Below are 69,533 nucleotides of genomic sequence, written 5' to 3'. Positions count from 1 at the left end.
GCAGGTCAGAAAATTTACTTTTGTTGGGAGTGTCGGTAGCATGGAGACCACCGTGGCATTCATCTCTAATTGCGGTCCAATACTTTAGAATACCCTGTATTGCGACGACATATTTTATACTGGTAGTGATACTCGATTAGCATGATAGCACTGAAGGATTTGAAGGATCACTATTTCTTCAAATCATCGTGGATCAGAAATTGTAAATTGCGGTTCTTTGCCTTGTAAAAATTGTCTGGTTGTTTTTGAATTTCCATAAGCATAATTGGATTGGAAGTAGTTTTCTCGGTGGGTCTAAGCCTTACTTTTCTTTATTGCTTACCTTATGGATTTATTCCACGCGCTATGCTTTCCCATTGTTGGTGAATTTATTTTGCTGGCAGTTTTTGGAAACAGAAGATTGGGGTTGGGCGGTATAGGTGTTCTGGCTGTGTTAGGAACTTGTCTTTTGGTCATGTGCATATTGGAAATTAGTGACGTGAGATCTCACTTCAGTACCTTGAAACCATTTTAGTTACTAATTACAGCCATGATTCACCTGTTTGGAATCCATGGTTGATCAAGGTTGCAACTTCAATTTACTTAGAGCCGGAGTCAACGCAGTGGGGATGAAAATTGTTTTTGCGATGTATTCTGCGTGGGTATATGCTTCTAGCAAAGTGATAAGGTCAACCAAAGAAGTGCCTTCACTGGCTGTTGAGGAATATTATTGGCAGAGTAACTTTTTATAGGCCTCATTCACATGTTATTGTTGTCCATGGTTTGTTCGTGTTGTCTATGTTACAACTCTGGGAGTATCCTATGTGGGATGGTATCCTCGGTGTCCAGCTTTATCCATATTTTATAACATTTCCCTTCGAGACACCTGTAATTGATGCCACTTACGGTGGTAGATGATTGTACAGAAAGTATTTAACTGTATTTGTGGTTTCATAAATGCAGATCGGGGGTACTACTCAGTGGAGACTGTTACGCTTTTAGTGGCTTTGAAAGTTCGCTATAGAGATAGAATCACTATCCTTAGGGGAAATCATGAAAGTCGGCAAATAACACAAGTGTAAGGCATTATCTTAGTTTTCGAAGACCATACGTCATGCGAAAGCAATGTCAGTTTTGCACAATAATGCTTGTCCTGTATATACTATCCATGGCATGGGTGTGCTAGATGGTAGCAAGATGTTTCTCTTGGATATTTATATAACAAGATTACTGGTTTTCATTGATTCAGGATGTCCACTTTAGTGCTGATTTATGTTGTCTCTAATTTTATTTGTGAGACTCTTTGCTCCAGAAATTTCAGTCACTCTTTGTTGCTGTATCTTCCCCTTTTTTGTTTGTCCATTACATATGTAAGATATGTGTTAGCATTCTGTGTGATAAAATAATCTGATCCTTATAAAACTAGCAGAGTACTAGTTGAATTCTAAAACTCTCTTATTCTATCTCCATTGTTATTCTGTTTGTTGTCCAACAGTGTAACCAATGACTATTCAGCTGGCTGTTTGAATCGATGAATAATTAGCTAAGAAAAGTGACATATGAAAATGAACTGCCCAAAAAATTGGAATATATCGCTTCTATGCAACTTAAAAAGAAGGTAACTAGGGTAGGGTGCTTGGAATATGAATTATGTTAGAATATTAAATAATAAACCACACTTTCATTTAATAACTTAAGCTTTTAGAATAATTGATAGTGGTCCCATCAAAATCTCACATGGTATCAAAGTGAGATTCTGAGTTCGAATATTTCCAAGCTCCATTTGTCTCCTCATTAAATATTTCCACACTTAGGATAAGTGTTAGAATATCTAAAAAATAAACTATGCTTTCATCTAACAGTTTAAGCTTTTAGAACAATTGGCAATAGTCCCACCAAAATCTCACAAATCAGAGTTTGTTTTAAGAGTGATTTAGCTTTACATGAGTTATGGGCTTTGGAGTTTGGACTATCTACAAATGGGTTTTATGAAAACTTAGTTTCAGAAATGAAAATGCTGAAATGCTAATATACAACATTCTTTTATGAGAGGAAAATCTCGGATCTCTCTCTCTCTCTCTCTCTCTCTCTCTCTCTCTCTCTCTCTCTCTCACACACACACACACACACACACAACCAAAAAATAAAGCAAAATGGATTGGCATGCACACAGTACAGGCATTCACTTAACATTCATGAACATGCGTAGTATGGTTAAGCTTTTAAGGTCTGCTTTACTCTTGACTTAAGTTTTTCATAAATTTCAGGTATGGTTTCTATGATGAATGCTTGAGAAAGTATGGAAATGCCAATGTCTGGAAATTTTTCACCGACTTGTTCGATTATCTTCCACTAACTGCTCTTATTGAGAGTCAGGTTTGTAGTGACCTGTTCCCACTTCACTGCATGAGCTCCCTACATGTTATATACTCACTATAGCACTTTCATGTTCTAGATCTTTTGTTTGCATGGAGGTCTATCACCCTCTTTGGATACACTAGACAATATCCGAGCCCTGGACCGTATACAAGAGGTATGGATCCAAGTAATTGCTTAACATTTAAATATACAATTTTTTGTATGACATGCTGTCCAAAAGAAGATGTGGATATGTGGTTGACAGTATGAATTCAGTGTTTCTGAAAGTTAATGTACTTGCCTCAAGAGAGGGGGATTGAGCAATGTCTACAAGTAATATTTTAGCCTAACTTTTGCAAAGTTGCAAAAATTGCAATAAAGTGAGATGTACCCTGGTTAGAATATCGATTTTCTTCTCTGGATAAAATAGTGCTCTTGCTGGTGATTGTCGTGATTTTAAAAATGTCTGGTGACATGCCACTTGACATCATGCGATATCACCTAACCAATTCAGTGCTTATATTTTCAGAACATGTGCCTATGTAATTTCTAATTGTTTAATATGTAATACACAAAACTTTTGCTTAGTTATTCATGGTAGGTCATTTTGTCACATTGTATACACATCGAATGAACTTTTTCCTTCCATTTCTTTCCTTTCCGATGCCATTTTGTTGACATGACAACCATTTTCGCCAAAATTAGCATATTTCAGTCTGACCATTGCATTATAAGTTCCCACTGCATGAACTGCATGCCCTAATTTCATTGTACATTGTGCAGGTTCCTCATGAAGGACCAATGTGCGACCTCTTGTGGTCTGATCCAGACGATCGCTGTGGCTGGGGAATATCTCCACGTGGTGCTGGTTATACCTTTGGTCAGGACATTGCTGCTAATTTTAACCACACCAATGGTCTCACTCTGATATCGAGAGCCCATCAGCTTGTCATGGAAGGATACAATTGGTGTCAGGTCTGTCAACTAGAACAGGGAGTTCCTCTTTTCTTTTCTAGTAGCATGTATTGCCATTTCATGTCTAACTCATTCTTTATGCTCATTCACATCTTGCTAGGAAAAAAATGTGGTCACTGTATTTAGTGCTCCCAATTATTGTTATCGGTGTGGAAATATGGCTGCAATTCTTGAGATTGGAGAGAATATGGATCAGAATTTCCTTCAATTTGAACCAGCACCACGTCAAATTGAACCGGACACAACGCGCAAGACTCCTGATTATTTCTTGTGATTCAAGAAATGTACTTGCTGCTTGTAATTCAGGTTTGACGCCATCTTGCTGTTGGTATGTCTTATGGAAAAAGAATTTCATCTTTAAGATCAGACTTCAGAGTGACGAGCAATGCCATTCTTCTGTTTGGAGCTTGTCTTGCCGCCTTGCAGCTTGTCTTTGTTGAGATCAAGGAACTTGAAGAACCAGATGGAAGGCATCGGCGTTCTTGTTTGTCCTGTATATTCATCGAAAAATGGGGGTGGCAATAATAAGGTCTAATCTCGTTCTCCAACCCGAGTAGAAAATTTTTGAAGCTGTTGAAAGTTTTCCATTTTCAAATTTAGCAGACCGAAGAGCTGTGATGAGTTTACTCGGATAGAGAGCATCATTGGCACAAGGTTCTTGAAAGTTTGTTTTGCGGGGTGGATGAGCCGTGAAGTGGAAATTGTTTTTGGTTCTTCGTCTGTAACACTGCTTATGAACTATTTCGGAGCATTTCTTCCTTCATGCTCGAAGTAAAGTCCATTAGGATTCTTTTCGCTGGATAAACGTCTTCTATGAATTGACTGCAAAGGAATCTGCTTGCACGGAAGCTTCATATATTAAGATGTTTGGTAACGTGGCAGGAAAAACTTGTTTCTGTTTTTTGGTTCTCCAGAACAGAAATAGAATAGAAACATGTTCATTATTTTTTTTGTTTCCGGGAGCAATTTGTTCTCGAGAATAGATTTGAAATAAAAATAAGAAACAAAAAAAAAAAATGTTTCTTGTTTTCAGGAATAACTTAAGAAATGAGCTTTTGTTTTCTTTTCTTTTCATTTCTTCATTTTCTTTTCTTTCTCTGTCTTCCTCTAGTTGAGGCCGGCAATCGGCCGGACAAGGCTTAGCGACCTTGCGGGAGCCTCATCGGCCCCCGGGGAGATCGCCCCCCGAGCTCGTCGGCCACCGGCAAGGCCCCTTGAGCTCTACCTCATTTGACCACTGTGAGATTGGCCTTACCGAGCCATGGCGAGGCTTTCCCGAGGCCAGCAACCTCGTTGGCCCTTATTTGACCGGTCACCTTGTGGCAAGCTTAGCCTTGTCATGGTGAGGCTCTACCTTGTCTAATCACTTTGAGATCGGCCTCACCAAGCCGTGGCAAGGCTCTCCCGAGGCTAGTGACCTCGTCGACCCTCATCTGATTAGTCGCAAACCGGCAATAGCCAAGGCCCGTGACCAAATAAGGAAGGAGAAGAAAAAGAAAAATGTAATAAAATTATTAATAAATTAAAAGAAATTCTAAGTCACAAAAATATCTAGGGTCGTAATAAATGCATTTCTCTTTCGAGAATAGAAATTTTGTTAGTTACTTAACACATTTCAATACTTAGAAACTATTTTCGAATACAAAAATAGAAAAAAAAAAATTTAAAAAAAATTGTTCTCGAGAATAAAAATGTTACTCATACGCATCCTTAGCGTCCCATACTACTAAGTTTTAGTACTGAGTTTTAAAAGTCACAAAGTTCTAAAATAATGAAATTCCTTTTCCTTGCTGACCTACACGAAATTGAGGCTCCAAATCTCTTTGATCTGGGGACACTGAAATGCTTTTCTCTAGTCTTCTTAAAGGGTCATTTAGCCTGTTCTGCATCAGTTGTAGGAAAGCTTCTCATGATGGTGCCTCCGTACTCGATTGACTCGTGGTCAAGCTTCAAGCATTGTTTAGTTGCATGGCGACTCGTATAATATTACAAGAAGAGACCTTGAGAAAATCCTACTGTCACTAGATTTTCTCTTACAGACTGAGTATCAATTTAATTCAAGCACCATCGACCATATGGCACTTCAGGAGTAAGTCAAAAATTCAGAATCAATGGATTGGGTGGGAAAGGGGTCCATAGATCTTGGCAGTGTCTTCGGATTTGGAAGCACTCTGGTCTTGTTGCTTTGGGCAATGATATCGGATGTGGCCCCAGAAGAGCATGTGCTGATGCAGAGAAAGGAAGGACAACAGCTCATGTTATCCACTTTCTTACCTGGACATCAGAATCTTTCTGACTTGTCAGGAAGAGCAAGGAGTAGATATCGAGAGGTGCAGTTGTTGGGTACGGGAGGCACCGCTTGCTGGATAGATGAAAGTCATATGGAATTTGGGGCTGCTTGGTTGGGCATTCCCAAGGGGCTTTGGGTCCTTCGGGGAAAAATTTTAGTGTTTGACAATTTTTTTGGAAGCTCCTTTGCCCAAATATGAGCATTTGGAATGCTCAATGCTCAAAGCTGAAGAGGGGCAGCATTTGGCATTCAGCATTTGGAAAATGCCATGGTTACTGTTCATCATTTTTCTTCCCCATTGTCTTCTTCTTCTTCTCGTCTTCTTCTTCTTCTTCCCGGCCATCGGGCTTCTCCAACAGCCACCGCCGCTACCGCCTGAGAGTCGCATATCGCTGGTGACCACCGTCTGGGGGTGCCGCGACGCGCGACCCAGGCCACTAGATCTGGCGGTCTGGAGGCCAAATCTGGCCTCTACGACCTCAGGCCGCCAGATCTAGCGGTCCGGAGGCCAGATCTGGTTGCTAGACGGCCAGATCTGGCCTCTGCGCCTCCAAGCGCCTAAGGTCGCTACCTTAGGCGGCCGGACCGCCAAATTCAATTTTCAGATTTTAAAAAAAAAATTAAAAGCAAAAAGCCCATTTGGAATAAGTTTTGCCAAACGATATTTTTGCACAAGTAACTTTCCAATGCGTAATTTGCCAAACGGTTGAGTATTCCCGAAAACCCCCTTATCCTAAAGATATTTATATTTGGCCAAAAACATTTCCCCAAAGCCGAACCAAACGGGCCCGAAGTATGCTCATTTGTGTGTGTGCTTGGCGCCATGTAAATGTGTGTGTGCGTGCATGGCTCCAAGGGTTTGTGCACGTAAAAATTTCTCCTAATAGATATTGTATAAATTGCCTCTAATAAAAAAGTGTTTTTTTTCAATAGGGTTTTGTGCTTTTCTTAATAAGTAGTATTGGAGTCTTGTTTCGGCACTCAATATATCCATAAAAGTACATGACTCTTAATGACTTTTCTTTAGCAACGTGTATATATATTTCTACATGTCAATAATTGAAGGCGTCAGCAATTTTGGTTTTTATATGGAAAGACAGAGAGGCTTAAATTACCGATAAAGAGTGGTACATATAACCAGAATTGTGTTAAAGCAAGAAGAAAAATTCAAATTTAACAAACCAATAACATTACACAAGATAGAAGAGGCACAAACTTGGCTATTTATAGGCCTAACAAGGAGGTGTGAGTACCTTCTTCCTAGATATTTCTAGAGAGATGTGGCCAATCTATCACCCCACATTTTTACTTTAAAATATCTTACAAGAAAATATCTATTCTAGAAATAACTTTGGAAAATCTAAAGAATACTAAATATGGTCTATCTATTAGCCATATATTTCCACTTAAAATATCTTAGGAGAAAATATCTAGATATTTGGAATAACATAGAAAAATCTAAAAATTTTGGAGGAGAAAGGAGGTGCAACCTTTTCTCCAGGGTATTTTAAATTTCCACTAATTTTTTTTTTTTGCTTTTTTGTAGTAAAAAGGACAGAAGTCATTAACGATTGAATATAACTGACTAGAATGGAAAAGTGCGACTTTATCACTGTACGGGAATAAGACCTTAAGGCCAGACAAAAATTCTATGGACGATCTAGAATTTATGCCATAATGTATTTTTTTTCTTACTTACAAAATGAAAACTTATGCTCTTTATCGATGAGAATTTAGGTACAATCGTCCCCCATCTTCAAATCAATCCAATTGTTTAAAAAAAAAAAGAGCACTAAAAAATCAATTACAAGTGTCATCAGCAATTTTGTGGCCAAAAAATCTGGCATTAATTTATTTTAAATTAGCCAGTACGGTTAAATCACAAAAAAACGATCTCATTTTGGCCCTATTATTAGATTAAAAAAAAAAACAGAGAAAACTTGAAAAAGCAGCCATGGACATGGAAGCCCGAATGTTTGCTGATGTGCGGTCATGTCTTTGTGGAATACCACGCTTTCTCATTGTTTAAGAGGGAAACATTTGGCCTCAAACGCTCCTCTTTTCTTCTTAAAAATTCCCCTTTTTATACAGAAACCCATTCCGAAATCGTCAAAAGCCCTAATTCTCTTAATTTTGGGCAAAATAACCTTCTATATCTTTTAGGGCAATAGACAAGTGGAAGTGGAAAACAGTGATTTTGCTCTCTTTTCATTGTCTGTGAATCTAGAATCAAACCTCTGTTCGAGCAGAGGAGAATGGCCTCGGTACTTCTCGTTCGTCCACTGCTTTGTATTCTCACTCAGACGCAAACCGACGAATGAGTTTTTCGCAAACTGTCTTGGACTGCACACGACGAAGCCGAGCCATTCGAGGACTAGGATTCGCTTTGGACTTATCGCAAGAGGCTGCAAAGCTTTGCAAGCTCGACTTGCTTTGCCATCACCGCGGCCATTCCATCGCCATCGCGAAATCGCGGATGTTTGTATGGGGAGTGAATAGAGGGACAGAGAGCTGTGTGTTTTGGTTTCCTCCTCATTCCAATTCTCTACCGAAGAAGATGAGCACGAAGACACGAAGAATAAGAGCAGGTGTGGCACGTCGGACTCAAAATTTGGACTTAGAAATTTGTTCAATTTTCCACTTTGAACATAAATTTCTTTTTAAAAAGCCCCCGAATCGTCAAAATAGACACTTATAAACGAACAATTTTTTACCATTGATATTCAAGTGATCAAAAAAAATGTAAGGACACTCGAGTAGACATCATAAAAAACTATAATACTTGTAATGCTATTATCATAATTGAAAACGTAAAATGAATATCAATTTTTTTTTTATCGATTCTACTTTATTTCTATTCTAACTCTCACTCTTAAACTTTTGTTCTACCTTATTGCAAGGCATGAGAATTGAAACCCACACTTAAAATTAATTCGCCTCAACTTAACCCCTCCGAAAAAGTGGAGATTCGAACCCTCCATCCCATTTTATGTTGGAAGGGAACCCAGTGGTTTAAATGAATATCGATTACTTAAACACGACGTAAATCATAATTGTTATTGAAGTGGACCCACGAGGTCAATCATAACTTTTATTGAAGTGGACCCACGTGGATGAGAGTGAGGCTTTTTTTATTGAATAAAGAGGAGGCGAGGGGAGGCCAAATTCACGCCGAGAAGAAAATTCAATCTGAAATAGTCAAAAAATTGGTTCTCGTGGGGGCCAGTATAGTCTAAGCCTATGTAATTTAGTCTATGCCCACCCCTTTACAAAACATGGAGCTGGAAGACGAGCTCTATGACCCACAAAATAAAACGAGCCCCGCGAGGAGATACGTACCTGAGTCTTAAACGGGGGTTGCTCCTCGACACAGACAGAATCATGAAGTCAGGGCCATCTTCCCAATCTTTGGGTTAGCTAAGGAGAAATAGTCAAGATCGATGACCTCATTAGAAGTAATTAGATGAAACCTTTGCAAGCGAATAATTTAGGTGGACACTCGCATTAGAAACAGATTTCTTGTCACTATTAGAATGAACATAACTCAACCGAAACTGTTCATAATTTAGGATGGGTGAATCTTGTCTACTAGAGAGTGAGTTCAAACCGGGACCCAAAACTTTCAATGTGGTCAATTTGATTGGACTGACAGATTAGGACACGCAAGCATCATAACATTTTATTAGCAAGACTTGACTTGACATGTCTATTTTTAACGCAGGATGGAACCATGACAATAGCACTTTTAAATCCCACTGAAGAATAATTAAACACTAATATCGTCGCTAAATAAAGTACATGGATTACTATTGAAACATTCGATTTATGAAGCGTTAGTAATATACACCACTGAAAAAGTTGATGTGTTTGGAGACCGCAAAGTGTCCGAGGCATTCTTTACCCAAACTTTACGAAAGCTTTGACGAGGATTGAATAATTCACTCTGATTGCTCTTCGAATCCTGGAAATTAGTCCTGGAAGAGGAGTATCTAAGGATAATTCAACTTAAAGAACCCCCCTTAAATTGAGGTTTTACTAAATTCCCTACGGCGATTGGACAACACCATGGAGACTTTGAAGAGAACTGCGCCAAAGACGTCGATTCCTATACTAAATGTTGTTGCTGCCACGTGTGTGTGTCGAGCCTACTAAGTTTCTAAAGAAGATTATCACATGGGACTGGGACCAACAACCCCAGAACGACACTTCCTACAAAACAATTATTGAAATCTCAAGGACAATCATTTCAAAAAAAGATAAAAGCGTTACAGACATAACTGGACTTGGAGAGCAATGATTAACGAACGTAAAAGCAAAGCTTTCGTCCTAGCGATGGAGTAAAAGGAGGAAGCTTTGGCAAAAGACTTCGACATAGGCGACCATTACCTTTCCCATCAAACAATGCTCCAAGATATCTATCATTCAAAAGCTGACGTTCTTTAAACAGTCAATCTTCCACGCTTCTTATTCTTCGGCAAGCCAGTCAACGTTCCATTCTCTATGCTTAAATATGCACTAAACTATTCTTCCTTTAGTTTGTTTTTCCTTAATAAGCCTCCACAAATTAGTGGATTGCTCGTTAACACAGGAAAAATTTCCGTTTAGTTTATTTAGGCAAGACTATCTCCAAAGGCAACATGCAAGCAAAGTTTAAACGACGGGAGATATGCAGTCTAATGGGAAGTCTCATGCTGCGACAGTGCCATCGATGGCATAATGCCAAGCGGTGATGACATGTTTATTCACCACTTGGTTAAGCAGAAAAATCCCCATAGCAAACTTTCCTTGCCATACATGTGGTCATCTTCAATTCACAGCAATGAATTCAAGGAAGAACCTTCCCTCTATCTTCCATTGAAAACTTTCAAAAACATAAATATTTCTAAGTAAGGTTGCAATTTAATCCATAATATCGCCACATTGATTCTCTGGGGAGGAGAAACGAAAGATTTATCAGTTAATGATTCTCATGAAAATCCTACACAACATCAGATTGGATTAAGAATCCCCAACACCTCAGAATCAGAAGTACATAGCAATGTACTCAGACCTGCTCCACTGATCTAAAGTAGACTGAAATTCCATGTTCACGAAAGGAAGTTAATGGACGGAAGAACTCCGCGCTAGAGAAGAAACATGAATTGCAATATGGCCAAACAAATATAGCTGAGTAGACACTAAAGAGGCATCATTTCAAAAGTATACCGGTAGGTACCTAGTGAATGAACAACAGAGCACCCAAAGAACAGGAAGTACCTTTTCAGATTGACAAACATTACTTCCCCAAACTATGTAGAATGCTACATCAGATGATGGTTCATGTATGATACAGAATTTATCCAAAAATTGCCAGAAGAATTGGATAGCCCCATGGAGTAGAAACCAGCAAAAGACATCATTCAGAACATAGCATAAGATGAAAAGATTCCCAAATGCGGAGATTTCAGGCTACTCTTTATTGTCGGAATCTTGTTTGAAGATCAATGGGAATTCATCATCTGCTTCTGAAAAACCATGTCTCTCACCAATGGTCCTCAGCGACTCATATACATTATACATGGAAGGCCTATCCTTTGGCCTAGAAACCACACAAGAACAAGCAACTTTCAGAAACTGCACAATTTCATCATCGTGTCCTCTCCCACAGATAGATCGATCAATTGCATCCTTGCTTCGACCACTGCTAGTCAAATTATTGACCCAATCCACCAGATTTCCCTTGAATACTTGCTCCACGTTGCAGATTTCCAATGGCTTCTGCCCAGTAGCCAATTCCAAGAGTACCACTCCAAAACCATATACATCGCCCTTTAAAGATGCAACCATAGTGCTCGAGTACTCAGGAGCCACATAACCAAACTCACCCAAATCTCCATTGCGATATGAGCTGTCATTCGAATCACGAGGATTGACTAGTCTTGCCAACCCAAAGTCAGTGATTCGCGCATCCAAATCATCATCAAGGAGAATCGCATGAGAGCTAATGCTTTGGAGCAAATATGGGGGCTGGCACCCATGGTGAAGCCAAGCGAGCCCTCTCGCGGCACCCACGCCTATTCTAAGCCTGGAAGGCCAATCCAATGAGCTGTACTGACCAGTGGTGCCTTGACCGTTCATGTGCAAATGGGAGAACAAAGTCCCACCAGGCATGTGCTTATACACCAAAAGCTTTTCATCCTCGACAACACAATAACCCAAAAGAGGCACCAAATTGGGATGCCTAAGCTGCCCCAATCTGTTCATCTCCAATTTGAACTGCTTCTCGCCAATCGAACAGGCACTGAGCCTCTTCACGGCGAGAGCCGAACCATCAGACAACACGGCCTTATAAAAAACCCCGGTTCTCGTGGAAATCACGATGTTCCGAGAATCGAAACTGTTAGTGGCAGCAAGAAGATCAGCTAATTTGACCTTCACAAGGGGCTTCTGAAACAAAGACACCTGAATAAGCTTGTGTGCTCTCAACCACTCAATCCAACTACTATCGTCCTTATCAGCAGCAGCGCCGTATCCTCTCTTCTTCCTACTGGCTCCACTAAAGTACCACCACCAGAGCGCAAACCCTAGCAACAAAGATGCTGCGGCTCCAAGAACACCCGCAGCGATAATTATAGCGAGGCTTTTCTTACTCAACCCCCCACACGACCCAAGAGGCCTACCACACAGATCGTCGTTGTCGGAGAAATCGTCGGAACTGAATTTGGACAGCTCCGACGGTATAGATCCGGAGAGATCATTGCCCCGGACGGAGAACACCTTCAACCGGTCCAGGCGACCGACCTCGTAAGGAATGGGGCCGGTCAACTTGTTGTCGTTCAAAATCAAGTTGTTGAGGAACTTACAGTCGCCGATCTGGCTGGGGATGGGGCCGGCGAGCGAGTTAGAGGAGAGATCGAGCTTGACGAGGTAAGGCAGCCACTCGCAGATTTGGGCGGGGATGGGGCCGTCGAGCTTGTTCTGGGAGAGATCCAGCGTCTGGAGGCTGTGGCAGTTCTTGAGGGACTCGGGGAGGCCGCCGGAGACCCCGAAGCCGGTGAGGCTGAGGCTGATGATGCGGTTCTCGTTGAGGTTCCAGCAGGCGACGCCGTTGAGGTTGCAGATGTGGGAGGCGGAGGTGTTGGCGAAGGTCCAGTCGGCGAGGGAACCCTGGGGGTCGCCGAGGGAGCGCTTGACGCCCTCGAGGCAGAGCACGTCGTCCTCGACGGCGGCGGCGAGCAGCAGCAGCAGCAGCAGCGAGTGGAGGGCGAACACGGCGGCGGAGGCGGCGGAGGAGGAGGAGGAGGAGGCCGCCATGGAGGTGGGGCGGGGGTTTTGGTGTGGGATCGGAGGAGAGATTAAGGTGAGGGGAGGAGGAGTGGTGGTGGAGAGAGAGCGGCCATTGACCGGGTCAGAGAGAGAGGGAGAGTTGAAGGATGATGAGGGAAGCGGGTGGGAAGGGAAGATGCGCGACCTTTTGACTGGTTTTTTTATTTATTTTTAGTTTTTTTTCTCTTTTGTCGTCGTCGTCGTCGACGCCGTCAGTCGTCGGTCGTCGTTTTGCTTTCGATCGTGTTTCGTTTTTTCGTGTTTTTCACTTGCGCGTTTCTCTCTCTCTCTCTCTCTCTCTCTCTTTCATTTTCTCTGGCCAAAACCCTACTCGACGGGGGAAGAAGAAGAGCAGGAGGAGGAGGAGGAGGAGGAGGAGGAGGAGGAAGGTGCTGGAGGTGGCGGTGATGCGGTGTCGTTTTCTGGTGGTTTCTTGTGGTGGGGTTGGGCTTTTGGTTTAGGTTAGGGAGGGATTCGAGTGGCCCCCAAAATAATTAAGATTTATAAGTATTTTAGAAAACGAATAATAACTAATCCATCCTTACCCAAAAAAAAAAAATAACTAATCCATTCTATTATTTCTATTCTTTAGGCAAATTTTTGAGTAAAAAATAGTGTTTGATAACGACATGAAAATTCTATTTCATGAACGGAAATAAATAAAAATTCTCTCTCCTAAACCACCAACTAATTGTAAGAAGCGAACGATGATGAGAGTTTTTATTTCTCATTCAGGAAGTTAAAAAATTTTACCTCTCAATTATGTTCCAAAAATCTGTTCCCGAAAACAGAAAATTAAAAAAAGTAGAGAAATATAATGATTGCTACACACAACCTTAACTTATTTAACTTATCTAAGGCTGCAAATGTTTGACCAGAGGAGGCTCACTTGCCAATATTAAATTTTGGTATGTCGTTGTACATGGGGTGGACAAATGTGACTTGCCCCCACACACACACGCGCTGATTTTATCGTTACCTGTCTTTGTTTTGTTTGTTCTTTTTCTTTGGGGGTGTGCTTTTTAATTTATTCCATGTCATCCGTAAAATAAAGATGTGACACCTACTTGTCAAGGCCATATTTCTACGCTTGCCCCTTGAGATACGGTGGGGGCACAGTCGATCGCTTGGGACAGATGGCATTCCCCCTTTTTTATTTCACTGAGGTTGCTGTCGTATAAAACTCTAAATTACAAGGTACACTCATTTTTTGCTCCCGACTAGGATCCGTGCCGAGCCCTTTTAATAACATGAGCTATGTTCGATAAAAAGAAATTCAATTTTAATGAGATTTAGAGCCTGTTTAATAATTGATCAGACAGTATATATTTCATTCTTTTATTCTCCACAACAAAAATAAAAATAAAAATCTATTCGGTAACTTTTTTGTTCGTTCCCAAGAATAGACTTAATGTAGAATTAAGAAATAAATAAATAAATAAATTGCTTATTTATTTCAAAGGACAACTCCAAAGTCAAGTCTAATTTCTTTTTTTTTCCCTCTTTCTTTTCCTTTTTACTTTTCTTATTCTCCTTCTTACTTTGGCAACCGGCCAGATAAGGGGCGACGACTAGGCAAGGCTCAGTCTCCCCCAAGTTTGGTGAGGCCAAGCTTGCCTTGCGGTGGCTCGGGCTCGGCGAGGCCGAGCCTTGTTGGTAGTTGGAGTCACCTAGCCTAGGTGAGGCCAACTTTGTTAGCAACTAGGTAGGCTCAACCTCGTATTGGCTAGGCGAGCTTGGTCGACGAGGCTTGCCTTCACCGAGCGATGCTTCAACGAGGTCGCCAACCGAAGGAAGAAGAAGAAGAATAAGAAAATGAGAAGAGAGAGAGAGAGATAACTAAATTATTTTTAAAATTAAAATAAATTATAAATTACAAAAAAAATGAAATTTTATCAAATGCATTTCTATCTTGAAAATGAAAATTTTGAATAGTTACCAAATGCCTTCAAATACTCAAAAACTCAGGAAACAAAAAAAAATATCTCTAGGCATAAATTGTTACAAAGAACATAATGATTACCGAACAAGTCCTTAATACTATAGATAGGCAATTATCGAAAATCCTTTTTTGTGACTCTCCGTATTAACTGTTTTTTGTTTAAGCTATTTTTCTCAACATACTTCCCTATGTCACGTATGACAACTAGGAATTTCCCAATCGTTGTCAATGCCTTTATTGTAAGTATCGTTATCAATGTCTTTATTGGAAGTAATCTATCATGCGATTGGAGAATCCCACCTCTGTTTTGTTCGAAATACGAAGATTCACATGAAATAAAATACAATTTGGCGAATAATTTACACTGACGAACAAATTCACGACTGTGCATAAGAATTATTTTCAAAAATTACATAAATTATGTTAAAAAATTCGTAACTTTTATTATTTATTCTCTCAGCCAAATCCGCTGCTTAGACGATGTGTAACGTTATATAAGGAAGTTACGCATAGAGCTGTCTGAACCAAAAAATAAAAAATAAAAATACGTATAGAGTTGAAAAGGAATATTGAAAAATACGAGAGAACAATCGCAATCAAAGCCAATCTTATAATATTATATTATTTTCTTCTGTTGTTTAATTATATTATCCTTGTATTTTTTTTTTTTTCATTTTAGTTTTACGTATAAATAAAAACGCGACAACCACGTGTCAACCAATATTTCCATTCAATTTCGCGTCAGCTACTAATATCCAGGAGAACTGGGAATACTTTTTCTTATATGGTCCCGTAAGAGACGTTAAAATTGAAATTTTGGTCCGGCAGATTTCTCCGAGGCCGAACAGTGGGCTCGGCCCGAATTCAGGATAGGGGCCTGGACCAAATGATTCTCGGTTAGGTCTGGGCTTATTGGAGCACGGTCTCGGCCCGGTTTGGTAAGAAAGGCCCGTGCTTTGGCTCGAGGTAGATGGCGATGGGCCTGTCGATAGTTGAAGAAGGGAACAGCCACGAAACAAAAATTCTCGAAGTCACTCCCGGCCGTCGACACTCAATTTGGTGGTGCTTGTGGTCGAGCTAGCCGGATCTAGCGTGTTGTTGGACCTCTGGATCTTGCACGGCGGACAATTTTTGTCGTGAGCGGACTGCGAGAGTCAAATAGAGATGAGAGGCAAAGACGACGAGACTGAGTGGTGGTGGTGGTGGTGGTGGTGGTGCCGGCGGTACTGGCGGTGAGCGAGCAAGTGAGAGAGCCTTAGACAAAGAAAGTGTCTGAGAAGGGAGAGTGAGAGCGAACAAATTGGGGTTAACACGTTCTAATTTGTTTGGCCTGAACCGGCTTGAAGAGAAAGAAATCATTGGGTCAGGTAGCCTGACTTGGTCCAATTTTAGCCAAAAAGACACTGATTTGGGTTAATTAGGTGGTCTGAGTTTTTGGGATATTATGCCTTTTTGAACACTCCTAATGGGGTGGTCCTAATGGAGAACGTTTCCTTGGAACACATTTTATGGAATCTCAATGGAAACTCTTTAATTTTGAAACTGGAAATATCGTGACACCAACGAACTATACCAACCTCAAGGTTCATGCCCATATTTGATGATGATAAAAGAACAAATTTCTTAAGATAGAGGGAAGCTACAACACCTAGATTTAGAAAACTAATCATATTAACGAGTATATTTAAAGCACTCATTAGGCACACTAAATGAGGAATGGTTCAATTTTTTTTTTTTTGGTCAGTCCTACTCTATGCTTACTTTACACTCACTCGTACTTTTATCCCGCCTCTGCAGGCAATTTTAAGTCAAAACTCACTCCTGAAACTTACTCGTCCCCACCCCATCACCTCCCCCTTCTATGTTGGAAGGGTGGCCACTGGGGTGAATCCCAGTGGTTAGGAATGGTTCAATTTTGAAAGTAGTGATTATGCATAACATGAGAATATATAATACATTTAAAATAATAAATTATACTCAGTTAATTAACAAGCGTTTTAGAGGCATTATTTAACAAATCCTTTTAATAAATAAATAAAAGAAGGCACGCTAGAACTATTTTCTCGTGTGGCAAACTATCATCTTTTTTAGAAAGTAAATTCGGCCAAGAAAGGAATCCGCCAGTTGGAGAAGAAAGGAATCCGCCAGTTTCAGTGGCCCCGTGCTCGTTGGAGATGAAATGTTTGACCTTGACTTTCTTGGTAGGCACACTTTTTTGCTTTCAAGCCTAAAAATTGAAGAAAAGTGGGAATACAATTTTTAATTAGAGTTAATATCCTCAAAAATCTCAAACTAATATATGTGTAATAAATTTACCTAAAATTATTTTTTTAACTATGAAAAACCCAAAACTTATACACCTATAACAAGTATACCCCAATTAATCATATAAAAATCTTAAAGCAGTACATTTGTGATAAATTTATCCCAAGCTAATTTATTCAACCGCTAAAAACCCCAAATTGATACATTTATGACAAATATACTTTCCGTTAAATTGGATTAATACCATAAAACTGTGACAAACGAAAACTAAAATCTCAAATTGGTACACATAATAATTCAACTTAATAATTTGAAATTTGTTATTAGTTTGACTATGAGTTTTCCTAGATTTGATTAAATTTAGATGGGTTTTAGTAATATGGGCCAAGTCGATTATGCGTTAGGTATGAGTCGAATCAAATATAAATCATTAGATTTGTATTACATGAAAATAAGTCAAAACGGATCAAATTGATTTATTTAGATAATATTATTTTTTTATCCTACCCGACTCACTCCCCGACCCACTCATTCTACACGTCTCTTTACCATCTTAACTTGATTAAGAAGTAACAAGGCGTCAGCTCCCTAAAAAAGTTAGGTTCTTGAATTGTGCTGAATTAACCCCACCACGAGCCCACTTGCACGAGAATCGATTAAAAAATTGCATACGAACGGCTCGCGCTTTGCGTGGGCATAAGAGGGTCCGCCTTCTTAATCTTTCGTACTTAATTTTTATCTTGTCTGGCATATATCCATATTCATTTGTTCCGTTGATGGCGTTGTCTGTTATGTAACTTTTGTCATGGTCGTACAAAGGCCTTTGGACTTCTTTTTTTTTTTTTTGAAATACAAATATTATCTGATAAGATATATTTTAAATTTATATTAAAAAGCAACTTTCACAATACAATTTATAAAGGATTTTTGCTAATTTCTTTTTATAAAGAATTTCAAACTACTCATCAATGGAACTTGATTGCCACTAGCCTCACTTGAGGTCGGGTGGCAGTGGCTCACTAACTGCTCGTCAATTGCGTGCCAACTACTTATCGAGTGACTTGAGGTTGGGTGGTAATAGCTCACAAATCACTCGTCAATTGTGTGCCAACTACTTGTCGGATTGCTCCTCAATGGCCGAGCCATACATCCTCAAGTCATCGCCCACCCTCGATCGATGGACTTATTTCTTCCAACGCACTTGCGACGACTGTGAGAACTTTATTGAACTTTCCACGCAACAAAACTTAAAAGGACATCCAATCAATATATCCTCCGTTTTTTTTTTTTTTTTTTTTGCTTGCTCCACGACAAGTTTTACATACACATTCACGTGATACAAACACCGCCTCTTTTTCCGATCCCTCTCCTGTTCCTTTCTAAAATTCTTCGAGAGGTCTCTTTACTATCGACAAACGGGCCAGGGCTTGCATACCTCGCAGAGTCAATGGAAAACCCTAATAATTCAAAAAGAAGAGATTTCTAATGCCACCGCTACCAAAACAAAAACCATGCAAAATGCACGTATAAAACAACATATTATAACGCCCGAAAATACTTCAATTAAACAAGAAAAGAAAGAAAGGAAGAAAACAGAGACATATAGACAAGAATATTCACGGACAGATATTTTCCTTTTCCTAAGTTGAGGCTCCCAAAGCAAGCCGGACCAATGACCAGAAGAGGTACCTGGTACTCTCCCCATTTACCCACGAAAAAGCAAACCCTAACCCCGACCAACTGGACACCAACGTAGACCACCACCACGAAAACGACATCGCATCTCCTGTCCCCACCATCTTGATGTTTCCCTTAGCTTATGTACAAAAGCAAACAATGACTCCTACTTAAACCTTCTAATTAATTCCTAATCTCTACTTTCATCTAAGCTCTAGGAGATCCCCCACCACTTTAGCAACTTTGCAGCCCGATCATTTGGTGATTATGGATATGACCATACAAGACCATTGATTCCTCAGGCCACGCTGATGATGCTGTTGGTCGGCGACGAGTGTGGGGTTGTTGCTGGCGCTGGTGCCGCTGCCGCCTGCTGGTCGTCAGAGGGTTTCGCCGTGGCGAGCTTGAGAGACAGGGGCCAGGGCTCCGCCGGTTCCGAAGCTGCGGTCGCCTTGTTGAGGTCGAGAGCCGCCATTTTCGAGGACGGAGGGATGGGAAGGATCGGGACCGGGCGGATGGGCTTCGACGGGGTGGGTTTCGACTGGCAGCCCTCTTTTCTTAGTCGCAGACTTTCCAGCAGTTTCTCGCCGGTTCCCGGTGAAACCGCCGGAGGCAAGGAAAGAGGGAAGCTGGGTACTTGGTGCGCTTGATGATGACCCTCCTCCATTGTAGAGCTTGAAACCCCAAAGTACTGCAGCAGATTTTCAGTCGACGTTTGAGTTTTCAGGGGGAAAAACAATTCTCAGTTGATACCATACTCTCTTCGCTTTGCAATTCCTAAAGGAAACGGGTTGGTTGTTCCACTTATGGCATTGTTCTACCTTTTATGGAGAAGAAAATCCAGAAAACTTCAATGGATTCTTGCAGTTACCAGCAAGATCCGTTTATTAAATTGGCTCTCACAGCCTCTTAACAGGCATGTACGACACAGACAGACGCAAGAACTAGTGGATTTGGGCTGTTCATCAACAGCTAGCAATAGTATGTCAGAATGGTTCAAATTTTTAGAAAAAAAGTTGATTATCATGCAATTAATGCTGTGTTTACCGAGTCGGTGGTTATGTCGAAGAGGCTGGACCGCCGGCGTCGCCGGTTCTGGTTGGTCCGCCGGAGGAAGTACTTCTGGGCGTGGCTCGCCACCTGTGTCGGCGTCCGCGTTTTCACGAAGTTCCTAGAGATCCCTCTCCAATCCCCCTTCCCCACCTTCTGGAGTCCCAGCAAGAACAGCCTGTGCTCTTCCTCCGTCCATGGAACTCCTATAAACAAACCACCGTGAGTGAATTAAATCACACAAAATATACCAAGACCCCACCGCTTCACCCGACTTGAAAAAGTTCATGAAATCGGGCCGACGCGGATACAGTTCTGCGGTTCTATGAATTTCATCTATCGAATTACCTCTCTTCCTTTCACGGCTGCGACCGGAGGGGTGAACGACATCGTCGGAGGCGTAGCCGGCGTCGACCACGTTGGAGGACTCCGGACTGTGCTCGTACTGCGAGAGGTTGTTCATGCTCGCGCTCTTCCTGAAGGCCGAGCCATCCGCCGTCAGGCGCACCCCGAACAGCATGATGCCGCCGGTCCCCTCCCCGCCACAGCCGCCTCCGCCTCCTGCTCCTCCTCCATCCATGCAGGTCCGCGAGTTATGCCCGTTGTTCCCGCACTGCGAGCAACTCCGCGACATCTTCTGGACCAGCCGCCTTTCCACTCCACTCGCCGATCAAACAAAGCACGAGTCTGAGATAAAGGGGATCTCAAAGTTTCTCAGACCATGCAAGAAGAGGAGAGAGACAGAGCGAGAGGAGAGTGCCCTTAGAGAGAGAAAGTGGGGGTAAATTGCATGGCGATGTGTGGTTGATTAAGAGAGTGGGGGAGGATTCCGCGGGGAGTAAATAAACGGCGGGGATCCGATTGTTGGGAGGGCGGTGAATGGCGGCCGTCCGAATATCGAGCGATTTAAACGAGGCCAGGTGTCTCTGGAATTTCTTTTCTTCGAGGGTGCGAAATATGACATGCGTGACGACTAGGGTAACCTTACCAATTTAATCTCGTTTAGGTACATCCGACATCTGCATACGTATGTCGATATTCATCTTTAAGCATATTTTGCTCATCCATTATCCAAATTTTAGCTATAAATCCTAGGAAATAGTTCGGGTAAATAAAATTGGTTCAATCGAGAGTTTCGTTAGAGAGGAAAATAGAAATGCATATAGTTCTTGTGAGGGAAAGAGAATATCATCCCGGGCTAGAAGAAAAGAGAGATCACTTCTATTTACCGGTAATCATATGTAGTTAGGTAAATAAAGTCGGTTTGACGGAGAGTTTTGTCAAAGAGAAAAATAGAAATGCATATACTTCTTGTGGGGGAAAGAGAATATTGTCACAGGCCAAAAGTTAAAAAGAGACAATTTCTATTTACTGGTGATCATATGCAGCCTTCCTAATTATGTGCAAATATATAAGGAAAGGACTCCAACAATCCAAAGTGATAGTTTACACAATTAATCCGCATCGCGTGTTATAATTTACATCGATAATTCCTTACCATTGTTTAGTGATCTTAACAAAGTGATTTAACCCGACTCTCCAAATGTCAAAAGCGAAAAAAAAAAAAACAATTTGAATTATCATCGAGATAAAGTATAGTTAATGTTATGGAAGAAAGGACAGTGTAGAAGGGTCCTGACTTCTTGAAATCGCCACACTTCAGAGCAAGTTGCCAAAGCCTCTTACGTGTGCGTTGGTTAATTAAGTTAATGGCAGCGATCAAAGCTGTTGACAAAAAGGTCAAGCGATTGGAGAGGGAATGTCTGCTCACCAATGGAACGACGCGATCGAGAGTGGAGGACCATGATCTTTAATTTTAGGTTTTATTGGAATGTGGGGCTGGAAATGGATTTGAGAATTGAAAAGGATAATGAATTTATAGTGGCGAAAGCAGAGGGGAAAATGGGGAAAATTTTAGAAAAAGGGTGTGGTGGTGGAGCAGCAAAGGCAGGGGGGCGACGTCTCCACCGTCGTTTCGGCATATTCGGTCGGCCCCCTCCTTTTTCATGGAAAAGGGATTTTGGGGGGTTGCGTCTGTGGTGTTGACCCCATCGTCCTTCGTTCGTCCATCGCATTCAATCGTTCCATAGTGACCAATGGTGGTGGTGATGGTGGTGGTGGTGGTGGTGGAGGATCGTGGTGGGGATAAGAGGAGTTGGAGCCGGGGCCCCGCCACCGCCACCTACCCGCGACCGCATTGCTCGCTCGCCCGCTCGCTCGCGGGATCGAGTGGTGGTGATGATGGCGATCGGCCTCGCCCTTTCGCCTCGCCCTTTCCATGTGGCTGGGCTGCGTGTGCCGATTCCTTTTTTGGCTTTCCATCTCTCCCTTTATTTTCGTCCGTCTCTTTGTAGTTTTGAAGGTTCGATTGGGCTGCCGCCTTTTTTTCCCTTTGACCTTTCGGGAGCGAGAGCGGTGACGATAGAGGGCGGATTCTCCCGTCTCTGAAGATTGCTTTGATTCGCTTCACATGCATGGAGCTTTGCTCGAAAAAGTCGACGATAACGTGTCGTCTTCCGAAGGCCGTGACATGAAATCACGATATAACAAGAAGAAAATAAGGAACAATACTTATTTTGTTTAAGGATGATTCAACGAAAAAAAAACTCAAAACTCGTATATTTGTTTTATTTAGGCGAATATGGCGATGGCTCGCCAACCGCTTGTCAATGATGCACTAGCCACATGCCAAAGTTAGGATTTTCAAAAACATTTTGAATTTATGAAGTTGAGCGAGGGCAAAGTTGAAATGAAAAAAAAAAAAAAATCTATTTGCATTCCGGAAAATCAGCATTCAAAAATAGTTGATGACTTGCCTTGGGCTAAAATCATTTAGAGAATTTTGGAAATACAATTGCATTTTTGTCGAAGGGCACTTTGCGTTTGTCAAAAGGGATTTGAGCCTAAGGCTTCATAAATGCTAAACCAAACACTCCCAAAATATTTGCTTTCCAATGGAAAGTAATCAAAAGTGGAAATGATCTTTAATTGTAAGTTTTGTTTAAGTGGTACATTTGTGATAAATTTATTACAAAACTAATTTACATTTCGAAAGTGAGAGCGATAACGATAGAGGGTGGATTCTCCCATCTTTGAAGATTGCTTTGATTCGCTTCACATGCATGGAGCTTTGCTTAAAAGGTCGATGATAACATGTCGTCTTCTTGAGGCCATAACATGAAATCACGACATAATAAGAAGAAGATGAGGAATGATACTTGTTTGTTTGAGGTTAATACAACGAAAAACTCCAAATTAATACATTTATAACAAATTTATCCCAAACTCATATACTTGTTTTGTTTAGGCGAAGCTGGTTGAGGCAAAATTAGGGTTTTCGAAGACACTTTTGGTATTAAGAAATTGAGAAAAACCAAAGCTGGAAGAAAAAAAAAAAGAGTCTATTTACAATTTACATATCTCTAAAGCAAGCCAAAAATTTTGCCAAACAACATTTATAATTGCCGATAAAGCTTTGCGAATGCTGAACTAGACACACCCAAAATGTCTGCTCACCAATGGAAAGCAATTGAAAGGGGAGGACAATTATCTTTGATTATAAGTTTTGCTCAAGGGTTAATTTCATCAAAAACCTTAAACTAGTAAATTTATTCCAAATTAATTTTTTTTTATCACAAAACTAATTTACCTTTCGGAAGTGATAGTAAATAGTAATGATAAAGGGTGGATTCTCGCAAATTTGAAGATTGCTTTGCTTCACATGCATGGAGCTTTGCTGAAAAGGTCGACAATAACGTGTGGTCATCATGTGGCTGTAACATGGAATCACAGTATAACAAGAAGAAGATAAGGAACAATACTTGTTTTGTTTAACATCAAACGCGTAAAATATGATAACAAAAAAGCGGGGTACTCTTTCAAAACGATCGACTTCACATCTTCTACAATTTTATTCTCAACAGCGATGAGACAAATTGAAACCAAATATAGTTAGAATGATTAAATTAGGAAAGCAATGTGCTCTTTGCATATCCACTTGATCAATCTTATTCCCGTTGTCTAAGATACCATTGGACCGTAAAATCAATTCACCATCCTATCATGCTATCATAATCGTGGATCATAACAGTAAGAACATACCGATGTCCTCTTTTTGTTCCTTCATCACATCTTGTGCGTTACACTCGAGGTTTTGCTCATAGATGCCCTCACGATACTAATCGAATTACGGGGAAAAACTTTTCAGTGATGCAATTTTGATAACCCATTGTCCATGATGCCGTTGGACAGTAAGATCAATTAACCATCATATCCTACTATCAAAATCGTGAATCATAATAGTAAGCACATACTGACGTCCTCTTTATAATGATACACGGATAAATTATGTTTAAGAAATACCACATTAAAAAATTAATATGGTGTAAAGTAGTTAATATATCATAATTAATTTATAATTAATTTATTAAGATTTTAAGTAAATATGAGTTTGATTGAATATATTGACGGACTTAAACTCAAGCTTCCTATCTTTCCAGACGAAAGTATCGAATTCTCGCTACCACCGCCCGGTGGCGCGCAGTTTGAGCTAGTACTCTATCCAGGGAGGAGGAGTTCGAAGCTTCGTGGACGCGATGCTTAATGCATAACGCGCGACTTACCTGTGTATCTAGGGGTCAGCGGTGGGGACCCCGGCGCCCGAGAGTTTACTTTCCCCGCGAAGCGGTGTGCAGAGGTTCCCTGGGTTACCAAAAAAAAGTATCGAATTCTGCTACGCGCTCTCCACGCTCTTTTTGTTCCTTCGTCGTAGCTTCCACGTTACGCTCAAGGTTTCGCTTGGAAAGACTTTTCGGCGCTGCAATTTTTTTGTCACCCGGTCGACCAGAGACGTCCCAATTAAAGACGACGGCGACTGCCCTCCATTTTGACAAAGCGCACTCGCCGACCAAGACATTAAAGCGCGAGCCGGCGGTGTTAAAAGTTAAAAAAGAATAGATCACGTGCCTAATGGGGCGGAGTGTCGAGAACAACAGAGATGAACGAACGGCGGTCGGGAGTTTCCTTGCAGTGGTTGGTTTCGAAGGAACGGGTGTGGTTCACGTGCCCTAAATGGCAATGGCCCCCCTCTTTTTTCTTGGCCGTGCTTCCGGTGTCGGGACGCTATTGGACACGTAATGCGTGGCGGTGAGGCGTTTGTCGCGATGCACTACGACATCGATCGGGCCACCTCGGTCCTCACTAATTTGTGGCGGCTAATGTTCCGCTCCTCAATCCATCCTGCTGGTCCTCCGCTGCTTCCTGTCCACCTAATTTTCGCAGCTCCAAAAAAGACCCAATGAGCGAGAAGAGAAACGAGAAAAGAAAAAAGAGAGGCCCTTTGAAAACGTCACCCCCTCTCCCTTTTTTTCTTCTATGGATCACACGTAATCCACGAACGGCGGACGACGGAAAGCATTTTGATTTCGTAGATCCGAATTGATGAATAGTTTTTTTATTTTTTTTTTTTTGGTAGCGAAGTTAGTCCATATATAACAACCTCTCGTGATCCGCTTAAACCCGACAGCCCACGAGAGTTGTTTGGTCATGACCGCTTGAGGCGATAAGCATTTGGAACGAGTACTCCGGTTGATGTGAGACTCGATAGATGACAACGCTTGCCTGCATAAAGTACCGATGTCCTTGTTAATGTCACGGCTCATGGCCTAGTGTCACGAGAAAGGGAAAAATTCTCCATGTGGCCTTGGAGATTCTATATACAAGATGAATTCAATCAAATAAGCCCTGCATAATGAACTATCTATTCTGATCATTCTTAGATGGTTGTGAGAAATCCGACTTGTCCTCTTTCTTATGCTCATTTCGGTGAAATTTTTTTAAGAGTGATTAAAAATGCATGCGACTGAGTGATTAAAAATTACACGTTTGATTAGTATGACGTATCACATAATGAATGACAACAAAGTGAATAAAGTACTCAACAATCAATTGTGTAATGGATCAATCTAGAATTTAATTTGTGCTCTTGTGGTTTATCAGCCTTGACGTGAATTCGGTGCCTGTTCTCATTACGTTTATGGAACTCATTTCACTATGGAGCAATATTTGCTTATGAAAGATTGTTGTCCATGTAATAGCACAAAACAAAGTCTCAATTTCACAGTTCAGGCTTCAATTTGTGAAATCCGTAAGATCTTATGAACCTCGATCCAATTTTCAGAAACCCCAAAAAGACTGGATCCTAATCTCTACAGCCTTGTACGAAAGTAAGTTTCTACAAGCACTCTCACTTTCTGCTCTAGAGAACTTTTTCAAGATGGAATTACTCCCGAAACCATCTGTCAAGTAAACTGATTTGATCTGTCAAGCAAAATTGATAAAATTTTATCTTCTGCGGATTCGTTTTAACATTCGCTCAAAGAACTCATCAAACAATTCAATGATGTTCTCTCATCATCAAAATAATCTCAAGAGATTCGATATTGATTTCCAGATCATCCGACGGAGATACCTCAGTTGCCAAAACGGCACCAATCTTGATTGTCATCGTCGTAGTTGCTCGAATGTACTTTGATTCCTGAAAATCATCCGTTCGTTCGTTGGACTCCGAATTGAAGTTAATGAATGAATCGCAAGGTTATCGAAAGGTGGGATAACCCACTTAGGAAGACAGCCAGGACACGAATCGAGCTAAATATGAGAAAACGGGCTTATGAAAGTCTTCTTTGATGGGCCCATGGGCCGGGTTGTCCTTCCCAAGTCCGACTACTGCCCCTGGGCTGGGTGGGCCCGATCTCAGCGACCTCTCGCAGGTACGAAGGATCGAATTCTTCGTATCCGCTACTAGCACACACTCCATGCTGCTTTCCCAGTTTTCCTTGGGCCAACTCCAACAGAGGGGGCAAAAAAATAAAAAAAATAAACACACACTTGCTTGACATTCCAAGAATATAAATATCCTGACTTTTCGAATGATAAAAGAAGAAAATGCACAAATACCATGTTGAATTTTTTGTCCATACATTTAATACGACACATGATATGGCTGACGACACTGTCATAATACCTAGAAAATGACGCGTTGACATGAGTAAAGAAGACGTTACAAGACATATTAGTAAAAGCCCGAAACCCGTTTCAACAAAAACGTCAACATTTTCAATTTCTCTTGAATGAAATTAATCCGCTCCACATAAATTTCAGGGTGCTTTAAAACGTCGTTGGTCACATCATACGAGGCATCAGCTCGCTTCAATGGAAAAATCTAACGGGTGTATACTTTTTTCCCCTCTCGGCTATAAAATTTGTGAGATTTTAAGGGTTCGTTTACACAGCCATGGCAAGTTCGTCCTACAGGCAAAAAGTTCAGGTGTTCTTACCTTCGAGATTTGCCCGTTCTTCTTACCTCTGTGCAATTCTCGTGGAATACTAAGTAAAAACAAAGAGGGTTGGTCCGACGAGAGGCTCTAAACGTTTCAAATGATTCAATAGGAAAATCGGATACTTGAAGTGATCAGCACACGGAAGCAACGTACGTGTTATTCTCTTCCGCCTGAAACGAGAGATTGCGCGTCAGACATATTTTCGGAACCTTTGTTAAACATTAGAGATGACATCGATGGAAAGCTCGTGGTCCGATACTGATCTCATGCCCCGCATATTCATTCGCGAGATTTCCAGTCTTCGCATGTGAACGCTCGAGTCGCTGTGATGTCATTGTCGCCAATAATAAGCTTGGGGAACAAAGTCAAGATGGACGACGAGTTCATATGCACAGACCAGATTTATAGTTAAGAATCGAGATGCGATGGATGCTTCCATTGTTTAGGAGTTGCAGTTGCGTATACCTTTCGACCTTCGAGTCTGAAAAGCGTGGGGAGGTTGAAGAGCGAAGAAAGGAACTGCGTGAGAGGGATGGAGATTCTCTGACGTCGGTCCCTTTCCTTGGCCACCGTCGTTATTCTCTCTCTTTGGAATACTTTTAGGGTTCCTTCTAGAGACAATGACTTCATCCTGCTCTGGGATATACTGCAGTTTAGGATGGCATATGCTCGTAGCTTATAATCAAAGATGAGCATTAAAGATGAGCATTTCAGGTCCCGTCCAGGTTCTATTTAGAACTTAAAAAATTACCTATCAAAACAGATTCCCTGATTTTTGAATCCTAGAGGTTGTTGGAACTCATCCTATATATCTAGGAACTTGGAACCCGGGTTTTAAGGTCGGTTCCAAGGTATCCTTAGGTTCTGTCTGTTCCAAGATTTACCCAAGTTCTATCTTGGTGAACCATCACCTCTAATGACCACTATTTACTACAATCCACTTCTCACAATTCACACGGTCACACTTAGACACATGGAGAATATAAAATATTAACAAACTAAATCTCAACCATGGGTATCGCCATAAATTAAAGCTCAAGCTAGTGATTTTGGATTATATACTTTTTATTGAACGCTATGAAATGCCTCAAGATCACACAAAGACATAAAACAATAAAAACACAAAGGCTTGTTATAAGTTCCGAGTTCCCAATTCCACCTAAAATCTAAAACCTATCTATCGGAACAAATTAACTTGAAACCTGACCAGTTTTCACCGGTTCGTTGTCAAGTTTCCATTCTACCTTAGAATTATGTTCACCTGCACTAGGGACATGGAACTCTAGCATGAAAAGAATTCAACTATGCTACTGATATTTTTCTATTTTTCCCGACTAAAAACATGGTTGAGGTAAAAACATAATGATGTTCTTTTTGGGATTTCTCCTCTACTTCCTAAGGCGACTGGAAGTATGCGTAGGCATCTCCGTTCGCACGACGCACTGTATGATTTATTCATCCCCTGTTTCGCTAAGACAGTCCTGTGCTGGAGGGAAGTCCACCATGTTTCGCATGTGAATTTTTCTCTAAAGCCTTTTTCTTTATCGGAATCACGAGTGACTTTCCCGGAGTTTTCAAATTATATATGGAATCACGAGCGAGCTTTCGTTTTATCATTGAAATCACAAGCTGGTGCGGTAGGTCTTTCCGCGGATTGAACTGAAGCGCCGCTCCTCCTCCCGTGAAGCACGGCTGCACGAGCAGAAAAGGAAAAGACGAAAGATGACCTCCCTTGGAATATGATCGTCTAGAGACTCCCCCGTTTTGTAACTTTTAGATTGAAGTTTTTTAAATGTTCGGAAGTACACTTGCAGCTGCTCAAATTAGCTCGGCCCCACTGGAGAGTAAGACTCCTTGATACAATGATTCTTCTCGCACGCTAGGGCTGGTTTTTGGGTTAACAATCGAATTCGCACGTGTACATTATATGCAAAATACAAGTTTACTTTTCAAATCGAGACCCTCTTTATCTAAAGAGCTAAAATTTCCTTAAATGGTTGATACACGAGGCAACCAAATGACACATCCGCATTAAGTTACGCTACTGAAAATACCTTGAATTTGTTGAAACGTGAAAAACTGCACACATCAGCAAAAACCCTAATCCAATGTTCTCTTTCTTCTCTCTCCCTCTCCGTGCCATCATTGGGGCCATCACGTGACCCGTGAATATAAGTTGCATGTAATACAAAATCCTCCTTCACATGCAAAGACGACTTCACGGCACGGGGCTTATCAACTTGATTCTAATACCATGTTAAAAGTACGAGAATTTTCCAACCTAAAAAAAAAAAAAAAAAAGCCTAAGTTATCATATGAAGATGAGATATTTTGATTTTGGTCCCTCACATTCTCTCCATGGAATGGCTTGCCTCACTCTGGTCATGCAGCATCCTTTCACGTGGCAAGTGAACAGTACCGTCCAGAGCAGGTCGCAGGCTCTCTCAGTGGTACCTCAAGGTCAGTGAACCTGTTTGGCACTATTCCTCCACCGAAACCCGGGGCCTCCTCCCGTCGTCAGAGAATCCTAAGCACCACCTAAATTTGAACCAACTTCTCACCCTCCTCTCCCTTCCATTATTTAAATCGCCTCCATCGTTGTCCTTTTCAGTGCCTGACAAAAACATCGACATGTCATTCTCTGTTTTCTTTCGCTAAAAGAGCTCGATTTTCACCTGCTCTCTCAACCCACACGTGGACGTGAAGTCACTCGCTGGCCACTTATGCTGAAGGGGGCTGCTGCAAGTTTCTTTAAGTAATGACATTGAGTTTGATTACTTCGTTTGATTACTTCGTTTGATGCTTTAAGCACATCGCTGTCGTGTTTGCCCTTGTTCTCGTCGTTCCGCTCTCTGGAGGAAATCATGCAATGGCGGACCAATCATGCAAACAAATTTGATACATCGTATCATGCACATTCAAATGGTTGGCATATAATATAAAAACAAGTTAATACCACCAAAATTCCTAGAATAGTATATATATATAATAAATTTACTTTCTATTAAATTTTACTGTCAAAATGTTAAATCGAATAACACATAACAATTTACGGGTGTATCAAATTAAGGCTTTACTTTCCGTTAGTCACAAGTGTACCAATTTATAATTTCTTTTGCTGTACTAATCCAATTTAACAAAAATTAATTGATAATAAAATTGTCACAAGTGAATCAATTTTGATTTTTTTATAATCAAAAAATAATTCAAGGTAAAATTATAATAAATGTACTAATTTGAGATTTTTATAATTAAAAAAATTAGTTTATAGTAAATTTGTTATTGGTGTACTAATTTCAAATTTTTTGTGGTATTAAGTATACCCTACAACAAAAGTATATCGACTATGAGGACAAACCTACTGAAAAATCTGACTTTTGCTATGTGGCAAGTCATTTAAAAATCCACTTAAACCAACAACAAACGAACCCCTAATGGAGCGTCAAGAATCCAAAAAACGACAATGTTATTTTCAATAATTGCTCGAAAGGGAGTGACCGCAAGATAGATATACGACGATCCATGGTATTTCTTATGAGAGTGCATTTAACATACATTGCGTGAACTCATCGTTTGAGAATTTGCATAAAAGGATTTGCAGAACCACCCTAAGTTACAAAGTTTCGCAGCTGTTCAAGTTGACTATGCGCATGTAAACAAAGACAATATTGGAAATTGTTTATGTGGTCCGTACATCGCTGAGCTTTTAAAATAACCATCCACGTTGCGCGGCGTAAGGTGAAATTTACAATCTACGTGGGAAGACTCGAAGGCAGAGGGAGAGACCGTAATAGTCTAAGCCCAACACAAAGCTATCGTGTCAGGAATTTAAAAGAATGCCACTTGCTTCCCGGACAGGATTTTCTTTTTCGTTTTCGCCAAACGAGGCACTGAAGACCTGTGAATTTTATTTAACTGACAACGTGGTGCCAAATTGCTTGAGGCGCATGTCCTAAGAAGCCAACCAATAAATCTTTTTTTCACCTCATAAATTATTTCGCCGCCTTTATTTAATTAACGTACAACATCATAACCCATCTTTGTAACAGAGTACGAAAAACATCATAATGTGCTGTAAAATGTGAATCTATAATGCGTTTTAGCATATAAATATGTTTTTACCATATAATTACTAAGCCACCCTTATTCAATTAACGTACAGCATTGCAATTTACGGGCCTGTCTTCAGTACTAAATACGAAAAAATTGGTAATGTATTGTAAAATGTGATTTGTGCTTTGTGTGTGTGTGTGTGTGTTTTTTTTTTTTTTTGGACTTTTCATTTTTTTTTTTGGGGCCAGAGTGGGCAAAAGTATTCCGAAAAGAGGAGGCACGTGGTCACATGGAGTTCTTCGGGTAGTGGGGACTTGGGTGGGGGAACCAATCAGGTGTCAGTGCCGTGCAAACTCCTCTGGGCCGGCCCCATCTCGGCCGTCCGCATCAAACACAGCTGGACTCTTCTGTGCGTACAACTGGCATTTCACTACTGGAGGCAGCGAATCTTGCTCCCTCCGAGACATCGTAAAATATAGATTCGGAAAACGATGATGGCCGAAAATATTTTCTTCAAATTATTTTTTTATAAAAATAAACGAATTATAAATATTTTAATCACGCCCGAAAAGGTTTATACGTGAACTGTTATGGATAATAAAAAATATTTTCATTGATTTTGATTGACTGTTTTAATAATATAAATAATATTTTTAGGAAAATAATATAAATCATTCATTTATCATGAAATAAACGGAGTATTAGTTTTGTGATTAAATTTTATCATATGTCAACAATCCAATGGTTAATGTATAAAATTACTTTTTCTCGATGACTACAAACTTGTTAAAAGTCAATGAAAATAAAGAATATTGAAATATTTGTTTTATAGGTACGGATTGGCGTGTTGATTGATTTTACTTTTCCACGTTACTCATCGTGCAGAGAGTTTTCGAGTAAGTTTCGCCAAAATTGTAATACTATTGCTTTCCATAAGGGGTTTACCTAATCATATATGGTGTCATCATTTTGAATCGGAAATAAGATAATGTGTAATATGTATTGAAAATCTAACTAATTAGTTAAGTAATATATACCAAGTGGAAAGTAATATATTACCAATTGCATCATCAAAACTCCCCAATGATATTATTCATTGTTTTGTGTTTAATACGAAAGTAATAGAATTTATTAGTTGGCTCATTTTGCTCATAATCAAATGGTTTTTTAATCAAGGTTAATACCATAAAAGCTCCAAATTGGTACACTCGTGACAAAAAACTATTTGATTCTAAACGAAATGAGCCGACTAATGGATTCCATTACTTTATTTTAAATATGAAATAGTGAATAATATCATCGGAGAGTTTTGACGATGCAATTGGTAATATATTACTTTCCACTTGATATATGTTACTTAACCAATTAGTCATATTCTCGGTCCAAAACAATTGACACATTATGTGATTGACTAAACTCCCTATCGTGGAAAGTAATAGACCTACTACAATTTTCACTAAACTTACTTGAAAATTATCCGCACAATGTGCTATATGGAAATCTAAAACACAATGAAGATATTAATCCAATTTATCATAAATTAAGGGAGTGTAAATTTGTCATAGCTGTACCAATTTGAGATTTTTAATAATTAAAATATTAGTTTTTGGTAAATTTGTTGCACGTGTACCGATTTTGAATTTTTAATATTAAAAAATTAGTTTAGATAAATTTATTATATAGTACTAATTTGAGATTTTTCGTAGTATTAATTTTTTTTATTCGACAAAAAAATGACTATTTATTTCCGTATAAGCATATTTCACCGCTTGCTCTTTGTTGGCCGTACACTCCGCTATCGATCTCACCTTTGGTTTTTGAGCAATTTGGATGCCGCTTCTCCGCCTAAATAGAGAGGAAACATGCACGTACAAATTAAGGGTTCGACTCGTCGCCTAACTTTTTCTTTTTTTTTTTTTTTTTTTTGAACAGGGTTCGTCGCCTAACTTGAAATTGGCTTCTTTTTTTCTGAACTTGGGTCGAGTTTGAGTGGCCCGAGTAACTTTGTCCGGTTGAGTTTGACCCTAAAGATACTTGACTTGATTAGTGTGAAAACCTAATTGAGTTTTTCAATTTGTCCATGTGCTTTTTTTTTTTTTTTTTTTTTCTGTTTTGAAGAAAAATGACATATGTACTTATGATATTACTTTTCATCATTTAATTATATTCTCACCCTCAAACACACTTTTAACTGGAAACAAATAGGGCAAGCACGAGTATTTCTAAATGAGTTGAGTTTGACCAAACGACCTATGTTCAGTGCTGTATACTTAAAATAGAGCCAAACTCGAGTACACTAAGTTTTGTATCGAGTCGACTTTGAGCAAAGAAGAAAAGTACAAAATCGAGTTCGAGTTGAGTTTCAATTCCAGTTAGAGGTCGATAGGGCAACGGCTAAACTCGACCTGACTCGCATTAATCTCTATATTTTTTTAATGATTATCATTTTCAACTAATTTACCAAAAAACGAGATCATAGTATTACAATGTTCCAACTCCCATTTCATCATTGTTCACAGGTACACTGAATTTGATATTAAGTTGAATTTGAGCAAAGAAATGGCCTGTTTAGTAATTATTATATTCTCGAAAACAATTTATACTCATAAATACCTCGACTCGACTCGAGGTGCCTCGATTTCTGTATTTTTATTTTTGACGATTATCGTTTTTGCCGAGAAAGGAAATCACTGCATTGCAACGTTCCAACTTCCATTTCGTCATTGTTAATGGGTTTAGATGTCTATTTATATGCGAAAATGCACGAACCAACTAAGACAGGCCGACCAAAAAAAAAAAAAAACTATTAGACGGGTCCTTAAATTAAATAATCTCGGGAAACCAACAAAAAAACTCAAGTCCCAATAACAATATTCCCTGAATTTAGACCATAATCTACTGAAATTATAAATAATGCACCGCATTTTCATTTTTCAGAAGGTGCCATTAAGGGGATGAATCGACTTAATTATTGATTTGACCGAAAAGAAACTTAAATATAGATATCTTTAACGTGCAAATGTAATTTAATTAACGAATATCTACCGATGGTGATCATAATCATACGAATATGATTGCGGGGGGGCATTAGGGGTATTCGATCGTATGACCCCACATCACGGAAAGAGAACTAAATCAAATCTTTTATTTCCATTTTGTGCAATTAAAGCAAATAATTTTCCTTTAAAAAAAAATGAATTGCTGGGATTGCGATCCATCCGAACATGCCAGCCTGGGATTACTACTCTACAGCCAAGACATATCGGACTGTCCGAATATCCGAATTCAACCCAACATTAGCAACAAACCAGGAAAATAAAAGTCAACGGAAAGGAAAAAAAAGAAGGGCGCAATTTTTTTGTGGAGGGTAAACTAGACATTTACGTGGTATGTTGTTCTATTAAGGAAATGGCAATTAAATTTCCCCAAAAAAGAATATCCAAAATGTTGCTTAAATTGCACAGGACCAATTTTGCCGGAGATTATAACGTGGATCAAGAAAATTAGACGCCTACGATTCTGGACAGCATGCCACTTTCACAATTTAACCTCTTTTTTTGTCGTAATTTTGCTGTTAAAAAAAAAAAGACACGTTGTCATAAATTGAGTCCGTCGCCCAAGTCCGATCTCAGAGGTCAAATTGTGGAAAAGGCAAACGGGGAAGTGCAGCACACGCTAAGTACATTACAATGTCTTCGCTTCTAATTCATCCTTCGAGGACATTGTAATAACAGATATATAATATAAAGGGATTTCTTATTTTAGTTCCGTAAATTTAAAAGGGGTTATAAATCACGTCATCATGATTTAATGCATTATTAGTATTAGTTCCCTAATCAATTCAATTAGGCGAATCATCGCACCCACTGCCCTCCAACCCAATAACATAGATGCAAGCTTAGGTGAATATTCCCAAGCTCAAATAATAAAATGAGGGAAAAGAGGATCTCATTGTTCTTTGCTTGCTCGCCACCTGTTTCCAATTCATTACTCTTTCCCCATTGAGAAATACACACAAAATCGCCTAACCAGGTAAATTAAAATCCCAATTTAAGAAATAAATCGGCCGAATTTTCGAAATCACTATGGATGGTAAACATACCAAGCAACGCCGAGCATTGATTATGTACCATGCTTCGTCAATGCTTTGGTAGGTGCCGTAAGTTTCTTTACCACGGTCTACCTTCTGGATCCGGTCTCGTGCGGCTCGATCACGCATAAAGTAATCGGTGCAAAGAACGCGATCGGCTCGACACGATTCCACGAATACCGAGCATTTTCGATTTTTCGTCACGGTCATTGATTGACAACAATCCTAAAGAGACGATTCACTTCATAGGGAGACGAATACAGAGCCAATAGCCAATAGCCAATAGCCAATAGCCAAATCCCCTACCTCTCTCTCTCTCTCTCTCTCTTCCCCTCTGGTCCTCGAAAGGACCATTTACATTACAGCAACAAGAACGAAGAAAGTTGCAGTCATTCATGGCCGAAGTAAAAACAGGGCTCGGTCTCTTGACTCTTCCGCATTGACTCTCTCTCTCTCTCTCCTTCTCTCGGCAACAAGAACCAATGCCCGCTCCAATCGAACCCCATTCTTTATAAGCCGCATCCATCGTTGTCTCCTACCCCAAGAAGACCCCTCCCTTCTCCTACGATTTCTTGATTCCTTCCTTCCCTCCCCAAGGGCGGCCCATTCCATGGGCACTCCCTCCCCCTCCCCCTCCCCCTCCTCCTCCTCCTCTTCATCTTCCTATGCCTGGCCCCGTCGCCGTTATGCACCGCCATCCGCTCCTTCCCGGCGGCCGCCGACGTGCCCCGGTTCGCCGAGGCCCCCGAGTACCGTAACGGCCGGGGCTGCCCCGCCGTGTCCCCGGCCTCCTCCTCCTGCGACCCCTCGCTCGTCCACGTCGCCATGACCCTCGACTCCGAGTACCTCCGCGGGTCCATCGCCGCCGTCCACTCCGTCCTCCGCCACGCCTCCTGCCCGGAGAACGTCTTCTTCCACTTCGTCGCGGCGGAGTTCGACCCGGCCAGCCCCCGGGCCCTGACCCGGCTGGTGCGCTCCACCTTCCCGTCCCTCAACTTCAAGGTGTACATCTTCCGGGAGGACACCGTCATCAATCTGATCTCCTCCTCCGTCCGCCAGGCCCTCGAGAACCCCCTGAACTACGCCCGCAACTACCTCGGCGACATCCTCGACCCCTGCGTCGACCGGGTCATCTACCTCGACTCCGACCTCGTCGTCGTCGACGACATCCGGCACCTCTGGGAGACGCCGCTCCGCCGCTCCCGCGTCATCGGGGCCCCCGAGTACTGCCACGCCAACTTCACCAAGTACTTCACCGACGCCTTCTGGTCCGACCCGGTCCTCTCCCGGGCCTTCGGGTCGCGCGAGCCCTGCTACTTCAACACGGGGGTGATGGTGATGGACCTGGCGAGGTGGCGGGAGGGGGGCTACCGGAAGCGGATCGAGGGGTGGATGGAGGTCCAGCGGCGGCGGAGGATATACGACCTGGGTTCGCTGCCGCCGTTCCTGCTGGTGTTCGGGGGCAACGTGGAGGCGATCGACCATCGGTGGAACCAGCACGGCCTCGGCGGCGACAATGTGAGGGGGAGCTGCCGGTCGCTCCACCCGGGCCCCGTGAGCCTGCTGCACTGGAGCGGGAAGGGCAAGCCGTGGGTGCGGCTGGACGAGAGGCGGCCCTGCCCGCTGGACCACCTGTGGGAGCCTTACGATTTGTACAGCAAGAGGGGCGGCAGATTCGGATTCGGGTTCGGTTCGGGTTCGGGCTCTCCTTCTTCTTTTTCCTCCTCCGGGAGCACATTGATGATGGGGTACACGAGCTACTTGCTGTGAAGAATTGGAGGATTGGCGAGACTCGATGAAGATTCTTCCATCTCTATATCATCTTTCTCTCATTACATTCGTTCAGATTGGATGATTCTTTGATAGGCGGTGTACAGATTGATTGGCGATTAGTAGGAAAGGATGAAGAACATAAATCTCTTTTTCTTTTTTTCTTTTTTCTTTTTTTCTCTTTTTGTGGGGTGGGTTGGGGGTTCCATTCGTTGTGATCATTATTTTTCAAATTCTTTTTTTTTTTTTTTTGGGGGTGTTTTTAGGTTGGACAATTGATGATTCTTACAGCACTTTCTTCTTTTTCTGTTGTTGTCGATTACATATTTGTTTAGATTTCATTTCAGTTCACAAATTTTGGAGGAAGGAGATGAATTTGTGGGAGGTTGGTTGAATGGAGAATAACACCATGTTGTTCTTTCTTTCTTTCTTTGTGTGTAGCTGCCCTTTTTTTTGTTCGTTCGATTTACAGAATTTTTGTTTTTGTTTTTTTTTGTCGATATTTGGAGTTAGGTGAGGTCCAATCAATACTGACACTCCCCACATCTCTAGTGGTTGGCTTTTGAGCCTTTGGACTTGGGTGGCAGCAATTAATCAAAGCTGCGCTCTGTTCTGGACAGATCACCACCCACATTTTCACAATGATCAATGAATGAAACCCTGAAAAAAGAAAATAAGAAAAAGAGGGAAAAAAAAAGAGAACATATTTTGCAAGTTGAGTTCCAAATCGAAAAATTTCAAATTTAATATCTATCACTTGTCCGCGTCCGGACATCGCTCTCCTCATAAATTGAAGGAAAAATTAAAAAAATCCCCAGAAAAATAAATTAAATTTAAAAAAACCACTCACGGGTTTCCATTGGGGCCTCAAAGATTTCTAAATCCAACGCCTTTGACCCCACAACAACACGACCTAAATAAAATATCATTCGAGTTTCTCAAATGTGTCATGATATTCGCAGCTGTTGCGATGTCCACGGCAACTTTCCTTTTCTTGTGCAAGTTCGCCACGCAAGCGATTGGTTCTAGAGAAGCTTAGGAGGCTTTCTTTCTTTTTATTATGCAAAAGGGAATCGATTCATCGACTTAGCTACGGCTCCGTAGCCGGTGGCGCTGGGGCATTTTCGGTGCGTTAGCTTTTTGCCTAGTTCGAAGTTTCTCCCGTCCGCGTGGCACGTCGAGAGGGTTCCAGCGCCGCCAGATCGGACGGCCGTTCGGACAAATCCGGCCGCGCTGACCAACTTTAATCCCTTGGATTCGCGACACCTAAGAGAGGAAAAAGAAAAAAGCGAAAGGAACACTTTCCGGTCCGTCGGCGGGACCCGACGTGCCTTAGCGGCTAACCAGGGATCGACACCATAAAATCGATCGATCGTCTTTTGACTTTCTTTCGCAGCCGGATCAGGGTCTCCCACATGTTCACGTGAAGATCGACGGCTCTTCCGCCGGTCGACCGAACGCCATTGGCTCGATACCGAATGAATTCTGAAGACCCGGATGAAAAGAATTCGCGGGCGATGATTGGGTTCCCGCTGGAACGAACGAACGAACGAACGAATGATGAAGATTTCCGATTAGGTTGACCTTGTTTTTCTGATAAAAAAAGGAAAAATGGCGGATTTGCCTTTGGGGTCAAACAGTAAGCGGGAGAGGCGGAGCCTCGTTCTCGACTGAACTGGATTTTGACTCCACGCAAAAAGCTTCGATGGGATCTCCGACGAACCCGAAGCGAAAACTTAAATGGCACGTTGGGCATATTGAAAATGCCCCTTTTCTCCCGAAAATATAATAATGCATAAATAGAAATCTTTGTTTTTAGTTTTGCCATTTTTGTGATGGTAGCATTTAGCAATGAAAAGTCACACGAACTCGCAGAGAAGCTCCGGGTCAATGAATGATGTTCCTCTCTGGCTAGTTTCTAGAGCAACAACAAGAACACAAGCATCGACATTGTGTAAGCATTGGAGATTAGATCGAACAACGCTGCATTGGACCAAATGAAAAGTTCGACATATAAGTTAATTGAAGGTACACTAATTTTGAATTAAAAAGTAAAAAAAAAAAGGATAAATTTTGAATGAATTAAACCGATAAGTCCTCTATGCCGGAACAGCTATACTAATGAATGTTCTAGATGATGGTTTTATAAACTCTACATGCTCTAGGTCATGTCTAAAATACGTGGTTTTATTACAAGATTGTTGGATTTTAACACATTACCTTGGATAATGTTAGAAACCGGAAAAGAGGAGAATTTTTATTCTTTGTACACTAAATGGGCCCACCCACCCAGCGAAAACCTTTTTCTTTTTGGTCAGATCTAGGGAAAACTTGAGCGGGAGGCAAAATAAAGTTGTGCCTTAGCTGACACGTAAATTACATGAATGACCTCAAACCATGAGGAGTAACTGAATTCCGCTTTTTGTTTCTTTTTGTTTTTTGTTTTTTTTGAAGATATTAATAAAACGGTGGCCAATATTGTGTGATTCGGGATGACATAAAAGAATTTGATTTAGCAAGACTTTGTTTGTTTTACAGAAAATAAATGGTTTGAACACTTTTATCATTTTAAATGACTAGTTAATGTAAAATATTTTCATTATGGACAACAATCTATGTCTAAATATTTTTATGAACAATGAGAATATCTTTAATTCGTTTATTTTGATAAACAATACAAACGATCACTTTGAGGAAATTATTTTCCAAATTATTTATTTTTTGCAAAAACAAACCTACCACGAATGAAATGATATAATTAGATTTTGCAACATGGGTGATCTTTTAGCTCATTTTACGATTACATAGGCTATATAAAGTGACTAAAATGGGCTAAAACATGGTCAAGACCAATAGAGCCCATTTACCTGTAATTGGGTTGCCTGTCGACCCACTTATCGGCCCAAAAGAATGACAACAGCGCGAGTACGGATTTGTTTTGCATGTGTTTGTCAATGGAAGGAAAGACACTCCCCAACCGCGATTCTCACCCTTGATGCGACGATTGGTTAGAAACCGGGCACTACGACCGCCAAATCATATAATTAAAAAATAGATCTGATCACTAATCTGATGACTCGCAAGCTTGCCCAAAGGCTTGCCTTAGCCACAAGAGATTAAGACATTGTCGACCGGCTTCGACAAGACCAGCTAGCGAGAAAGCTCGGCCTAGCCCAGTTGGGTCCGAGTCAAGCCCGGCCCATCCTGAATGTTTTATTTTTTATTTTTGGATCGGAGCCCATCCTGAATGTTCGAATACAAACAATTGGTGATGGACGGTCTAGGTCGAGAGATTAGACCCGACTTTAATGCTTGGACCGGCTCCGGATCCAATCAGTTGTCACCTCTAGCAAAGGAGGCCGCTCTTAGCCATCAATGCAATCATTATCTATAACAAGACAATTAGGGCCTCAGGGTAACACTCCAAAAAAAGTGTTTATGAAACACTTTGTACTTTTTGTTCCGAGAACAAAAAAAAAGAAGAAACGCGTTTGGTTGCGTTTCTTGTTCTTTTTGTTTTTTTGTTCTTGGAACAAAATTGGAGCAAAAAAAAAAGAAACACAAAAAAAGTTGCTTTTCGAAAGCTTGTTTTGAAGAAACGTTTTTCTCTCTCTTCTCTTTTCTTCTTCTTTTTTCTTCTTTTTCTTTTGATCCTGCCATGGCCATAGCGGCCAAGCCGAGGGTCGAGGGGGCGAGGCCCGGCGAGTCTGGCGACCTCGCCGGAGCGTCGCCGGCCCGAGGCCGAGCTCGCCCGGCCAAGGCGAGGCTCGGCCTCGCTTGAGGAGATCTTCGGCTAGGGAGTTCGGCGAGGGCTCGGAGGGCCCAGTGCGACGGCGGCGCGGCACTAGAGGCTTCGGGATTGGGACGGCGGCGCACTAGAAGCTTCGAGATTGGGACTCGCGTCGAGCCGCGAGCCGGGGGTGCGGGTGCTCGCTCCGAGCCAGCGGGGGCGGTGAGGCTCGGCCTCGCTCGCCGTGATGCCGAGCCTCGCCCGGGCGGGCGAGCTCGGGCTCGCCCCCGGCGAGGCCGAGCCTCGCCATGGTCGGGCGAGGCCGGCCGAAAGAAAAAAAAATAAAAAAGAAAGGAAAAAATGGAAAATAAAATCAAAATATTAAAAATTAAAAGAAACAAAAAAAGAATAAAAATTTACCAAACGTGTTTCTACTCATTTTTTATTCTCTAACAAACGTTACCAAACACGTTCTTTTTGTTCAAAACTGCTCCCTAAACAGAAATACTTTTTTTATTTCTGTTCCGGGGAACAAAAAAGAAGCATAAATGTTTCCATGCGAGGCCTTACTTACTTGGTGGTCCACTAGTGTGCTAGGCAAGTGTAGACTATCTAAGCAAGCAAGTTGAAGGGCGTTTTCTGATTTTGCTAACTCGAAACATTATGAGGTATGTAGAATGCGGTCTGTTTGCACTCCCGTGGACTTAGGCTAAAGTGGGCTTGAAAATAGGGTTCCAGTGAATTTGAGACGAACGATCACTATCGTGAGGGGACGATCTCACTAGCATAACGAGTAGATAATTCCCCCGTAGTGGTAGATCTAGATGACGCTTTGTTAGGGATTAGATAAAGCTGTTCGATAGATTGATTGTTTTGAGAAAAGAGCATATAGGGTTAAAATAGGTTAATGGACGGTTGGCTATTGATGAGCTCGGTTGAATATTGGTAGAAAAAACTAAAGGGGTCTAGAAGAGTAAACTGGATCAACCCATTCGTAACCAAACTCGTGTCACTTCTTTTGTCAATTATTGGAGTTGAGACTTTCATGACCAAACTTAAGTTCCTAAACTAGACCTAGGTCCCTGGGACGATAACTCAACCCTTGACAGTTGGACCTGGGTCTTGGGTGATCAAATTTAGGTCTCTAATGGCAAGATCCCACACCCCTAAAAGCCGAGCTCATTTCTAACATTGATGTTATGGATTATACAGAGTTTATGTCGAACACAATTTTACGACCTTTTCTATGTTGTTTGGAAAACTGCCGAATAAAAAAGATCGGATGTCAACTATAAGATGAAAAAACGCCATTCAATGTCGGATAAACAAAAAAATTAATGTCACCGGTTAGATTAGTCACGATAAATTGGTCGGACAAAATCTCATTGCACGGTAGAAAAGTCCCTATTTCAGACTATACTCATTTACGAGGAGACATCAAAGGTCAGAAATTTGGTCCTGACGTGCAGAGAATTTGTATTTAGACACGGCAATTGTTGGCAGCAAATCCATGTTCAAGCTATGCAATCACGAGGATAACACGCTTCTTCGGATGGCGACTCTACTCCAACATTCACGTTCCGATGCCTCCAGCGACGTCGCTTTTTGGCCTTCGGACAGTTCCTGACAATTATTGATGTTGTTCTGGTTCAACCAAGTAGGAGATCATTTAACGGAAGGCTTTTGTCACATATGCCTCCCTCCATCCCTGTCTTCTCCTCTGTCCCGCAGACACCCTCTCGAGACACTTTTGCCTAGGTGGGGCCTTCACCTTGCAACATGCTCTGATTGCCGATCTCATCACCTGCAAGCCTCTTTGATCCGACTGCAGTAGGGGGGCCTCAGAAAATGGTTAAAGAACAGCTGCCTCCATCCTGCTTTTATTAGGCAGTCAGTCCACTTTGATCCCGCATTGAGCCAACTAATCCCATTGTTTATGTCCCATTTGATGGGTCTTTCCGTTGCCGTAACTTTTCTCCTCTTCACTCGAGGTTGAACTCTCTCAGTCCAACTTTTCTCAGTTCCCAAAGCAGTGACTGCAAGATTACAGTGAAAAAGGTAGAAACTTTCCATTGAAACCTAGTTGAGTTGGGGCCTTCTGCTATCCTTTTCGACGGTTCCTTTCCCTGTCTCTCTTACCTTCATCATGGTTTTTACTTTTTGTGAGGATGGATGATGGGAGTTTCCGAAAGAACCAGAAATAGACAGCCCCTTCCCAGGACTGTGAAAATGACAAGAAGCAATGGGAAAGAAACGGAGCACATGCTTATGCTATCCTCATCTCTTTCTCTTCTGCATTGGTTGCAATTTTCAATCCTTTCCCTTTTGTCCTCATCCTGAATGGCACATTACATGGACCCTCACTGTCTCTGAGTAGATAGATTGGTGAAATTCCCAGCTGGGCAACAGGTGGCAATGGTTTTTGCACAGCTTGTGTGGCTGGTGAAATAGCTCCGTCGTAAAGTAATCTTTTGCTAAGGTGAGGTTTCTTCCTCTTTTGGATCTGTGGAAATGACTCCCATTTACTCTGTTTGATGAAATCCATTCCATTTCCATGCCTGTACTGGTACTTCATAGTTGACTGCTCATGGTTTTTATGCCTTATTCTAAAGTTACTTGAGTCGGGGTTTGTCAGTAATACTGGGATTAGGTGTCGAAGACAGTGTGTGGTTCTTGATCTTCATGAAAGCAGATGGGAGAGACAACAGCTGCTTCAAATGCTGCTCCTGAAGCGTCGGTTTCATTTGGTAGGTTTGGGGATGATTCGCTCTCTTGGGAGAGATGGTCATCCTTTTCGCCTAATAAATATATGGAAGAAGTAGAGAAGTGTGCTGCGCCTGGATCAGTGGCCATGAAAAGGGCCTACTTTGAAGCGCATTACAAGAAGATCGCTGCTCAAAAGGCCGAGTTACTGGATGAGGAGAAGAAAATGATGGCTGATTCGTGGCCAACGGGTGAAAGAAATGGAGATCTGAATAGGGATGTCGATGAGGCCACGTTTGAGATCAATACGCACGAGGATCAAAGTCACTTCGGAGCAATTAAACAAGAGATGAGCTTGTTAGCTGAGGCAAATGCTTTGTACAGTGAAGACCCGAACGAGGATGACTTGATTACTATTGAATGTCAAAGCTTGTTGGTTGTGGGAGTGCAAGTAGAACCGGAGAGAAATCTCGAAATCAGCGACTTGGGTGAACCAGAGGAAATTAACTTGGTGAAGGAAGTGGTAGAAGTGCTCCACAACATGGAGAGACCAGAAGAGCACAATTTCGTGAAGGATGTGCAAGAAGTGGTTCCTTCTATTGGATCTCAAGATGATGTCATGGAAGTTCAGCCACATTGTGAAATCGAGACAAAAGCCACTCCAAAGTATGAAGTGAAGAGTGCAAAGTCGAGTAAGCCAAAGCTCCCTCAAAAGGTATATGATAAACAAAATTTCTTGACCATCATTGAAAGATCTTGATTATACATGCTTTGATCATACTGCTGGTCCCCTTTCTTTGTCTGGTCCAGATTAGCGGCATAAGTAAGGAGCAGAGTGCTGTGGTACATAAGAGCAGGCCACAGTCACCAGTGATGAAATCGCCAAAAGTGACCACCCTCGACAGTTGAGGCGATCGGCTTCCACTACCCCAATAGCATCCTCATTGAGATCTTCGGGCAAGCCAGGAATTACTCCGTCTTCAACCAAGAGCAAGAACCTTTCAACAGGAGAGAAGAAAATGCAGTTCCTAAAGCCTTGCACATGTCGATTGCTTTGGGTTCCACAAATTCTCATCCGGCTTCTCCCGCCACAAGGAAATCTTTCATCATGGAGAGAATGGGGGATAAGGACATTGTCAAGCGAGCATTCAAGATGTTCCAGAACAATAATGCGGGCCAGAAGTTGTCTGGCGAAGAATCAGAGAAGGTAAGTTTTGTGATGATGTTGACCTCTCTCATCTCAAACATACAACTCCTTCGTTGGAACTTGGAACTGATGATTATTATTGTTCAAAATCCTGTTGTCTGTAACATTCAAAGCACGTGGGTTCTAACTTGGCAGGTGCTTTCCAGGGAGGGAGAACCAAAGGCTTCCATTCCCCTAATTAGACAGAAGGAAAATGGGGGGTAATGAATTTAATAACATTCTCCATGCATATTGCCCCAGTTGCATCCAACCTTTTGCCTGAATCAATGCACATGATGTTTTCTGACTGATGCTAACTTTTTCAGTTTGCAACATTACTCTCTAATGCTGTTTAAAGTATTATACTAGCACATCATTAACATCGATCTCATATATCATTCTTCAGGCCACTTAAAGCAGGGAGTGGGGCACAAAAAGCTTCTCAGCCTGCGTCTTCTTCCTATGGCTCCAGAAGTGATGAGAGGGCGGGAAAGGTTGCAGAGGTTCCACTGGTGTGCATCATTTTATCCTTTTAGTCTGAAAATGTTTCTTCCGTCTCCTTTACAGGCTTCAATTTTTCTCATCATCTTATTTCAGTTAATGAAGAAGTTGAAGGAAAGATCCACGGCTGTAGATAAAGGAAAGCTGCAATCTCAAGCAAAATTAAAGGTATAAACAACATATCTACTTGGGTCTGTGCAATTTTTTACTTCCTGGAATTTGTGAAAATTTTGGCATGAGATCCTATTTAAAGATCATATTAGTACAAGAAGATTGGTTTTTATCAGGAAGAAAAAAGGCAGGGCACAAAAACTCAAGACCCAGTCTCACCCAGAGAGGCACACCCACATCAGGTCAGCCAGGGCATAGTAAATTGACAAACGGCCTGAAAAAGGTACAGTTCTTTTGTATTAATCCATTCAAACCATTTGCGATCGTGAAGTGCTTACATTATAAATAGAGTTCGGTTGCGTGCCTTGGAGGAGAGCATATATTAGCGAAGGAACAATGTTTCTCAATTGTCCAGACTAAATGGAGCAGCTATTCTGTCTGAGAATAATATGTTTATATCACAAGTCATTATTGGACACGTCTGTGTCTAGTGTTGACTGGAGAATGCTGGGGGAGGGGTAAAAGGAGGTCATCTTCTCATCATTAATTTTGGTACATCTTTATTTCCAAATGAGCTTAAGAGTGTTTGATATGATGCTATCAACTGTCAACTCTTCCAGTGCAAACCGGCTAACTCAGAAGCAAGAATCAAAGTGCTCTAGTTACTGCAGTTCTTCATAAGCCTTTGGGCAGTGTTATATCTGGATGAGAGACAAGAAGGCAAAAGCACGACAATTTCATATAGCCTAGATTAATTTTCGCTGTTGATTGTGTACCTTTGCTTCGTTCATGGACATTTTTATTATGGCAATAGCACTAAAAATTGTTTAATCAATTTTACAGGTGGTTAACAAGGCTGAAGCTCGATGATTATTCAAAAAGGATGCTTGAGGAAGGGTGCTGAAGAGATGGGTCTGGTTTGGAGTACTTCAGAGGCATTCTGAGAGAATTATCCACATACCCAATGGTGTGTAAAGTTAGCGGATCGCCTCGAGTCATTTATGAGACAGGAGGAGCTTTGAATTAATGACTAGAGAGACGCCCATATCTTGGTTATGTTGTGGGAAGATATAAGTAGTGTTGAATTAATGGTAAGGTAGGCATTTTTTCTCTATCTTTACACATATACAGGGTGATTGTCTCAGAAACTTTTATATATTGAATTCGTCTGAGAATCTGTGAAAGGTGTAAGAGTCCTCTGTAGGCCCCGTGGCTTCTTTTACATAGGACTAGTTTGCAGTTTCTATACTTTATGCTGAGACCCGTAGTATTGGCAGGATGTCGAGCGCAGTTATACCTTCTTGAAAGGTCTTTACACAAATGAAGGTGGGTATTCTTCACGAAATTGGTAGAGCATAAGTTTGAGATAGCAGATTGGTGGACTGTGAATGCTTAATCCCATCGATTTGAACATTCTCTCTCTCTCTCTCTATCTTTCTTTGAGTAAATTTTGCCTTAGATAACTTCCATTTGTTTATCTATGGTTGGAAGAACAACTCTCCGTCTTCCTCAACTCTCCTTATTCTTTCAAATGGAACTTTTTGACATATGATGCTCTGAACGGGATACATAGTCGGCTTCCATCTTGTTCCTGTCAAGAGCATGATTGTGTTATTACTCTCTAGAAAGTGCATTTTGGTTTGGAGTTTTAGGATCCTCGTAATCTATCACATGAAACATCTGGTAACTGTTGAATTGGTGAGTTCTGAATCCCATCTTCCATGCGAATCTCACTTGATCCAACAAATGGAAGACGAGTTGCAGTACTCATGTTCGGTTTTCTGCAAAAGTGGGGTCTTTTCATGGGCTATTCGGTTTCTATCAATTTTGTTTTCACCAGTGGATTTCTCAGAGGAAATGACTGCATGTTCTTAGGTGTTTCGCATGCTCTTCTTTTGCATGACTGTATCGATGGAGGCAATTATTCTTTCTTTTGTTCATCTCATACCCTGCAACAGCCGATTCAACATATTTCTTTGAACTTGATACTTCCATGGAGATCCTACATTATGAGTACTGAAAGATCAGAATAAATGACTTTTGAAATAGTTTCTCGGTATGTCCCATTTCAGAATCTCGAAGCCTAAACAGTCGTCAGGAATTGAAGGTTCTCTTCTACGGTACACAGTTAAAATCACTCGCGGAATGTGCGCATAAGACACTCTTCTCCTTCAATCATCTCGGACTAAGCATAATGATCAAGCTCAACAATTCCACTGACACTCGCACTAATTACTCAGGTTACAAAAGAGAAAACATTGCAACAGCAAGTGCGGAAAAAGAAAAACGATATACACGATCATATTTACCAATAATTGGGAAAGAATATGATGCAAATGAAAGAATGCTCGATGCTTGCTCGTATAGTACACTTTCTATGATGCCTATACACATTAGCCTGTTCGCTTTCAAATACGAGCCGAATCATAAATCTGAATCAGATCCACTAGACATGCTCCAGGACTTCTCCGACAGGAAATGCGGTGGCAACTTTGGAAACCTTACAGGGGGTCTTGTTGCTGGAGATGTTGGCGATGATGACCCTGTGCTTGCGGTCGCTGTTTTCTTCCTCTGCTGGTTTCGAGCAATTTCCACACACGCCTGATCAACCATGTTCAGGAAATCCTTAACAATAACAAACAGCTGAAGTGGGTTTGCTCCTTTGTCCTTTGAGGCCCCTGGTTGGTAGTACTCAGTTGTCCTCTTTACCATCTCCATCACAGCTGCCTGATCTGTCCTCAAGGCACTCAATTCTTCTTTGGCAGCTTTGAGAAATCCTTGCATTACTCTCACGAACCCTCCTCCGTCCCTAGTACCTCGAGACACGAGTTGCCGGATTTCCTCTGTACGGGATGTAAGAGCTGCACATGAGGCAGCGAAGGTTTCATAGTCAATTGCTGCGGCTTTCTTCACGTTAGAGAACTCAGCGCTGAGACCTCCTATGATCGGCAATCCTAACATCATGTACTCCTTCTCTCTTTCCTCTCCTGACATCCTATGCTCAGAGTGTGTGCTTGCACTGCTGCTCTGGCTGCTGGTGCGGCTCAAGCTATGGTTCCGGTTGGCAACACAGCGTTTCCTTCTGCTCGGACCACCTCTTCCACGACAAAGTGAAGCAAGGTAGTCTTTCCATCGGTGCTTTTGACATCGGAGAGTTTCCGCAGAGAGGTGAGGTTGAAGGCTTGCGCATTTCCTCGGGAAGTTCCAGCATTCATGTGATTGCCAGCCTTAAGAATCGCTTCCAAAAGTTTCATGAAGAGTCCTCGTGATCGAAGTTCCTTGCAGCCCGACTCAAGTGTTTGTAAAGATTCCTTTAGCTGCAGGGTCTCTGATTCGTAGTTCAGCCTAAACAGCATGGCGCTAAAACGAGTGAAAGCGGAGGGGACAGCTTTGAGGATGTGGTAGAGGAAAGACTCTGCATCGGCAAGTCTTGTGGGGTCGCCAGCGAATCCGAGGATCTGGGCTTCCTCTTCTTTCGTGGGGGTAATCCTGTCAAGCTTTTCGAGAGTATCGGCATTTAGGCCTTGGCCTTCGGTGAGCACACTGAGAATTTCTTTGCGGGAAACAGCCAGAGACTTGAGCACAATCGCAATGTTCTGCGACCTTCGAGGATCGAGTATAAAGATCTGTCCTGATGGGCCTGGAGTGACAGCACTAGGAATCGCTGAACTGGTTTTCCCTCGAGGAGATTTGCGGTTGGTGGCGACAGATCCGAATAGAGCTGTCATCAGATCATCGTCAAACCTACAGCAAGTAATGGCAAATGAGCATGGGGTTAGAAACAAAAATCTTCGATGAATCTCGATGTCCTGAAGCTACTAGAATCCGCAAGTTTATCAGGATGCGCTTACTTGAAAGAACCACCATCGATTTTGTTCCACACCATCGAATGTTCCGTGTTGGCAATGTTGACCTTATCCCAGTGCAGTGGCTTCAGCTTCACCTGATCTTTTCCGGTTTGAGCGCTCCCCGATAATGATTCCTCTAGTTTATTGGGCCCTGGCATTGCTTTTGGCAGTGGCGGGGGAGGTTTCAGTGATGAAGCTGGACCACCCGCCTTCGGAGGTGGAGGAGGTGGTGGCACTCTCGCGGCTGGGATTGGTGGAGGAGGTGGTGATGCGGCCCTTGTATCTGCTCCGATTGCTGATGAGGTGAGTATCTCCATTAACCTTTTGGGTGGTGCTAATGGTGGAGCAGGTGGTGCTGTTGGTGGCACCGGCGGAGCAATAGCATTTGGCGGTCGAGTTGACGTGGTGGATTTCTCCACAGCCTCTAGTGGGTGACCGGCAGGCGGAGGAGTCGGAAAAGCAGGCGTGGCGTTCTGAACCGGGTCGTTTGCTTCTGGTTTGTACTGGCCGTAGGAAGTCGTGGACTTCTCTCGAGCAAAGGGAATTCCTGGACGGGCTCGGAGTTTCTCCAGCGACCTCTTCCAGGCGCCGTGCCTTCCTCCTCCGCTTCTCCTCCATCTTTCGGGCTTGGCAAAGCCTGCTTCTCGAAGTTCTTGCCACTCCTCCCCTGAAGCTTCCTCCAGTAAAGAACGTCCAGTCCATTCTCATCCACTATCAGCCCCTTAATATTACCATCGAACCGCGTAAAGTCGTCGCGCGAGATCGTCGGGAGGCCGCCACCGGAGCCGCTCTCCTCCTTCCTCCGCCGCGCGACCGCTCGCCTCTTGAGCAGAAAGAAGACGAGCCCCGAAATCACCACCGTGCTGGCCGCGGTGGCGACGACCGCCGTGGCTATGATCTGTTTGTCCGACCCAGAAGACGAAGGGGCCGGCGTGGGCTGCGGCAATCCTACCGGCGGCGGAGGCGGAGGCGGAGGCGGAGGTGGCGGAAGCGGCGGGGAGGCCGTAGGGATGGTTGGAGGGGTAGGAGCTGGGACGGGGGCCGAGCCTGGATAGAAAACCTCGATGTTCTGCCCGCCGTTGACGAGGCGGGTGTAGGAGACAAACGCGAGGAAGAGAACCCACATGAGAACGGAGGATCTTCGGTGAAGAAACGAGGCCATGGGAGAGCGTTGTCGGATCAAAACCGCAGAGAAAGAGACCAAAATCTTCTGTCGCTTTTCTCCTGTTCTGCAAGATGATGAAACGGAGGAAGAGGAGAAGGTCAGCTGCTGTCTTTTGGCTTTTGGTCTCTCGTCGCTGACAGTTTCTAAGGAGGCAGCTTCCGGTTGGTGGCACAGGTCCTTTTTTTTTTTTTTTCCCGGGTGTTTTGCCTCCGCGCAATGACCGAAATGGCCCCGTTCACAGAAGTCAACGCCTTCCGACTAGGGGCGCTTTGGTCGTTTCACAAACAAATACGAAAAGGACAATAAGAGCACGGGAGGCTATGTCGTTTGGTCAAGACCAAGTCGGCGAGAGCGTTGAAATGGTACCCGCGGAAACTGATCTTAAAGAAAGGCGATATGATCTGTTCCTTGATGGGCGAGTGCTCAACGACAATTTCCCGATTAAAGCAAGCGAATTATTATAATCGGACGAGTTGTGTCTCGAGGAGGAGGATTGTCAATGAGTGCAGAGTTGAGAAAACAAAAAGAAAGTCCTAAGAGGAGACTTTCATCGGGTTGGGAATTTACCTAAGCATTCACGGGGGGCGGGAGAAGCTTCCGTCGCGTGCCGATCCATCCAAGTGAATTCGGGGAATGTTTAATGTGGAGATGCCGCCAACCCCGCGGTCATTTTCTTCACGCGGCATAGATCAGGAGATTGGGCGATGGGGATGGTGCGTGGTCCCGGCAGGAGAAGAGAGACAGGGACAGGGGGAGACAGGGGAGGTGGGGTTGGGTGGTTCGTTGACCAGGCTCTGCATTTGAAACTGGGATGGTATTGCAGTTGGTGGTGAAGATGAACGAGCAACCACGGCAGGGGCCTGGCCAGAAAGGGAAAAATAAGCAAAAACTGCATGGTTTGACTTTGGCAAAGGTCGTATCCTTTCGGATCGGCGAAGGGGGAAAGGTATAATTTCAAATCTTGGAGATTATGTAGTAAGTTGTAACGGCGCAGAATAAGTCTTAGGTGTTGAAATCCTTGAGATCTCATACGTTGAAAGTCTAAAGTGTAAGGTGAAATGTGGGAACAAAAAGTCACGCAAGAGGCAATAAATGACAGCTTGATTCCGATTACATCCCGCTTTGCTTGCACTCCTAAACCCTAAGAAAGGCTGTAAGCAAACGGGAATTGCCTTAAGTAACACAGTGAAGTGGATTAGCCATGACGATTCGGAGAGGGGTGGATTGGCCGTCAAGTGGAACTTTAATCTAAGTAACGAAACTAGTGTCCTAGTCCATCTTTATTTCCTATGCCGCTGGTTCCCCAAATGGTTCCTAAGTGGAAAAGAGAGCGGAACCGAAAGAGAGAGGATAATAAAAGTGGTTTTATGCTCATTGCTGCTGTGTTTGAACCTATTAAGAGATTGTGTATGCTTAGGCGCTCATGATAAAATTTATATATCTCTATTTTTCTATTCTCCCGTTAGGAATAGGTTTGGAACAAAAATTCGTTTAGTAATGCAATTTAATTTTTTTAATTCTGGAACAGATTTTTATTTCAGAAATAGATTTGAAGAAGAAATTAGAAACTGAAATTTTTAACTTCTCAATTTCTGAAATAGAAATTGATTTATCAATTTCTAACCAGAAATCAATTTATGTTCCAGAAATTTTGTCATGCGCACCCTTATCGTTTTTAGGATATCTTGTCTGGATTTAGCAACTGGCCAAGATAAATCAAGACCTACACTAAGGGAAATCCCAGTAGGGTTTGTTACGAAATGTTAAGCGTGACCATTTGATTAGCGAACTACGTCATAGGCACAAGGCATAATAGGGACGTTTTCTTCTGTAGGATTGCCTACTACGTGTTCTCAAACCCAATACCTTTTTTTTTATTCTTTTCCCAGAAACAGATTAGGAAAGGGTCAGGTCTTGTCATCCAATTAAAGTTGTTGGATTAGATCTCCCAAACTTTTTCAACAAATCCAAACGCCCAAATTGGTAGGAGCATATGTTACCTGGTTTGTTAGATTTCGTCGTTCATCCTCCATCCTGTCAGAGAAGATGTTTTCAGAACTAGATGGATTGTGCTATTGCAGAATCTGGACCGACCTCCCGGTTCGATATCAGATGAAGTGAGACAGAGATAAACATAAAACCGACAACTATCAAGTGGCTTACGATTGATAATTCAGGAGTTTTTGTGTTTGTCGTATGCGAATAATTGATCAACATAAGATACCCCAAAAAGAGTAACCAGTGGAACTGCGAAAATTGGATTATACGAAATTTTCCGGACAAGTGTCCTCTATGCTGCTCGCTGTCTCTGTTAATGTCTCTATTATCGTCGATTCACTAGTTGCAAATTCCATACTTATCATTATTCAAATGGATGAACGATTTGGATGGTTGAGATACCGAATAGAGACACCGAAAGGGTAGATGATCTCGTTCCAAAATTTTCAGATTGTGTACTCGATCCAGAGAGACGAGTCTAGAAGATGTCGAACAGGTCCCATGAGATGGTGAAATACCAGGACTAGGATCCATCACGTTTAGTTTGTCGGAAGAAAGTTTCCTGAACCGACCTGTTTACTAATTGACAGGGATTCCTTCATCACCAGCAACGAGCGACTTTGACCCATAAACACATCTAGAACGCAACAGCAAACGAAGATGCTGTCACCGGATCAACCTACCCCGTTTTCCAACCCTTGCTAAACCCCGCCATTGTTGACATTGGGCGGTCTAGAGGGAGAAGATAGGGAGGAACTAAAGTTTTTAGCCGTACGTGATGAAAAATTTACGATTAATATCATGATTAATCTCAAAATCTAAACTAATACATCTATGATAAATTTATCTAAAGCTAATTTTTCGACAACAAAAATCCAAAATTAGTACATCTTTGACAAATTTACCGCTTGAACTAATACACTCGTGACAAATTTACCATATGTTAATTCCCATTAAATTTCACGTTAAATTGTTGAGTTGGATGATACGTGATAACCGCCTAGTGTACCAATTTGGGATTTTACTCTTCATTTGTTACAGTGTATTGTGAATTTTTGTAGTATAAATTCAATTTAACAAAAAGTATATTTATCATAATTATACAAGTTTAGGATTTTTGCAGGTCAAAAAATTTGTTCATGGTAAATTTGTCATAAGTGCACTAATTTGGGATTTTTTTGTGGTCATTTGGGATAAATTTATCACGTATATACTAGTTTGGGATTTTTGGTGGTAAAAAAACTAGTTTGAGGTAAATTTTTTTTTTTGGGTCAATAGTTTGAGATAAATTTGTTACAAGTATACAAATTTGGCGTTTCTTGTGGTACTAATCCAAAATGTATATCTATTATCAATAGGAGATTAGCATGAAGGAGTTTTCAAATTTTGTTTTGATGATTTGATGACTTCAAAACACCACGGTAGGGACTCGAGTTCATCGTCGGTGGAATTTCATTGTGCTGAATGTTTTATCTCCTACGAAATCATTGATCATTGTCTTAAAGAGCAAATCATTCTATTAATTAACACTCCGTTTATTTTGTGGAAACCTTTTCTATGAAATTTTTTCCTCATTAATGACATTTGGATTGCTTAGCAAAATGCATCAGCAGAAAATCTATATTTAAGTTTAGGAATATGATTCTCTCTTTAGAAAAAGAAATTTATGACTAGATATTGACGCTTGAATTAAAATCTCCACACTTGAGCATAGGAACCTTAATGCTTGTTTCTGTTGGAGAAATCTTCTTGAAGTGTTTTGAAGTTAACAAATCGTTTCTATCGCCTAGTCCAAGGCTTAGACTCTGCTATTTAAAGTCTCGAAGACCTTGGGGACAGCTGCAGACTCAAGACTCAAAGTCTATCCTCATTGTCGATCTCTAATCCGTTGAAGAAAGGTTATCCGTAACCGGATGTTTCGTTGAGGATTTAACCTTATCAACGGAGAAGATCTCATGGGTGGAGAAGATATAAACGGAGTCCTTTGATTGATCGAAGATTGATTCGATAATTGAAGATCCGGTGATTGCCTAAATATTATTAGAAGGTTCTGCTTATGGAAACCGAGATCCTGATTGTATGGACGAACATGATTGATGGGCTATCAACACGTTCCATTAATAGCTTGGATAATTTTCCTAATTGATTCCGTCCAACGGGTAGATTGGAGGAATTCCTTTGGTAAGTGCCAACGGGTATGATGGCATAAATGAGTATATAAGGAAGACCGTCTTAGTTGTTCAAGGAGTGCGCGATAGAAGAATTCCAAAGTCCGAAGCTCCTTTTGTTTAGACAAATCCTTTGAGCGAATACTTGTATACGAAAGAGAGAGTCTATATTTGTGAGAAATCTTGAGGAGGTGTGGTAGAACATCTACACTTTGTGGAATCAAGGCAAAGTTGTGCCGTAACCTCTTTCTTGTTCATAGTGGAATCCACCAATAAGTCGTTAGTGAAGAAGAGTGGACGTAGGCTTGATATGCCGAACCACTATAAACCGCGTGTTAAATTTTCTCTTCTCTCAGTCTTACTTTGATTATCGTTTTACCCAAACTGTCTAATATTGTGCAATTGCTTGAGAAAAATTCTTTATATACCTATTCACCCCCCTCTAGGTACTCATACTAGCAATATCAGTTTCCGAGACCCTAATGTCCTAGAATGGATCTTCAGCACCTAGGCTCAGGTCAAGGCCAACTCGTGACCCCTTGTGCTTGTGCCTTGATCGTTGACACACACACTTGGGTCCATTGAAGTTGGAGCTAGGTCCCCAACACTTGGGCTTAGGTCCATAAAGGTCGAGCAAGGGATTTAATACCTATGCTCGGATCATTAGTACCTAGGTCAAATCCACAAAGGTCGCCTGAGTTCTTGGCACTTGAGCTTAGGTCCCCAATGCTTGGGTCTATTGAGATTGAGGCCTTAGACCCTAATGCCCATGCCCATGCCCATGTCCATCCATCAAAAGGGCATTGGGACTAATGCTCGGGTCCTTAGTGCCCATACCCATGTCCATTGAAGTAGAGAGCCCTACACTTAGGCCCTGAACCCCACTGCTCGTGCTTGGGTCTATCATGTTTGAGCTTGAGTCCATTGAGGCCAAGATCCAAGACCCTAATGCTATACCCTGATCCATCGTGGCTAAGCCTGGGACCTTAGTGCCCTTGCTTGGGTCTGGATGCACGGAAATCGAGCTTGAGACCTTAGTGCCAATGCTCAAATCTACTGCGTCCAAGGCTAGGGTCCCCAACACTCGAGCCTATATCCATTGATGCTAGGCCTAAGACTCGACAATTAGGCTTGTTTATTGAGGACCTAAACCTAGTCATTGGGGATCCGACCACATACATTGAGGTCCCAAGCTCGGGCTTTGTGGACTTGAGTATAGGCTTGGAGCACTAGAGTCCTACACTAAGCTTTTATGGACCTAAGCTCAAATATTAGGATCAAGGCATGGGCATCGGGTTCTTAGTTTCGACTTCTTTGGAGCTAGGACTAGTGCCTGTGCTTTTGTTCATGTTGGGGTCCATTGAGGCTAAACTTGGAATCCTAATGCCTATACCCAATTTCCCAATTGCTTGTATGCAAGTCACAAATGCCTGGATAATTTATGTGGATTTAGGAAAATCAAACAAGAATTTTCTTTTCAAACGATAGAAAATACTTTTTTTTTTTTTTTTCCAATAGTTTTAAAAAATATATCATTTTTCATAAAACAACTTAATGTAAGCATCGTACAGGCATTTGCTAACCACTTCTCTCATGAGCTTTTACAGGCAACTGAAGTGTTCATTCTCTTAGTCCTACCGCGTACCAACCATTCCACCAGATTGCATGGTAAGTCTTCTCATCCAATTAAAGTAATGTCGGGTTGAACATTTTGTACAATTTTGTGCACCGTCGGGATCATCCGTCCTTATTTAACTCCTTTCATTTAACATTCAATGAAATATATAATGGCATATGATATTGACGATGGCACCAGATGCCGACCATGGAAAGAATAGATTAAACGCATAAAACCAACATAAGAACGGGGACGCCTTACGAATATCATCTCTTTAAAATTTGCAATGACTTTTTAGATTTCGAACAAAGCATTAACTTTGATTACAAAACCTCTATAATATATTTATCCGTCAGATTCGTCATTATTGATTCGGATGGTCAATCAGAATTTATAAATGGTTACAAAATATCATCGCACGAGTCGCTTCCACTTCCCAGTACCAAGATTTGAAATTATTTTATTCGCTATCCTTGTTTTGAGATGAACTGTCAGATAGAATAAGGGAAGGCCGGCAGGTTAGGAAAGGGACAACTGTCCAGGCCACATTGGCGTGATCTTGGGCCGTGAGGCTCAGGTACCGGCCCATTGAGACAAAGGGGAAATGCCACTTAACGTGCCCTTGAGAGACAACCCTGGTTCAATATCTACGTTTCTTGTTTTTTCGAAAGAAAATTGCATTTATTGCTCAAAAAGATATATGAGGAGTACATTAAATTTAATGGCAAGGCAAATTGAAGTAAAGGCCAAAATGCTATAAAACAAAACCAAAGACAAAAATAAGGAGATCAATAGAATGCCGGCAAGGTTAAGAACATACTGTTTCTTTATGAAACGAACCTATCAAGCAAAATAATTAACAACCCATTGTTGGATTTGGTATTATCGTAAATGATAAACGCACATTGAAATTTTTTTCTCCAATAATTACAGCATTGCCATTTTGTAATGGGCACCTAAGTTTGACTTCTTCTATACCATCGGAGACAACCAAAATAAGTTAAATACATATAGATCTTACTTTTGGAAGATCAAATTTGTGGTTGAGTGAGACAGCAGAGCTCCTGCAATTGTCGACGAAATTGGAGTTGGGGACCTATATATGAACAAAGCATGAGAGTATTGAATACCCAAAAACATTATTAAACTCTCATATCTTAATCATGAGAGAATAACTGTAGGTTTAGAAATAGATTTAAGAGTTCAACTCTCATAACTAAAACTAGATTAGGGTAGAGAACTCCCGGATCTAAATCGGGAGAGAAGAAAAAAGAAGAAATAAACAAGAAAACTCAAATAAAATCAACAACAAATGAAGGGGAGGGTGAGACTTGCTCAAATCCTCTCCCATAATTGAAGGTTTAGTGTCCGTTATTGATTCGTATGATCTTTGCAACAATTTCGTCTATGAATAAATGTCATGGAACTTTAGTTAAATGTCTCATGTACTTGTCGTCCTCATAGTTTCAATTTCTCTCATCATCTTTCTCAAAAGGCAACCAAAAAAAAAAAAAAAATACCATCACTCAAGCCCTCTCGGCGCGCAAGTGAATCTTATGAATCTATGTAATTCTCGGTATTCTACCATGCATATACATTTTCCTTTCATGTGCAATTAACATTAATCAAGCATGACATGGTAATGAATATGAAGAAAAGTTCACTAACTATTCATGTCATTATCCCTTCAAAAATAAAATAAAATCGAATCTATTACCATGGCCCCGTTACAATGTGTTTGGATGGAGAGAAGTGAAAGGAAATGGATAGAAATAGTCCCTTGTTTGGTTTGTTTTGAGTTAGGAAGGAAGTGGATCAAAATGATATAGGGAAATACTTCTCCGTGGGCCACATTATTTTATTTCATTCCAAAAAGTAGAGAAAAATGGAAAGCAATATAAACGATGTCATTTTCTTCCAAAAGCGAGAATTACATTCTCCGTGGATCAAAATGATATAGGGAAATACTTCTCCCTTTAGTTTTTTCAAGTGTGAATTAAAGGGAGAATTACATTTTGCCTCTTGGCGATTGTGGCAAGTTGCCCCATGACATTTTAATTTATGCAATTTTCACCCTATCTTTTTTAAAATCGGTGGCAATGTGCCCTTTAGGATTGATTCTGGCCAAATTTGTCGAATGTCTATCTGATCACGTGACTGCATGTGATTAATTACATAAGGCATATATATGTATGTGTGTGTATAGACTACTCAAAACTATATTTCGAAATTATATATTGATGTTCACCCCATAATTTGAGTCACACGATTTTCCATATAATATGGTTTTAAATTATTCTTGTTATGTGTATTTTTATGACGAATTTGCACTCAATAACATGTGACATCCGGATCTTCACTCAATGAATCAAGAGTCCCAAACGCTTAACAGTCCCTAATGAATCACTGAACTCGTCATTGGACTGCACCAATCGCATCACTACAAGGACTTGCCATTTCAGCTCATCTACATCATTGATGCGATGTCTCAGTCACGTCGAATCAATATCCCTAACACCTCTTTGATTGATGCCACCACGGCACCTCGAGCCATGCTAAGTCACCAACCGTGCCATCCTTCGCTGCCATCGAAACCGCAATGCCAACTCAACTCCTCCCGCACGGCGACACCTCAGCGCCACATCATCATCACACCGTCACGACCATGCCACGCCAGCTCGCCAACTCATCACCTTCGCATGCTGCCACTTGGCCGTATCCTTGCAAGACACGCCTGTCCAACTGGCTCTCCTTCTGTTTGCCAGCACCAACGGTGCCGCTCAAGTCAGTCACAGCGACTAACTCGAAGAACCAAGCCGCACAATTAAAAACAGCAGCAAACGGTGAAAACAGAGTATAACAAAAACTCTGTCCATTCTCGCTCGAAGCAGAGGTTGCTTCCTTAATTCCTCTGCAGTCCACTACACGTTTCCCTTCCTCCTCCTCTTCTGTGTAACGCCTCAGCCAAGCCGTCGCAGGTATCGTCACGCCGTTGCCTCACCGAGCCATGGCCGCAGCTCCCTAGGACCTAAGGCAAGTAGATATCCTCCATTCTGTCCTGTATTGATCGATTGTTGTCTGACGAGGATAGTTTCCTATAAATTTTGTAGGCATTGTTTGGATCCTCCTTTGATCAAAAGTTCCAATCGCATTATCTAGCTCAATTGTCAAGTTTGAAGTAGTCAAGTTTCTGATTGGACCGTGTAAGGATTGTGGAAAATTTGAACCAAATTAGTGCCGGACCTAGGTTAGGTTTGGGTTAGCCCAACCCTGAACTTTTTCTACTTTTGCACCGACTTATGGGATGCAAATTTTGTGGGGCGTTCTCACAAAAGTCGTCCCTCATTGGCCGTTCTATAATGTACTTTAATTTCAGAATTTTTGAATTTTGTACGTCAAAAATATGCTTAGAAAACTAGAGAGTTAGAAATCTATTTTTAGGTTCGACCCTTCCTACTTTCCATTTTTCACAGATTTTTCAGCCAAGAATTCTAAACAAGCGTCCTTCATGAAAGTTGTTGAGTACATTCTATACTGGTACAAATAAAATTTCGATAATTTTTTGATTTCATTTGATTTGTGGAACATTTACTTTCTTACTCCACCGTGTTCTGGAAATTCTTAGCGTTTTTAGCGTTTTGGGCCTGGTTTACAAAAATTATTTAGAAATGTATGGACTGAATCAATCTCGGAGTCTTATGAAAAATATCCCTCTAGATATTGTCTATCTTATGTTAAAGTTTTGTAATTTTTGAAATCCGTTTCCCTAGACAATCAATGTAGTTTCTAGAGGTGCAGGATGCTCTTATAAGGCTAGTTTACGGACCTTGATGTAGACCCTCTTGCAATTCGTCTAATACAATGTAGGTGAGTTTAGGCTAGTCTAGGGAGATAAAAATGATTGAGAATTCGTAAATTCACGCTTGAGTTCCTAGATAGTGGTAATGTCAATGTGTTTTTTAAATTGAATTATGGAATTGCCGCATTATGATGTGGATGTGTGACTGAGAATACTATTGGTTGTTGGGACAATGATACCCCGGTTTGTAGTAAGGATGCCTAGAGGGGTAACTCCCAGGGGGTGTAACACGGTTCCCCTAGATGTCCTCGTAATGCGGATGTATGCGAGATGCCATTCCTTATATGATTATGGTAGCGGGAATTCATATTGAATATAACCTTGGTACCTTTACATTGAGTTATTGCTTTTATTGATTTGTTATGTTACTTGGAAGAGGTTCTCCAGTAAATAGATGGTTTACTATACATTATATCAAGGCTTTTCTTGTTAGTATGGCGATTGGTTTATGTAGTATAGACCAGTAGAACTTATGCTTGCTGGATTTAGGCTCATTGATCGTTGACTATATTTTTTCATATCATAGAGATGTCGACCCCACCTACCTCCCCTATGATTCGTTATGGAGAACTGATCGACTTCACTTGGCAAGAGAATGAGTTCATAAACCCTGATTTCTCAGACACGGTGTTTATCCATATTATGTCTCGTTTGGTTGTGGATATAGGGCCACCGACGGGGTCTGTAACTCTCGGATTCATTGAAATGTACACTCATATCAACGGGCACATGGTGGGTCCACTCCCACTATTCGCCAACGAACTAGGGGGCGGAGACAGCCTTGCCGCTTAGAAGGGAGGTAGGAGGGCAACTAGACTTTTGAGAACTTAGAAGATTTTTTTGGAACAAGCTAAGGGCTAGAGTTAGTGACCGCATGTACAGTTAGATTAGGATGGGGTGACCGACTTACCACTAGGTATAATCCGTGGTACTAACCTTTTGAATTTCCTAGTATACCTAACTTGTCGCTTGACACATATATAAATAAATAATAAATGAAGTTGTCCTGTTCGTAAAAAATCCACGTGAACTCTTGGGTCATTTTGGTCAATTACGCTTATGCATGTTTAAGAAAAAGTAAAATAAACAAGACAAATACACTAAGTTAACTGTGACGTGTCAGGGCATCACGAATCAATCCCATACTGTGATGAAGTCAAAGCTTCAAACAATATTTAGTCGAAGGTAATAATATCAAGGGACACACTAAAACTTCTTTTTGAATTTCAGTGGGCAACTTACAAGGGATTGAAACGTTGGAACAACTTGCGGTAATCCTAAAACCTAGGAGAGCAAATATATCATTTCTCCTAAAACGAGACTGAAAAATAAGTCTATATTCACGAAATTAATTCCCCCTTCCACACCATTTTCACTCTTCCTTTCCATCTATTTACTTCCCCGCTCGCATTTTACCCAAATGAGACAGGACACCACTCCTCTGTTCTGTAAATCACGGGGAAGAAAAGGGAAAAACCTGAATCAAGAAGAGATAAAAAGGATGAAAAAAAAAACGACTAAAATCCAGTGGAAATTAAAAGCAAAATTGCATCGCTCATTCCGTGGCCTCTAATCACCGCCGTTCATCCTCAGCCATCTTTTATCCGCGGTCGATGCCGAGGCGGTGGCGGCGGCAGTGGCGGCAGCAGCAGCAGCCATGGAGGGGGAGGACAGGCACGACGAAGAAGCCGAAGGTGGCGACGATGAGACAGAGCAAGCTGGCGGCGATGGCGATGACGCCGAGAGATCTGAATCATCGTAATTGTCGTCGTCCTCCTCCTCCTCCTCCTCTCGCAGCTTTCTCTTCGGATTCACGTTCACTCTGTTCTCGGCTTCGCTTTCGTTTCTCTCTCCGGAGTCTCTCCTCATGTACACTTTCAATCGCTTCACGTCCGATAGCTTCACAGGCTTCATGATGAACTCCTCCGCTCCTTCCTCCAAACACCTATCCATCAGCTTCCAATTCAAATCACACAATAGGAAAGAAGAAATCTGCCGAATTAGGCGAAAGAAATTAAGGGAAAATGCAAAAAGAACACCTGTCGATACGTGCCAAGACCTTCTCGGATGACATGATCACTACGGGTATCTCTCTCAAAGCAGACGATTCCTGCCATTAGACAGATATTGGGAAGTCATATTTTCCCGAAAAATCCAACCTTTTCTTTCCTTTTTTGGTGAAAGAAAAGAACCTTGATAAGTAAAATAATGACCTTAACTCTTTTGAGCAAATCGTATCCAGTCATTCCAGGCATGCAATAGTCCGTGATGATCAAATCCACCTTCAAGTTCAGCCCCTGATAAGCAGACGCGGCTACAGTTTTGTTCAGGTTCATTCATAAAAAAGCTACAGTTTTGTTCAGGCTCATTCATAAAAACAGAGCAACAGCCTCAGTTTCAAGTTCAGCCAAATTAACCAAAGAAAAAAAAGCAATAAATGTCTAGGAAAAGAGAATGAAATAACTTTCCGACTGCCACTCACATCGAAATGACCGGAGCTTTTGTCCTCGTCCAGACCCAGAAACTGCAGAGCTCTGCTTCCACTTTCCACGGTAGTCACTACGAATTACGGCACCAAACGTTCATCTCTCGGAAACCCAAACTCTTTTTCTTCGTAAGAAGAGGATAACACATTTCAGCTCACTCAAGCGAGTCAAGACGAGAGATTACCTCTGAAGGAAGAGATTCTGAGCAATCGCTCGATGACTTTCCGATCGACGAGGCTGTCGTCGACGGCCAGGACGTGAGCCTCTCCGGAATCAGAAGAGGGCTGAAGCGAATCCAAGGCGCCGATGCCGTGCGTCCTCCTCCGCCACGAGGCGACGTCGTGTCCGTCCATCACCAGCTCGCTTCGGAGGACGGAACTCAGCTGGTTATGGTTATGGAGCTAATAAAAGATGCAAGTCGCCAGCTTTTTGCTTTTTCCCTTGACCAAGAGAGGCGAAAACGAAATGGATCCTGTTCTCTGCTCTCTCTCTGTATGTCTACACAATCACTGTGGAATTTGCCTTGCTTTTGTGGCAGAAAGGAGAGGAAATGCGTTGTCTGGTCGTCTCTCAATCGATTGGCTCTCTCTCTCTGTCTATCTCGCTTTTGAGGATTGAAAATGAGATCAAATCTTGCAGTGTCGAGGAGATCTCAAATCTTGGGATTATTTTAATGGATTTGAGCTTCGCAGGCGAAAGATTCTGACATCGACTTTTGGGTGTGACATCCACCTAAGTCCCCACCCGATATCTCGCGATATATGCTCGGTTCGTGGAGTGCTCTTCTCTCTCTCTCTCATTTCTTGTCAGTTGAATGGTCAAGCCTTTTACAGGAAGTCAAAATGCAGGAGCAGGCACTGGTGGTGGGAGGGGTGAAGTGAAGACGAACGCCGTCAAATCAGACAACGGAATCGAACGAGAAGCGACCACGCTAGGCTTCTCAAAATCTTGGCCTATAGAAGAAAAAGCGAAACTATCAAAAAATATGCGTGAAATTTTCAACCAAGACAGATAATACATTTCTACTTTTCCAAATTCTAAATTTGATATGTATATTTGGCGAAATTTGCCATTTATTTTCTCTCTGAAGGTGACCACCGGCTCTGCTCAATTCAGGAATTAGATTGAATCAGCATGGACAAATTGATGTAAGGTTGATTCTAAGGATAACCAATTTTGTTCCCAATTCCATGAACCTAAAACTGATCGAAGACTGATTCAATCACTGATTTTAAGATCAGAACCACCAGCTCTAGAGGGAAATAGGAGTTCTGGCTCGCCCCTAATTTTAGGACGGTCGATGAACCTCTTAGAAACCAATCACCCCACGTCTCCCACACAAATCAATACACAACCCCAACGTACGACGCTCCAAACTGCAGCTTCCTCTTCTCTCTCAGCAGCCACCGCACAGAGGAGGCCGGCCCCAAGCCGTACTATGCCGCCGCCTCCTCTCTGGATGCGTCTCGCTGCTGTCTCCACCGGCTCGCCACTATCGCCCAGTAATTTCGTTGACGTCGCCCATGGACGACACACAGACTTCGATCGAGGTAGCCCGTGGCCTTGGCGACGTCAGCCTGAGGTCCCAACGATCACTGCGTCAGAGAATAGAGCACAAAGAAAAGAGCATGTCTCGGCCTCTCTTCTGTCAGTCTCGTGGTAGAGAGTGGGTCCAGTAGATGTTTGGAGGGAGTGTCTGATTGCAAAGTGGAAAAGGCCTTTTGCCGGAGCCATGCCCGATCAGCTTGTGCAAATCTTTCGTCTAAAAGAATCAACGAAGCTGATAAAGAGCGCGAGACAGAGTACAGAGCACAGAGGGACCGAGAGAGACAGAGCAGAGCACGCGGGCCGAGAGGAACAGTGAATTGTCCTGGAGAAGAGAGAGCGGGGGCAAATGAGACGGCGGGGACCAGTGTCGGCAGCGTCGGCTGGCGGTACAAGTCGGCCGGGGGTGGTGGTGGTAGACTCGGTTGAGACTTGAGCGCGTGCAAAAGCATAATTAGGCCATTTTAGCTTTGGTTCAGGCGTCTCTTGTATTTTCAAAAAAAAAAAAAAAGATTTCAAAAACTATCTCATTAATTTTTTTAATGACCGGAAACTGCCGTACAGCCGGCAGGCGGCGACGTATATCCGGAGTGACGCTAGCGCAATAACCCACCTCGCATGACGCCGCACTTAAGTCGCGTACGCAATGGCTCGAACCTCCCCTCAACCAGAAGAGGGGGGAACGCCTGAACCAACACGTCCATAGCGGGATGGGATGGGTTTGATTTTTATATTTTTCTTAATGAATTACGTGACAAACGCATTTTTTTAGAGTCCAAAATATTTGGAACTTTCACAATATTAACTTGTAAGGCGACCTCTGTTATTGCATAGTTTTTTAAAATTCATACGATAGTTTAGATTTTGACAGGAAAAATGAGAATGATTTTTCATAATTGCTCAATCATCATCAAACAAATGAAGTGGCAAAAAGAAGCTAAGTTGAATAATAAGGACTCCATCATCGTATTGATATATCAAATTGGACTACTAATTCGTACACTGTTGAAATGGCCAAAATTAAATTGAATTGGAAAAGAAATCTAGTCAACATAATCATATCTAAAGTTAGGCCAATACACAATTTTATGTCGGTTGAATCGATTGGTTCTAGTACGATTTTCATAACATTAATAGCGAACTCTCTTGACCATGGAAATGTGATGTTGTAACTATCACTTTTTTGTCTCATTAGAATTCTGTGGGCATTCTGTTCATACTTTGGGCAATGACTATATATTCAGGAATTCCTGGATAGGGCCTCCTTTTATTTCACAAGATAGTGATATGAAAAAGCTGATATTTAGCATTCTCAATTTACTATTTGTTATTCCTAGTTACTCGCGTAATTGGCGTACATGTTATGATCAATGATTGTGCCAAGGACAATAATAATCAATATGATCTGCTACGGGAGATAATGTTTTAAATGCTCCTACATTATTATACTTAAATCTGTAAATGTTTTAATGCTCCACATTCCGTCCTCTTTACTTTTGTTAATGCATATTATTTTTACTAATCATCTTAAATCTTTGAAACAGACAAACGTTGACATTTTCTTTGGTTCAGATGATTTTTAACTTTTTTTTTATTTCAACAGGAATATCAGAAGGCTTCCCGGAAATTTCTTTAGCCTGATTAAGAAAGGCCCTAATTTTTTCAATGTGGGGTACAAATTCGCCCTGTTTTAGGCATTGATGTTATCTTTAGCAAGGCAACAAAAGCAAATATTCGCTCTGTCCCGTTCGAATTCTGCCACGTCTTCGTCGCGTCAGAGTTTCACCGAAACAAAGCCTGATTTGCTTAAAGTGCATCAATTGCCGGAAAAAGAAAAAAGCGGGACGCGTTTGACGATTGAAATCAAAAGCTCGGTACTTACATTGAACATATATTCAAGAATTTGTACTCCTTTTTTTCTTAGAATTGTCAAAGCTCGGTACTTATATTTAACATAATTTTAAGAATTTATACTCACCTTTTTAATAGAAATTTCCTCTTAACAGCACAAGACAAGAGACAAATATGTGTCACGGGCCAATAGTTGTGGCACCTAGTGAGCCAAGAATATTAGACCAACTTTTGTTCTATAGTTATTTATCAGGACAGTACGGCAAATGGTATCCAAGTATAAAATCATACAATACCCAATTGAACTTGAGCATTTAGTCCATTGAGAAAGACAACAAAGCACATTAGGCATAATAACTAATTTCTGTTTGCCAATGTCTCATAAAAAAAAATGGCATCCGCTTCTGACTTGTTTATGTACGGATGACCAACCTCTCTTTTAGAGCTCCTTACAGATATAAGTTTCCTATCCTAGAACTTCTAGTACCAATCGTCTTGACATCATCTACACGAATTAGTGGTATCATCCTTTACACTACTCACTTTTCATCCAATAAACCCACGCTCTAATGGGAACATCATAGTCCGTTACACATGTATGAGGAAAAGAGAATCAATGAAAATATAGGCAGGGACCCTTGCTCGACCCGGGCGGTAAGGACGAAGGTTAAGATTTGCAGAGTGGACAGTCATTGGACCGTTTTTAAGATAGAAGCGACTTTCGGTAGAACTTTAGAGCTCCCAAAAAGCTGCTTTGGAACAAATTATATTGTTGAGTAAGAATCAAAAGGAAGGAGCTCCGTTCTAGGGCGCTGCACCGGATTGCGCGCCTAGACTCTGACGATGAGCGAACACTTGTGGGAGCATCTTTCTGGATGTGAAGGGGAGTTGGAGCTGGCTCGTTAGCCTTGTGATCTTTCATGTGATCTGGGTGCAGTGCTGCTCTTCCTCCGAAAAGTTGCTGAATCTTCTCGATCGGCCCGGTCTGAAATGCTCCACTGTGATGTGATTCGGGAGATTTTGTGGGACAATCGAGTCGGTCACTTTACTTTAGAATCAATGCCTAAGGGTGTGCTCCGCGACATTTTTATTCCTAAAAACAATTGTTCAGAAATAGTTTTTTCATTTCTATTCTCCGGATGGGTTTATAAGCATTCATATGAATTTGGTAATTAAACAAAATTTATATTCCCGAAATTAAAAAAGAACCGGAATGTATTTTGTACGACCCTCAAATTTATTTGTGATGTAGAATTTTCTTTTAGCTTTTTAATAAGTTTCTAAGATTTTTCTAATTTTTTTCTCATTTTCTTTTCTTTTTTCTTCCCTTCTTCCTCCTCTAGCTAGTCATGTAGCCTTCGCGATGGCCGATGAGGTTCTCTCGAGGTCGGTGAGGTCGCTGGACCTTGTCTTTGGCTTTTCGTTGGCCATCGCTGAGGCTTGACTACCAACTAGAGAAGGAAGAAGAAAGGCACAAAAAAAAGAGAAAATGACTTGAAAAGTAATTGTTCTTGCGAATAAAGAAGTAAATTTTTCTACTTTTTATTTCTATTTCAAATCTATTATGATTTCTTCCAGAAATAGAAAAATTAGCCGACTTTACTAAAGGAGTTTTTATTTAAGTGACTATTCCCTAGATACCTAAGTTGTGATATTTTATTTCACAATTGAATCAATTTCCATTCCAATGAACAAAAGAACAGAAAAATTGAGAAACGGAAACGTTACCAAACATGGCATAAACGGCATAAACGAGTGCAAGGATAAATAGGGATAAGAGTGTTAGAGCATAAAATTGATCACGAAAGTGTCATTAGATCCTTATACTTTTAAATAGTGCAATAAAATCTTAAAATTAATCACATTAGTGAAAATTTAAAAGTTTTGTGAGTTCCGTTTATTTTGAGTGACACATCATTTTCCTAATATATTTCGACCACAGGTGATGATCCAGCATCAGTTTGTGCAAACATAAAGAAAGGCCAAAAATTAAAGAGAATGAAAACCAGAAAACTCAGAAAAAAATAGATGAATAGAACCGAGAGAGAGAACCAAAATGGCTTCTTGCGATGCATCGTCTCACCTCTACCCGTTTAAGCTCATGTTAGCATAACGCGTTCTGGAAATTAATTAAAATTTTATGTGAATATTTTTCGTTATTCTTGGATGGAGCTAATGAAATTTTAGAATTTGAAAATTTTAAGATTATATTGCATTTTTACCTTAATAATTCAGTACTTGTAAGGCCTTTATTCTAAAATAATTTTGAGAACTAAAGTAAAAAGTCAAAACGTTTTTGTCCAGCTTGAAGTTTTCCCCTTCAATTTCCCGGTCCTTGTCAAGTCCCCATTTCCCCGCTCCAAGGACCAGGCAGCACCGCAGGCAGAAGCTCAAACAGACTGAACCGCGATGGAGTGCGCGGGGAAGGGGAGAGGGACGAGGTGCGCCGGCCCGGCCAAGAGGCGGTGCGCTCGCTGCGGAGCCGTCGGCTACTGCTCCGTCACTCACCAGGTGACGATCCTTTCCCTTCGCTCCTTCTTCTTGTTTTTTTTCGATTCTTCACCTGTTCTCCTCGTCGATTCTGGCTCCGCCGTGCGGAATTGCATAGGCGCCCGGCGGGTTCATCGTTTATTGTCCTTAGCCTCGTGGAATACCTCTCTCTGTTCGGCTCGCTGCGTGCGTGAGCGTTGGTTAGCCAGTCAGGACTTCATATTCGGCACTGGCATCACCGATTCAGCGGGCGCACGTTTGGGGATTGGGGTTTGATATGCGAACTCGCGCCGGGCGGGCAAAGAGAGGGAGTTTTTGCGTTCTTTAGTGGTGGCGTAGTTTAATTCCGTATAATCTGAATCATGAACAACGGGCGATGGTGCATTTGCTGGGTGAACCTGTTGCATCTGGTCATGTGTGATTATTCTAGAGATGAATGGCTTTGAGATGATGGACAGTGCGAGTGCGATCGCGTCCCTGTTTCGGTGTTTGATTTTTTCCAATAGAGCATTTGTTCAGCGGGTCCATTGTTGCTTGCTAGATCGATCGTAACTTGCATGTATTGAGTGGATCGTAGTTGGTGGATTTAACGGAAAATGCAAAATATGAAATTGTGATCCTCTCAAGCACCAAAAGCTCATATACCTCATACAGCCTCTCCTTGCACCGGCAGGCATGGCTCCTAGGTTGCATCATTGGCTCTTATGACGTCATGTAATGAGAGTTTGCATTGTTCTTTTTGAAAGTTTATCTACTGAAATTAGAAAAATAGGCCATGATTTTCAATTAGAAAAAAAATCAAGGCTGACAGAATGAAGAATCGGTAGGGTGGTGGTTGGACCCAGTGATTAAGTGCACGGTGGCCGAGCCCTTGAATGGAGAATATATCTCACGTGAAAGTAATGTAATATGTAATGCTCACGTGGTATGACCGAGCCAATCATGTCCTCCAACTTTACAAATTGAAAATTTGGGTGGTTATTGTGTTTGCCTGTGGCTCGGTGGTACAGCCTTGGCATGACAAGTGGTATTACTGCCATTCTGCCACATAAAATGCTCTCTCCATGTAAACAGTATCTAGAGACAAAGCATGCCGATGTCACATCAGAATTTATTCAATTGAAATATCTTGATCTTACATCTATCCAAAATAGGGCTAATGTGTTGGGGTTCTGACGAT

At 41.7% G+C, this 69,533-nt stretch overlaps 9 protein-coding genes across 12 annotated transcripts in view; 5 read left to right on the top strand and 4 right to left on the bottom strand.

Annotated features, from left to right (window-relative positions):
- LOC104432941 (serine/threonine-protein phosphatase PP2A catalytic subunit) overlaps positions 1 to 4,186 on the top strand; it is a 5,385-nt gene extending 1,199 nt beyond the window's left edge. The window contains exons 2-6 of the mRNA XM_010045540.3: positions 943 to 1,057; positions 2,247 to 2,355; positions 2,435 to 2,512; positions 3,121 to 3,312; positions 3,413 to 4,186. Coding sequence (XP_010043842.1) covers positions 943 to 1,057; positions 2,247 to 2,355; positions 2,435 to 2,512; positions 3,121 to 3,312; positions 3,413 to 3,586 — 668 coding nt within the window. The 3' untranslated portion in view covers positions 3,587 to 4,186. The remainder of the gene's footprint in view (positions 1 to 942; positions 1,058 to 2,246; positions 2,356 to 2,434; positions 2,513 to 3,120; positions 3,313 to 3,412) is intronic.
- Positions 4,187 to 10,631: 6,445 nt separating this feature from the next.
- LOC104432940 (probable inactive receptor kinase At1g27190) lies at positions 10,632 to 13,187 on the bottom strand. The gene has a single exon (XM_010045539.3). It carries the CDS (start codon positions 12,893 to 12,895, stop codon positions 11,051 to 11,053), a length of 1,845 nt encoding a protein of 614 aa, XP_010043841.2. The 5' UTR covers positions 12,896 to 13,187; the 3' UTR covers positions 10,632 to 11,050.
- A 5,452-nt stretch (positions 13,188 to 18,639) lies between these two features.
- On the bottom strand, positions 18,640 to 20,717 carry LOC104432939 (transcription factor MYB1R1). The gene is made up of 3 exons (XM_010045537.3): positions 20,190 to 20,717; positions 19,839 to 20,047; positions 18,640 to 19,482 (listed from the first exon to the last, which is right to left on the bottom strand). The coding sequence occupies exons 1-3, from the start codon at positions 20,473 to 20,475 to the stop codon at positions 19,090 to 19,092; spliced, it is 888 nt and encodes a 295-aa protein (XP_010043839.2). The 5' UTR covers positions 20,476 to 20,717; the 3' UTR covers positions 18,640 to 19,089.
- A 14,891-nt stretch (positions 20,718 to 35,608) lies between these two features.
- On the top strand, positions 35,609 to 37,520 carry LOC104432938 (probable galacturonosyltransferase-like 9). Its single transcript, XM_010045536.3, has one exon. It carries the CDS (start codon positions 36,150 to 36,152, stop codon positions 37,092 to 37,094), a length of 945 nt encoding a protein of 314 aa, XP_010043838.2. The 5' UTR covers positions 35,609 to 36,149; the 3' UTR covers positions 37,095 to 37,520.
- A 5,051-nt stretch (positions 37,521 to 42,571) lies between these two features.
- LOC120289391 (protein WVD2-like 7) lies at positions 42,572 to 44,547 on the top strand. Of its 2 annotated transcripts, none has more exons than XM_039304216.1 (3): positions 42,572 to 43,303; positions 43,460 to 44,242; positions 44,338 to 44,547. In XM_039304216.1, exons 2-3 carry the CDS (start codon positions 43,517 to 43,519, stop codon positions 44,434 to 44,436), a joined length of 825 nt encoding a protein of 274 aa, XP_039160150.1. In that variant the 5' UTR covers positions 42,572 to 43,303; positions 43,460 to 43,516; the 3' UTR covers positions 44,437 to 44,547. The 2 variants fall into 2 exon arrangements, with proteins under 2 accessions (XP_039160150.1, XP_039160152.1); XM_039304218.1 differs by having other exon boundaries at positions 42,573 to 43,303; positions 43,517 to 44,242.
- A 2-nt stretch (positions 44,548 to 44,549) lies between these two features.
- Positions 44,550 to 46,573, top strand: LOC104432937. Its single transcript, XM_010045535.3, has 6 exons — positions 44,550 to 44,734; positions 44,870 to 44,934; positions 45,120 to 45,225; positions 45,311 to 45,382; positions 45,502 to 45,608; positions 46,169 to 46,573. Exons 1-5 carry the CDS (start codon positions 44,570 to 44,572, stop codon positions 45,589 to 45,591), a joined length of 498 nt encoding a protein of 165 aa, XP_010043837.2. The 5' UTR covers positions 44,550 to 44,569; the 3' UTR covers positions 45,592 to 45,608; positions 46,169 to 46,573.
- Positions 46,574 to 47,604: 1,031 nt separating this feature from the next.
- On the bottom strand, positions 47,605 to 50,465 carry LOC104432936 (formin-like protein 8). Its single transcript, XM_010045531.3, is given in 4 exon segments — positions 47,605 to 48,402; positions 48,405 to 49,069; positions 49,177 to 49,704; positions 49,707 to 50,465. Coding segments are annotated over 4 exon segments (2,475 nt in total). The 5' UTR covers positions 50,336 to 50,465; the 3' UTR covers positions 47,605 to 47,749.
- Positions 50,466 to 61,170: 10,705 nt separating this feature from the next.
- LOC120290313 (two-component response regulator ARR17-like) lies at positions 61,171 to 62,870 on the bottom strand. Its single transcript, XM_039306255.1, has 5 exons — positions 62,652 to 62,870; positions 62,464 to 62,540; positions 62,195 to 62,278; positions 62,021 to 62,091; positions 61,171 to 61,926 (listed from the first exon to the last, which is right to left on the bottom strand). The coding sequence occupies exons 1-5, from the start codon at positions 62,818 to 62,820 to the stop codon at positions 61,551 to 61,553; spliced, it is 777 nt and encodes a 258-aa protein (XP_039162189.1). The 5' UTR covers positions 62,821 to 62,870; the 3' UTR covers positions 61,171 to 61,550.
- Positions 62,871 to 68,192: 5,322 nt separating this feature from the next.
- The window catches only part of LOC104432934 (zinc finger MYND domain-containing protein 15), a 5,629-nt gene continuing 4,288 nt past the window's right edge, over positions 68,193 to 69,533 (top strand). For all 3 annotated transcript variants that reach the window (XM_010045527.3, XM_010045528.3, XM_010045526.3), the window contains exon 1: positions 68,193 to 68,374. In XM_010045527.3, the coding sequence (XP_010043829.2) occupies positions 68,273 to 68,374 (102 nt within the window). In that variant the 5' untranslated portion in view covers positions 68,193 to 68,272. The remainder of the gene's footprint in view (positions 68,375 to 69,533) is intronic.

This window comes from Eucalyptus grandis, chromosome 2 (genome assembly GCF_016545825.1).
Source record: "Eucalyptus grandis isolate ANBG69807.140 chromosome 2, ASM1654582v1, whole genome shotgun sequence".
NCBI lineage: Eukaryota > Viridiplantae > Streptophyta > Magnoliopsida > Myrtales > Myrtaceae > Eucalyptus > Eucalyptus grandis.
Note: the sequence above shows the minus strand (reverse complement) of the source record. Positions and strands in the feature narration are given on the sequence as shown.

Bases quoted from the DNA above. Each gene is read 5' to 3' on its own strand.
- LOC104432940 (XM_010045539.3), bottom strand. From the start codon at position 12,895: ATGGCGGCCTCCTCCTCCTCCTCCTCCGCCGCCTCCGCCGCCGTGTTC.
- LOC104432939 (XM_010045537.3), bottom strand. From the start codon at position 20,475: ATGTCGCGGAGTTGCTCGCAGTGCGGGAACAACGGGCATAACTCGCGG. The intron at 20,048-20,189 runs GTAATTCGATAG...GTTTGTTTATAG, and splicing joins CAGCCGTGAAAGGAAGAGAG to GAGTTCCATGGACGGAGGAA. The intron at 19,483-19,838 runs GTAAACACAGCA...AATCTGCTGCAG, and splicing joins TCGACATAACCACCGACTCG to TACTTTGGGGTTTCAAGCTC.
- LOC104432938 (XM_010045536.3), top strand. From the start codon at position 36,150: ATGACCCTCGACTCCGAGTACCTCCGCGGGTCCATCGCCGCCGTCCAC.
- LOC120289391 (XM_039304216.1), top strand. From the start codon at position 43,517: ATGGGAGAGACAACAGCTGCTTCAAATGCTGCTCCTGAAGCGTCGGTT. The intron at 44,243-44,337 runs GTATATGATAAA...TGTCTGGTCCAG, and splicing joins AGCCAAAGCTCCCTCAAAAG to ATTAGCGGCATAAGTAAGGA.
- LOC104432937 (XM_010045535.3), top strand. From the start codon at position 44,570: ATGTCGATTGCTTTGGGTTCCACAAATTCTCATCCGGCTTCTCCCGCC. The intron at 44,735-44,869 runs GTAAGTTTTGTG...CTAACTTGGCAG, and splicing joins CTGGCGAAGAATCAGAGAAG to GTGCTTTCCAGGGAGGGAGA. The intron at 45,383-45,501 runs GTATAAACAACA...GGTTTTTATCAG, and splicing joins AATCTCAAGCAAAATTAAAG to GAAGAAAAAAGGCAGGGCAC.
- LOC120290313 (XM_039306255.1), bottom strand. From the start codon at position 62,820: ATGGACGGACACGACGTCGCCTCGTGGCGGAGGAGGACGCACGGCATC. The intron at 62,279-62,463 runs GTGAGTGGCAGT...TCTGCTTATCAG, and splicing joins AAAGCTCCGGTCATTTCGAT to GGGCTGAACTTGAAGGTGGA. The intron at 61,927-62,020 runs GTGTTCTTTTTG...GCTGATGGATAG, and splicing joins GTCTTGGCACGTATCGACAG to GTGTTTGGAGGAAGGAGCGG.